A 72089-nucleotide genomic window follows, 5' to 3' on the forward strand; every position below is an offset into this window, starting at 1 on the left:
CGAGAATAGTCTCTTAGACTGCTTGATTACAGTTTGTGCCAACTGCATTTCGTATTTTCTCTGAGCGTTAAAGACAAACGTGACTGGTGAAAATGACCAGCTGTTATACATCACTGATGTGAATAAAGTTTGTCATCTCGAGGACATTATCTTAGAAGTAAGCGTTCTTCTCGGAAATGCAAACAACTGTCTTCATGATCCTGTTTTCAGCCCACAGGCGAAAAATTGAAAACTGTTGGTCATAGGGGATATAAGTTGTGTTCACCTTGACATGAATTTACACAAACACATTCACTAGATTTTTGTTGTTGAAGACGTTTCTACGTCAGTTGTCGAGATATACATGCTATAACATCATAATCTACTCATCGACCGGAATAAACAGAGGTTAGTAGGTGGAAGTCATCTTCTTATGGGACGTCATTATCTAGTTATAAGTTGTGCCTGAACACGGTTAAACAGACAAATGATGCGTACCTCCATCAGACACTCGACAGGTGTCTTTAGGTTCACAAACATGACTGCAACCACCGTGTGTAACCAGAAATATTTCACACCACATCAGGACTACAGAACTACCTCCATTTTCTTGGCAGACAAAGATACCACACATATACAATACTTGACAACAGCTTGGCCCATTTTCATAGTCAAAATATCACAAATCCAGTCAAACCAAAAGTCAGGAAAGAAGTTCGAAGGTATATTTGGAAAGTTGTCAATGTATTGAGAAGAGTTTGATTGATGCTGAGTAGTAACTACAGGGGATGCAAAGCACGGCCTAACCACTCGTGATTTACTGCGGATGCGTCACCGAAATTCTTCATCCTGAGTTTGTCCAGCAATCTCATTGAAGTCATCTTCGATGTTGAAGACATACAGACGTTTTTATTTTTTATTTTGATTTACCGTTACATATTTATTATTAGGAATAATTCAGGTGAGTGTATAAACAAATCTCTCTTAAGGACAATAAAGTACGGATACAGGGGAATCAGTTGTTTTCCACAATTATATACTTTACAGTAGTATAATATACTATCTTGGCATTAACATACCTTATTTTTTCATTCCATATGGGACTGATTATCTAAGAGGACCTTTTAAGAAAGTCCGCAAACCGAGATCGAATAGTTTATATCCAGATTTTTATTGTTCTTAATGAGTAATGAATTACTAGAATTTTCTACCCGAGCGCATGATATTAGTACCTTTTGTTGATACATTTAAGGTTAGATTAGATTGGGTTTACTGACATCACATCCTATTTCCAAAGTCTATCTGATCGCAAACATATTGAAACTGTAAATTGAGTATTTCTATTGTTAGTTTGGATTAAACTTAAATAACTGTTGTCATGACATGAAACCAACTTTTCAATTGCAAAGATATTATGAAGAGTCGTTTTTATCCGATTGCAAGAATGAATTTGATCTCAACTCATTAGCAGATAATAATGATTTCACTGTTTATAACTATCTAGGTCACGATATACTTGTGTGCCGAAAACCAGCCTTAACAGAACATCATAGCTCTAGATTGAAGACTGATGACAGAATCGACTTATTATACGATTTGAAAACATCTCTGGAAGGGGAACGACGTGAAAAAACTGGTCATTCATATGATTATAAACCTCAGAAAATGCAGTGTGGCCCTCATTTTCTTCACCGCGCTCAATTTCACTCTTCGAAATGTACGTTTCCAAATCCAAAAATAAAAGTCAATATTGAAAACCTTCATATGTACCCGGGCTTGAAGTGGAGTGTGAACAGAACTCAAAAAATAAGTAGACGAACTGCTTCCAGGTCAAGCAATGTCATTCCAATAACCAGCTTCATAAGTGATATATTTAAATTACATAGGATTCAATAAAAGCGTCTTAAGATTGACAAAGTTATGTATGCACAATGGAGAAGATGAACTGTAACCACATAAATATATATGGAAATAGCAACATGTCCACATTAGCTAGTACAATAAACTGCAATATATTTCCCTCGGGAGAGATAATGAATTACAAGTGTAAACAAGTTTTTCAGATGTTACTTTTGGTACTGACTATATCCCAAACTGCATGAAATTGTATTACCCACAATGCTAGCTATTCGTCTCTACATTTTGACTCAAATGTTTTGTCTTTAGAATACCATCGTGGATTTGTTTGGTTTTAAAACGATAAAATTCATAGGCATGTCCTTAACAGAAGCTAAGTATTGTTTGAGTGAAAAAATAGTCTTTTTAATAAACATTAAAGTCTGCTCCTTTTAGACACATTTGACGTACATGTTCACTTCCTTTAAAAAACTCATGTATTTATAAATTTAAATAAATTAAAATTCGAATAATTCTTGTTCTTATGAAAGCCATAGGTCATTAGATAACACTCATTGCGTTTGGTCGTATCGATAAATGTCAAAAAATATGATGCACTCTCTATATCACTCAGTAGTCGTCATATTTTCTGTTTCACTTCCACAGTTATACGTCAACAGCGTATAAAATATAATTGTTGACTGATAAATTACAAAATGTAGACTTACTAAGGATTCACTCGAAAATCTTTCTGTGAAACGTTTTATCTCAAATAGTCAATTTGACGACCATGCTAATATCAAGTCGTATGAATTTCAACTTAAAAGGTCTGATGACTTTGAAGGCATGAAGAGAGATGTATTATCACATAACAGTTTTAGATTTAGTACTGTGACAATCACATTCATACTAAAGAACTACCTTTGAGTGTTCTCTCTGAAGATGTAAGGGAAATTAAGTTTAAGCCGTTGACAAGTAAGTTGTAAAAGCTAGAATCTTTTATTTCAACAATCTCTTCTTGAAACTTGTAATTGACTACAGATTTTAGGGACGTTAGGTTTGTTTTCCCCTAAGTGTGTTCATGTGGTTAAGTTAAACTCTCAGTTATTCCTCTGATTGTTAACTTTAAAACTACATTATGACATTTACCTGAAGCGAATGTAGAGATTGTCTAATTTCTTCATCAGTTTTCTGTAATGACATTTACAAAACAACAAACCAGAAAATTGAAGACTTGTCCTATCAACGGCCATGATTAGCAGTAAACACTTTGTAGTGACTTTGTTTTGCTAAACAATCGTCTCGAGAACCGTTATAATATAAGTCCAAACGGTGTTTGAAATCAGAAGACAAAGAGAAGAGGCAACCATAGTTTATAAGTAGATAGCGCAGATCACAAAGCTAAAAGCACATCGAGCGTATTTGAAGCGGAGAAGCGAATAAGTATATGTAAGCAAATACATAGGTAAATTTATAGTCAAATAGCATAAGGGTGTAGCAAGGCAAAACGAAAGCTAACAATAAGATTTAAGTATATATATATAGTCAGAGGGGTCCTACAAAAATGAGTAAATAACATATAATTAGACGCAAAAAATGTCTCTCAGTCTCAGCACTTCCGACACTCGTTTCAACCATGTTCGTCTGGATATTGTGAGACATCCACCAAATTCAGATGGATACTTTTCTTAGATGTATTCCGATTTTCGGTGCGTCATCCAGTCTGCCGAGGTCAATATGGAAAAGATCTCCATAATTCCCAAATCAAGAGTAAAAAATAACACATGCTAGACATCAAAATTAAATTCAAGGATTGCATTAATGACTGAATCAGCGAGGGGACACTTGTAATTCTCCAGAAGCAGGGTTTTGCCGGGGCAGGCACAATTTTTGGATAAGAGCTCCCATGATTATGATTTGATATTATTCAAACCGTTTCTCTTGACACTCCAAATAAGCTACTAGTTGCTCCAAAGAAATATTCACCGTATTTTTCCCCGTCGCTACTGATAAGTCCTCCGAATGAATGCTAGATTTCATTCCTAAACCCTATTAGTAACCCCCAGGTTAGATCCACACAACGTGAACACGAGGGAAAACTTGAGAAATATGGAAGAAATGCTTTACTCCAAAGGTTTGTTTATGAACAGAAAATCCAAGATTTTTATAGTATTTTAGATGGTCTTGGGTTGCCGGAAAATTATCGAACGCTACTAAACATAGTAGCAGTATTGGTAATCATCCAATCAGAAACCCGATATGTGACTTCTTTTTCTCGATGTTTCTGGCAAAACTCCTAGTGAATGCTGACTTGATAAGATGCTTCTCGGTGTTTTCAGAGCCCTTTTGGCTTTTTTGAGGAATTTTTTGGATCTCTTCAACAGACCAGCCAGTGTTGTGAATTAGACGAAGTCTCGAAATAAAACGGAACGGATTCGTTATGTGGACGACACATTCGTCATCGTCAAAAAGGACGAGCTGGAAAACACCTACAATTTGATCAACAATGTTTTCGATTACATCAAGTTCACAATGGAACAGGAGTCAAACAACAAACTACCAGTCTTGTATGTATTAATCACTAGAGCCGATACAGGATATCTGGAGACTCAAATATATTGTATGACGACCCACACAGATCAAATTCTCAATTACGGTAGCAACAACCTAGGAGCTCACAAAATCGATTGCGTACAAACTTTGTTCAAGTGAGCGAGGACACACTGCAACACAAGTGTAGGGCAGAAAAATGAAGAAAAATATCTAAGGACTATCTTCCAGAAAACGGCTACCCACATAACTTCATCAAAAAATACTAACCAGACGCATCAGCAGAAACAAATTCATGTACGCAAACCAACAAACGGAATATCTCACCATATGTAAAAGGCATATATTAAATTACGAGATTGTTGAAGCCGTTTGGAATAGGCGTAGCACACAAACCAACAAAATCACTTCAATCAATCCTATGCAAACTAAAGAACGAAATGACAAAAGAAGAAAAACCAGACACCATCTACAAATTAAATCGTTTCAACTGCGTAAAGTGGACGCCATCTTCATCTTCGCCTGGACGAACATCAATTAGTGGTCAAACGTCATGATATATCGTCACTTATATCAATGCATGCGGACAATTGTGGACACGCATTCGACTGGGAAAATGTTAAGATTTTGGATGGAGATAATTCTAAAAACGCCAAAGGATCCTTAGAAGCTTGGCGCTCAGGTCAATCAGCAATCGACAAGCACATTAAAATCGACCCAATTTATCAACCAATCAGAAAAATTACGGACAAATATAGGACCAGGAATCAAATTGATGGGAGATACAATCAAAATAAAGAGGTACACAATGACAGGTTAAAGGTCAACAATAACCAATCAAGATCGAGGTCTACAGGACAAGCTGTGAGCCATATGTGGAGAACTTCGAACATTTCACTTCTACCTGAAGTTTTTGATGATGATATCGTTCAGAATAACGATGAAAGCTGCACGACTAAACCATCCAGCTCAGAGGACAAAACTCCACCAAAATCATTCACCTGAGCTAAAACTCTTCACCCTATCAACACCGGGATCAATCAAACTATGACAGATTCAGTTAACAACTTTATTTATTGTAATTATCACATCGTTCTTTAAATCACTTAGTTATCAGTTCAACTTTATTTTCACAATCATTTGTGAAATTATAATATTGTTATGTAACACTACCATTCTATGAGTATTATTTTATTGTTATAAATCACAGATATCAATGCAGAATCATGATGGATATCTAATTGAAAAGTTATGTTTCTTCTCTATCCTTTTTCTCGCCTGATTACTTTCGCAAACTTTTGAACAGTTTGATTAGAAGAAGATCCTCACAAAATTGAAAGGGAGATTTGTTATAAATATTCTATCGCAATTTCTGACAATAAAACTCATGTTATCCTTTCTGTGAAGTTGAATTAACGGGAGACAAAATGGACTACTATAACTAGCTATTTTTTCTTCATTTAAAATATTTCAATGGAGTACAATTTAAATTCGTACAGTTTTCAATATACGCACAAGTAAGATTTACTTTCACTGTGCTTCAAAATAATCTCTCGTTCTCTGTATGGTTTTGTTGATGAGAGATTGCAAATGAAAAGACAACTACAGTATCAATTATTGCAGACGAAAATTTACAAGTAGCAGAACTCAGACTACTCAACTACTCTTGTTAATCATGAAACAGATTGATGACAATGAATGAAAATATTTGTAATAATATTGTTTCTTGGAGATTCTTTGGTAAGTAAAATTGCATTATCTTGTATGTTTAGATGAATAGATTATATTAACTGCATTATATTTCTTACTGAGTAGTGAATTAATTCTGGTGAGGTGAAGGAAAATTGACCAACCAGTTTGTATGGACTCAAATAGTAGATGTGGGTCACGAATGATTATCAAAGCACTTTTTTAATGTAATTCAAGGAATTTCACAAGTTGAAATCATGAGCCGATTGAAGCTAAACCACCATGGAAAACCTGGAAGCACTGGACGGCCGTTTCGTCCTAGTATGGGACTCCTCAGCAGTGCGCATCCATGACCCCCCCCGTGGTCTAGCTTTAACCGGCTCATGGTTTCAACTTGTGAAATTTCTAAAAAATCTCCACAAAACGCATTCTGATAGTAATTCAAGGAACCCTGAAACTAACACTACTCACTATTCCCTTAAATTTTCTTCGGATACCTAAAGTAGTAGCTATAACATAAGTCACTTCAGATCACGACCTTAACAGTTACACCATTCGGAGTTATCGTACCCTCGAATTTTGACAATAGTAATGTTACTTCTTTCTTAAACAGCGAATTTCTGATATAAGATCAGATGAACTCAGTCAAAAGGAGTATATCGTGTTGTGATATTCCGATCTAATTGAGTGACTGCCTCACGATTCCTAAATCGCTGACTAGTCCTCTACGAGAATGATAGGTGTATTGAGTACATATATATACATAGATGTTTTTATAAGGTGATAAATACTTTATACATAACTGGTGACTTTATTCAAAATGCCATTGCCACAAATTAAAGTGTGTTCGAGGTCTCTTATGGTGTTCGTACGCTGGTTCATTTGTGTCTACCAGAGAATGTTTTGAAACGAACTGTGAACTTCTATCACATTAAGTACTTTTTGTATTATTACTTGTTCCAGTATGATACTAGAATGGTCCACAATGGACTACTTGGTTTGTAACCACAAGGCAGGTGAAAAAATCACTCAGTACAGACCCTCACCCCGCACATATTCCTTTCTTACTCACTATTTGATCTTGTAAGAACATGTGATCCACCTAACTTTACAACAATATACGATCTGTTTGGGTTTCCTGGGGTATCGTTTATGTAAACTAACAGTCACTAGATGAATATTACATTAAGAGCATTCGATAATTTGTCAGTTTTTTGGTAAACACAATACATATTTAGATTTTAGTTTATATTAAATTCTTTTAAGGCATAACCTTATAATTGACTTCAATACCCACATAATTATAATTATTCTCATTAGATCATTACTTCACCAATCTCCATAGCTTCAATAAACACGATATATTATATCGGGTGTGATAAATACGATATTGCATACTAATCTTTCCTTATGTTTGCTTTCTTTTCTAGACCATGAACTCACTTCTTACTGAATAGGACTTGTAGGGAACTGAAACGCATTCAAATTAAATTGTTTGTGCTTAGCTCAAGTTTGTTTCATTTAAAAGTACAAACTAACTAGTTTAAAGTCAATCATCAATCCCAAATAACTTCAAGTTTTTGATTGCAGTTGGGTTTGTGTGAATTAATGAGTAAGATTAAGGAGTTTTAAACCAGGATAAACTATACGTTCATCACATTCCATTTTCAAGTGATTTTATATGATATCAATTAATCATAAAATGAGTGATTTATGAAAATTCATTCATGGATATTAACGATCAGAAAACATAAGCTTTTATCAATAGAATGAAAGGGATAGTAAGGTCATAGATTGAAGTTTACGTAAATCTTATGAAACATGAATAAACATCTACCATAAGAAATATATCGTTTTTTTCTTTGGTACAATGTTACAGTTACGTTTCATTTGACATTTTGTCTCTGGATAATTGACATAGGCTGAGTGTTTTTTTCTTGATTATTTATGGAACATAATACCCTTGTGGCTTCACAAAGCTTGGTCGATGATCGTTTATCCGCGGACCCTGTGGCATCTTCGTCTGGTCTTGCTGGCGTTGGTGTCACACTAAGCGCTAGAGCTGAGGCAGTACTAATCGATTGGTTCCCCATTAACAGTCGGTTATGTGATGTTAGATTAGAAAGTTCCATCAAAGTGAGGAGAAATCGGTGTGAGGACTGTTCTCTGGGATTGTCTATTGAAGAAGGGTGTGCCTGAAAAGTTTATTAACATCTTAAAAGCTCTATATACATGCACCTCAGGCAGAGTGGGTGCATACAACCACCTCTCTCCATTGTTCCATTTAAGAATTCCTCTTCAACTTTGCCATCGACAACGTTCTGGAAACAGCCCCGACGGATGTAAGTATTGGCGGTGTGGATCTGTTGCCCGGAGAAAGACTGCTTGTGAGACCTGACATCTCCGAGTTGGGGATATTAGATGACTCTCTGTGTGTGACCATCGTTGTCTCTGAAAGATTGCTGACATCCAGTGGCAACACCATGTTAGTAATGTAGAGGTTCGGCATCGTGTGTTCGGGCACAGAGATGATAATTCGATTGGTGTCACCATCTTGAAACATCGACTTCGGTGGCTTGGACATGTTTTACAAGTGTCGTCCCAGAGAATTCCACGTCGTGCATTATTTGCCGACTCTGGGACTGGTTGGAAAAAGCGGGGGTGGTCAGTGAATGACATGGTGTCGTGGTATGAAAGAAAGCTGCAAAGGACTGGCTTCGGTTGGTCCTTCACGACTCCCTGGTTAGGGTCTGAGAGATGGTGTAACACGTTGGGTAGAGATGTTATCAGATATGACCCAGAATAGAAGCCAGTTGCGATCCTCCTGTAACCTTCTTTTACTTTCTTCATAAAAAAGATTTAACTTCTTCAAGTGAAAGAATTCTCTGTGGCTGTACTTTCCCTAATTGAGCTGTCTTTCACATTATTGTTATTTCACTATAATACACTAATTTCTGTTCATTATTATACTTCTTTTTTCTTATACACACCTTTCATTCATTATATCTTCACATTCTCATTATTATTGTGTGGTGTATATGTATCTGGTGCCCCTTTGTACCAATATATATGTTTTCAAATAGATAAATAAACCCTTATCAAATCTAATAGTATTTTACTTCCAATTTAAATATACCAAGTGTCACATAAATCGATTTAGAGAAGTAATGAAATCTTCACAATTAAATCATTTAGCTTCCAGAACATGATATCATCAAAAAGCATCTATTCGATCTAGAAATCTTCATCTTCATTATTTAACATGTTATTATAGAAGTGTGTACTTTTTTTTGTAGAACTGTAATTTATTCAAATATCATTAGTGTTGAATTCAATATTTTATTATTATTTGAATTTGAAAAAAAGTAAGTATATTTCAACCATATATACTGTTAAATAATCAATTCGTATTTATTGATTATTTAACTAACATAATGAGATAGATACGTATAAAATTCATTTAAAACTATTAAAATTAAAATAATCTAAGTAAGAATTCCTGTTTTTACACGTTCAAATAACTTTTTTTCTTCGTGTTTTATCATACAAATAAATTAAATGATTTATAATATTGAATTAATTTAAATCAATAAAATATAATAAATATATAACCTGTACATTGTTGGTTTGTTTTCGAAATGATGATTAGTCACATGATCAATTGAATGATAAAAATTTGAATTTACAATACCGTTTTTTACATAATTTATTTATTATTTCAGCTAAAACTAGAATAGTCTTATTTATTTGATGTGGTAATATAAAATAGACTAATTATTGATTATTTATAACTTTATATAATTTCATCTATTATGGATTGTTAATGTCATAATTAACCATACAGAAAAACCTTAAATCAATTTAATTTAGGTTTCTTATTCTCAATTGTTCTAGTCAAGTTATAATTTTTAAATTATCAGTTTCAATCTTACATATAAACTAATTCTTGTTTATATGCTTTACTTAAACATTCTTCATTGTTTAGGTATCTATTTTTTGTATAATAGACTGTTTGTACTGAATTAAATAGTGTTTTACAAATAACTAACATTTCAGTTGTAGAACTGTGACGTGTTGAGAGAGTGGAGAAGATTTGTAGCTCAAGTGGATGGTTTTTGATAGTTTTGTTCTCTGAATTGGATAGTTTAGTTATGGAGCTTTTATCGTTATTCTGAATGATATCATCACTTGTACCTGAAGTTTGTGCTGATAATGTCATTCAGAATAACGATGAAAGCCTCACGACCTAAACATTGAGCTCAAAGAACAAAACTCCATCAAAAACTATGAAGTGTATATAAATAGTTATTTTTTATTTCAAAATAGAAGTATTGGTATGTATACAAAATAAACTGGCCAATAGAATTTCCATTTGAATGCTCACCACTCTAACTAAATGGTTATACTTTTATTCAACTACTAATCAATAAATATTGTACCCTTCTTATAAGTTTTGACTATTTCTCGTACTTATTTATTTATTGGTACGTTCCATTACTGTGTTTTTCTTTTCTTTTTGACTACATTTACTTCAGATTTTTATTCTTATTATAGTAAATTACATTTCAGGAACAGAAATAGTATTAAAGATCCAGTTCTAGTCGTTTTGACTATAGTTACTTCAAGAATCCTAATTCAGCAGTTTGAAAAACGTTTTCGGTAAAGATGCCTGCAGACAAACTAAATCTCACAAGGAGTTTACCAGAAAGTTTAATGGGAAACTGAAAGTGTCCTAGTTAGATAAACATTGCTAATCGTATAATACACATATATCGTTATCAAAGCTCAAATTTTATTTGAAATTGATCAGTCATCGAGTAGTGACTATTAGTGCTGACCAAACTCTGCCAATATAGAGACCGTCACTTCCATTCCTCTACAAATTACAGGTAAACCTTGCTGACAAGTGTCAGATAGCAAGTAAACTACGTCGCGGCTTTCCGGTTGGCTACTACTACACCCTGGCATCATAAATTTTGTCATTGTCACCTTGTTCTCATGACCACAAATTTTATTCACCGCATTTTCATCAAATCATCATTGCTCGTTATTAAATATAAATTTTTCAATCGTCTTCATGATGAAACCACAATTTTTATTCCTCAATACAATTAAATTTGCACAATCCTTATATAAACTTATGATATACCTACCTACTTACTTCATTACTCCTGTTATCTCCAGTGGAGAATAGGTTGCAGATCGAAATTCTCCATCCAACTCTGTCTAAAGCAATTTGTGACTTTGATGATGACTTGCAGATAGTTGTTTTGCGTTCCATGTGTTCTTCAATTGCAGGAGTGCTGTCCTTGCTTTGCCAAACCTTAAGTTTACATCAGCATCAGACCCTCCTTGTTCATCGATGATGCTATCCAGATAGGTGGAAGTTTCCACTTCTTCCAGAGTTTCTCCATCAAATGTGATTCAGTTGGTTGGTGTTCTCCGTGCTGTATTTGAGGATCTTGGTATTTTTGTATATTTTGAGGCTTCTGATACACTGGTCATTTTCATCTACATTTGTTCCTGGGATAGAAGAGCTAATTCATATGCGAAGTCCAAATCGTTCAGCTGCATCGAAGCTGTCCATTGTATTCCGTGCTTCCTCTCAAATGTTGAGATCTTCATAATCTAGTCAACCATTAGGAGGGGAAAGGTGAGAGTATGCAGCCTTGTTTGACACTGGCCTTCATTTGAAATGCCTATGTGAGCTGCCCACATGCATGAATTTGCAGTGTAGTCCACCGAATGAATTCCGGATGATGTTGATGATTTTTTCAGATAAACCATAGTTTCAAAAAAGGCGTTTACTGAAACTTTCATCTGGTTTAGCAACACTCTGTTGAAACCTTTTCCTTGTGCCGATAGTAGTGATACCTCTGTAATTCTCACACTTGCTCAGATCTCCTTTTTTTGATATCGTGATGAGGTGTCCTTCTTTTCGATCTGTGGCAATCGTTCTTCCCCCAAATTTTTTTGTATGGTATGTGGAGCACCTTGGTAGTTACTTATATGTCTGATCTCAGTGCTTCATCTATTATGTTGTCTGATCCTTCTGCTTCCCCATTCTCGATTTGTCTGATGGTCATGCTAATTTCTTTGATCGTTGGGGTGAAATCTTTAGGAAGTTCTTCAGGTGCTGCTTTGATATCCAGTGTAACCAATGGAGCTAGCCTTTGCAATAATTCTTCAAAATGCTCTACCCACCAGTTCCGTTGTTCGTGAACCTCAGCAATTGGCTTGCCTTTATTGTTCGTGACTGGTCGCTCTGATTTACTATATTTCCATGTTAGTTTCTTCGTTGTATCATACGAATTTCTCATACTAAACTATCTTAAAGTTTCTTCTGTTGTCACTTCCACATATTTCTGCTTATCACATCTAATGATCTTCTTCACTAGTTTGTTCACTTCTGTATATTTGACTAGTGTTTTGGTTTTCGCTGCTTTTAATTGGTTGTTGTTGATGATTACTCACTTATTGTTCTTCCTTTCTTAAACCCTGTCCATGGTTTCCATAGAGACACATTCCTTATGATTGTGCTTATTGCACCCCTGAACCTCCGCACACGTTGAAGTTAGTGCCACTTTGATCTATTCCCAATTGACAACCATAGTAATTTCTTCTTTTGATAGATCTTGTAGGCCTTGAAATGTGTTGTTGAGAGCGATCTTGAATCCATTGAGTTTGTCAGCATCTCGATGGAAGGCTGTATTGAACCTTTGTAGTGCTGTTTGTCCAGTTGTTCAATATTTCTTTAGCTTCAGTTTCATCTTGGCAACCACCAGGTGGCAGTCTGAAGCTATGTCAGTTCCTCTCTTCGTTCTCATGTCTTCCATTGACCTTCTGAATATTTTAGTGTTGCAAATATTATCGATCTGACTCTCTGTATTGTTATCCGGCGAGACCCATGTAGCTTTATTTATGAGTTTGTTGGGAAGATTGTGCCTCTTGTAACCATTTTGTTGGATGCAAATAAATTTGCAAATCTGTCACCATTCTCGTTCCTTTCTCCTAGTCAGTGTATGTCGTCTCATGATATCTTCATACCCGGTGTTGTCCGTTCCAACTTTGGTGTTTAGGTATCTCATCAGAATTGTCAGGTCATTTCCTGAGCACTCCGCTGTAATTGATTTTAGCCTCTCATAGAACTGATCTTTATTGAGATCGTTGGTGGGTACATAACGTGGGGTAACATTCATTGTGACTCCCTCCTCCTTTGTTTTGAAGGAAAATTTGGTGATCCTGATTCCGTGAGATTTCCATCCTATAAGTGCATTACGTGCTTTTTCGGACAGCATCGGTGCAATCCTTTGCGTATACAAAGCATTTTCTTCTTCATGACCATAGTACGACAGTATCTCTCTCGAATCTAATCTTTTCTTTCCAGCTGCCAAGTTGCATCTACTTCTTTCCATAGATATTTGACTGGTTCTCCTAGTCCTTCACATTATCCAAACGTTCCATGTACCTATACTAATTGTTGCTCTGGTGTGTTAAAAGGGGCAAAGGAAACTGTATCCCTGCTTCTCACAGTCACAGAAATCTCAAAAAGTACATGAAAATTCAAAGTCAAAATTCACTAGAACTTATCGATTTATGCTTAACAACATATTTTCAATTCAACAACAAAATCTACAAACAAACTAAAGGAATTCCAATGGGATCACCAACATCAGGACTTATTTCAGAAGCAGTGATGCAGACTGGAAGCCCCAGTGATCAAGCCAAAAATTTGCATTCGTTATGTGGACGACACATTCGTCATCGTCAAAAAGGACGAGCTGGAAAACACCTACAAGCTGATCAACAATGTTTTCGATTACATCAAGTTCACAATGGAACAGGAGTCAAACAACAAACTACCAGTCTTGTATGTATTAATCACTAGAACCGACACAGGATATCTGGAGACTCAAATATATTAGATGGTGGTTGGAGGTAGTCAACAGGAAACCCTGGACCCGGGTTTCGTGCTACTTCGCACTCGTCAGCAAGGTGTACCTGTAATCTTGAGGGAACTGGTGCTCCCTCAATACATAGTGCCCGCAGTGTCGAGTCACCTAGACTGGTGGCCACATTGCAACATGATCGATAGCATTCGATCTGCACTAATAGGGACTAGACAAGCATGACATTGATCACCACCCAGTGAACAATCAATTGTGACTCAAATATATTGTATGACGACCCACACAGATCAAATTCTAAATTACAGTAGCAACAACCCAAGAGCTCATAAAATCAATCAAGTATTTCTTTGGTTTTTTCTTGATTTTACTGAATGTCTGAATAGGGATTTTTACTCGAACAAAAAGTAAACCTTTAATTAATAGATGCTGAGAAATTATTTCATAAGATTTTGATAACCAATTATATTTAAAACAACTAGTCCCTTTGATAAATTTCGATGATGTAATAAGAAGACGAAGATTATGAGAACTATGTGATATATTAGCGCAATACATTTCGAACAATCTGATCACACATATACTTGTTAAGAGCATTTATACATAAAAATAAAAGGTCAACTAGATTGGAAACGGGGTAAGAGAAGATAAGGATAATGATAAGAGTAATGATAATAATGTGAACACAATTCAAAACCTAATCACTCTGGATAATAAGTCAATATTACCAGGGTAGGTTTAAGGTAAGAACAAACTGTTTTTGAACACACAAAGGGGGGATTGTTCGAAATATGTTGCGTTAATATATCACATAGTTCTGATAATCTTCGTCTTCTTATTGCATTATCGAAACCAATTATATGTTATCAGGAATAGAAAAAATTCTCAGATCATTGAGCTTTTTTAATCTGTAGTCATTTTCCAGGTACCAAATGGGATTAACACTCAAAGATAATATTTTCATTCTACAGTTCACTTGGAAAAATAACTCTTACGAATTGTAACTGTATAGTGTATTGATTATTTTGAGATTATTTCTACTTTTTTTTATCAAGCTATATCATAAAAACACTTATGACCTTGATATTTAGACTGAATATCTCTTTTTCACGTTGCTGATTAATTTTAACAAGGTATCCGTGATTTTCTCAGCTGGTATATACTATAGAATAACTCATTCAATTACCCAATTAATACATTTACAAAGTTCAATTATAATGGTAAGTTTATGATAATTTAGTTTACAGATCATTTACTTTAAAATGAGTTTTTATCAACAACATAAAACACAATCAAACAGATAAAAAGAACTATGTGTGATTAATTAATATTTGCAACAAAATAATTACCGATTTTTTAAAATTTAATTAGGTGATCATAGTTTATAAGAAAAAAATAATCGTCTTAATTCAATGGACTTAGATGCATTGTCTGTTTATTGATTTAAACGATTCAGTGGCAATTTTACTTATTAACACACATTATCTCGATGTTAAATTTGAATAAAGATTGAATAGTTTTGAACTTTTTTTTCTTGATGAGTATTTCTTTATCATAGGTATAAACTTCTAGGAGGTATTTATGCTACGGCTTTTCATACTGTCATCTTTCTAATTTCGACATTCAAGCACATAACAGGAAAAGAAGTGTTAAACAAATCAGTCTAGGAAACTTGTATGGTTTATTGCTTTCTCCAATCATTATTATCATATTAAATACACTAAGTTGTGTGAAAGATAAGTATACTTAAGAAGTGTCTTAATTAATGTTTGGTTTGATTAGACATGTCACTTAGAAAAACTCATTATACACAATAAAGCCTAGAAACTGTAAATTAAATACAAGTGATATAGACTTACCTATAAACGAAAAATGTATCATCTCAAGACTGAAGACTCAATTCACTTAGGGTTAAATACACGGTTCAAAGTACAACTGTCAGAATGAAGTATAGCATCAGAGCTTCTATTAACATTATTCACTAAAGATTTACTTCCAAAAATTCACGACTAATCTAAAGTTGTCTACAACTGAAATATAATTTGAGCATGCTATGAACTGGTCCAGTGTAGCGTGACCAGATATGGTGGACAAATAATACAATTATAGCAAAAATCACACCTTTAATTACTTCTTTAATGAGACTATGCAATACTATGTAAAATTCACTGACTGAGTTGTTAAAAATAATGACATATTTGAATTTGATAATACCAGAAAATTGGAATAGAAATTCTAGCCTAACAAAATCTGTGACCTAAAATCACGTTAGTAAGTCCATACCACTAATCGAACGACAAAGATGTTATTGTGACGAAAATGTGAGGACGAGATATGACAGAAAATACTAATAATAATAATAATAATGCGTGTATAAAATGTTAAAACAGTCAAACGAAACTGTGAAGTGTCATCTGTAGAAGTTCGCATGCATCTACATAGATATCCGTGTCAAGAATACTGAAAAAAGTACACCTAGAACAGAAGTAAAAAACATTTATTGATTTTAACAAGAAAATGCATGTACAGTGAAAATTGACATTGATAAATATTTAGCCCATTTCATTAGAATTTAAGTACCAACACGAGAGATTGAAACAGTGATAGATAACTCTCAAATATTTGTGTTTTGTTGAGTCAATTAATGGTGAGGAGAAATGGTGTTGGATGAAAGAAAGATCTAGTTGCTATCATCTATGTGAACGGCAACATTCCGTAATTAATTTCAGTGTTTGTTATTATTATATGTGATGGTCAGAAAACTGAATCAACTGTACTTTTACTGTGATAAGATAATAAACACATATTTTCCATTTTGCTGTTTTAAATATCATTTGCATAACAACAAGTATCACTCACACAACATTTTTAAACCTGAAGGCAATATACATATGAATACTTTAGAATACTTATCGTGTGACATTAAGTGCCAGAAACTCTTCAAAGATCCATTTCTTAGTGTGTTATGATTATGTGTCATTTTTAGCGTCACATATATCAGTTGACAACTAACAAGTCATTTAATCCATAGATTGAAATCGAGTGTACTATAACTTGTAGTGTATTGACCCTAAAATTGGTCGATTTAAACTCACTCTCCTTTACAACAGATCACTAGGGTCGTGATCCACCTTTAAAGTACTGGATTTACTATATCATACGTAATAAATGAAGTCATTATCCCAGGTACACTCTGTGAATGGTAGGAACTAAATTTTCTGACTCAGAAAAGTTCTAGCGAGTAACTGTGACAATCGTAGACTATTCCAGCACGGATATAGTATAAACAGAAATACAACTGTGTGTAGCACGATAGCTTTAAGTCCATAAACAGTAGCAACATCTATATTTCTATTAAACTATCTCCAGTATTTGACTGTTTGCCTTCCAGTGAGTGTGCAGCTTGTAGAGAATTCAATAGCTAAACTTTTACACAAATGATAAAGTTTTAACAAGAGCTGACCTTTCTAGCATCTAATATCACTACTTTATGCAGTGGATGTTGTTTAATACACAGTTTATAAGTATAAAACGTTTTAGTCAAATCAAGTGTGTCAGTGTTATGAACTGGAAACATTTATTCCATTTTGGCCACTTGTCAATGTTTAAATCACTAGAGTATAAAAATATTAACAGCGAACATTAGAAATATATATTTCGGAAAGGAAATACCAATATTATTATATAAGCTTCAACAACAAAACTGATTTTCATCTAATCGACTGATGAAGTCACTTATTAAGTAAACCTAGGGCTGCTCATTTTTCATATGAACGCTAAAAATACTATCTGATTGTCAGGATTGCAGCGAAAAAGAAGTCCAAGCTGTTTTTCAATAGCTGAAATCCCAATCCTTCAATCATAAAAAAATCTCACCTAAATGAATGACACGATTCAGGTGAATATTGAACCATACTTAAAGAGATAATCAAAAAGAATATCATCATACTGTTTTCTTCTTGTTCAAACAACTAATTCACATTGTATAAATAAAAGTTCAAGTTCTGTTGGTTATCAAGAATTTATACATAACTCGTTAAATGAGTGACGGACATTTCTGTGCTCTACTTTTAGACGTAATTGAAGTAAATAAACAAAATTTCAAGTGGAGTTTTAGTATATGATACACATATATATGATACATGCATGTATATGTGAACATTCAGTTAAAAAGTAAAATAGAATCTTTTTTGTCAAAGCTCATGAAAACACTTAAAAATAAAATTTCCAATAGTAATGATTCAATGCACTTGATCAAGTGAACAAACGAATATAAACAGACTGGCAAAATATACAAAAATAATATTTCAAAAGAATATTACAATGTGTAATTAGTTATTAGTAAATGAGATTTAGCAACAACACAAATAACAGTATTTACAAGTATAATAGGAAACAAAATGAAATGAAAGTAACACATGACGCTTTTTAACTACTAAATTATTTTTAATCTACGGAATGAAATCAATAAATCACAGAGTAATTGGACGTAAAGATGTTAACTGTTTTTTTTTAAAGAAAATAAATATTTCTCTACCAACAGATGCATATGGGACAATAGTGCATAATAGAAGAATGTATACAAGGAAGGTAAAAACAGGAAAAAAAGTGATAAGATAGCTTGAAATTAACAAACACATGCAAACAAACCAAACTAAACGGTTATTCATTTATGAATAATTCCCATCTACTGTTCAGTGTATTTTTCTTCATCAAATATGTATCAGTGCTCTTTATTATAATATGTCTGCGCATATTTATATAAAAGGTAAATAGAAACATATAAATGGAATTTTCAGTCATGGACAGTCAAATCTAATAGATTATGAGGGAGGGAGAGAGAGAGCGAGAAAAATACCAACGACGAAGGAAAGAAAATGCATTAATGACAAGTGCTTTCTTTTCAGAGATGATGATGATGATGCTAATTACCAGTGTTTCTTTTTTTATTTTCCATAATTCGCCGTATATTTATTCACATAACTTCATTGAAATAGAGTGGATCATGAAAATTCTTTCCATCACCAAGCTGAAAAAAGAATAAATCGTTGTGTATGATTAACTAAAGAGGTTCTCTTACAGACCAAATTACAAGCGAACACACCCTTGATACATACACATTTTTATAAAAACAAGGAATTACATAATTATGATAATAAATCGCTGAGAAATTAACATACGCAGAATATCGTTACAGAGCATCATATCATACAATACCATATAGCACAATCAAATTTGTAGAAAACCTATTAGGATATAACTTAAATTTGTTAAATAAATGAACGCAATAAGTAAAGAAATATAGTTATGTACACCTTTATAAAGACATAAAAACCTATACAACGAAGGAAATGTGGTGTAATAATATTCACATTTTACAACTACACCGAATAAAAAAGTATGATGTTATGTACAGGTAATGAGTGTTCATCCTAAAGAGGGATAACTCAGTGATCACGTACACGATCATATGCTCGAATTGAAGTTATTACCATCTCTCAAAGAGATACTATAAAGACTAGTCTATTATCTTCAGCAGAAAAAAAAGAAATAAAAGTGGAACCTATGATGCTGTTAATAAACGATAAATGACTTAAGTCAGTGAGATACATTTGGACGTATGTCATCAGAATTGTTGAGTAAACCGAAAATAGAGAAGCGTGATTTAAGATTTGAGAAGTACGTTTTAATAACATTTACCTCAGAATAAATAATTTTGATAAGTCTTTACTAATTTTGTTTTGATCATCATATAAGGATACATACAAAGGTATTGTCTTTTTAAAGGAAAAAAGGTTGATATAATTAACTATTACACTGAAGAATTTTATCTATAACACATAAGTAATTGATATAATTAGTTAAAAGACACGAAACCAACACAAGAGAAAAGCCCTATAATAGACTTTTTATACAATAGCCATACAGAAAATAGTTAGTATCTTAGAGAAACAAGAAACAATGTATAAAACAAAAACAGATACATATTGTCAACAATGATAATCAATTAACCATTACTAAAAGTTAGAATATGATTACATGTGAATCAATTCAAGCATGCTGGTAGTGATAAATGAGTTGTACAGTTGATTCTGGCAACATATATATCAGTGAAAAGTAATAAAATAAAGAACATTTACAATGATTACAAATAAAAATAATATATTTGTAATATCTCAAAGAGTAGAAAAAGTGGCTTACACTGAGTCACGAAACGTCAGAAAATCTATTTTTTTTTACTCATTGTGATAATACAGATGTATTATTTTTATTTATAACAATCTACCCAATGCTCAATTTATTTGAAATTATCAATTCAAACCTTGGTAATGATATTTACAATGATTATTTCCTGATTTATTTATGTTTATCGTCAAATGATATTCACGGAAAAATGGAGTTGAGAGAGAATTGAACAAATACCTAGGTTTCATCTAAAGGCCAATATCCAGTTCAATTGTGTTTCTGATGTGTGGGAATGATAATGATTGGTTGTCTGCTTAGTCAAACATGTAGATAGTCTGACAGGTGTCAGATAAGTTAGATATTCCCCCTATCCTACTTATTATTATTATTATTACTCACTTATTATTGATTATTCATTGTTGTTAGATTGTGTCGGGTTTTGGTGCGGAAATATATTTACGTTGTGGTCAAGCTAATCACGTGTTCTTGATCTGAGTTGTGTTGACGTCCTGTAGAATAGACACTGAGAGGGAATCTAGTGTAGATATTCGTCTAAGGTAAATTAACGTCCCGTTTGTGTAAACGTGTAAACCCAAACGTTATAACAATAGACGAAGTAAAACCGAGCGTTAATTGTTGATGTGTTAATTTTAAGGAGAAGAAATTTGAAAACTGAGAAAAGAAAACAACCAACAGCTAAAAACTAGAGGCAAATTTACGAAATTATTATTGTATGAGGACAAAGTAAACAATTAAGATCAAGTAAATTAGTATTCACTATTTATTGCACCATATAAAATACGTATGTACGACAATTAAGTGAGCTTTGTCAGAAACTGAAAGAAAAATCTGTGAGTATTTTGTTAATGTAGCTCGACTGTCATGTTTACGTCCGTTCCTTCGGCCTCTGTATACCTGTTCTATATGTAAGAATCAGTGATATAATCTGAACGTCCGACCAGAAGTAGGTATATTAAGGTACTATTTATTTATTTGAACACATAAATATTGGCACAAAGGGACACCAAATATATATACGCCACACAAAACAATGAGAATTCGTGAATAAAAAAAAGAAAAATAATGAACAGATTAGTGTAATAATAATAATAATAATAATAATGGGGGAAACGGAAAGGTACAACCAGAAGGATTCTTTCAGTTAAGGAAGATACAACCACTTTTTATGAAGAAAGTAAGAGAAGGTTACAGAAGGATCGCAACTGGCTTCTATTCTGAGTCATATCTGATAACATCTCTAGCCAATGTGTTACACCATCTCTAGGGCCCCAACCAGTAAGTCGTGAAGGACCGACAAAACCGACAGAACAGTCCTGTCCAACGAATCGAAGGCAGCCCTGACCTGATGTCAAGAAACACTACGATTGCTGGCCTGTGACAAGTATGACGGTGTTCTAACATTTGGCGGAGGATGAAGATATGATCAATACACCCTCGACCAAAACGAAAATCAACCTGCTCCTCGCGAGTTAATCTTTCTCGGGTTTCGAACAACCTACGAAGAATGACGGAAGCCAATAGTTTGGACGCAATCGGAAGTAGTTTTATCCCTCGATAGTTGTTACAGGAACGACGTGAACCCTTTTTAAAGATAGGGACAACTATCGACTCATTCCATGATGTCGGAACACTCTCTATCTCTCAAACTTCTGTAAACAACGTAGTCATTTCCTTAACCAGAAGGCCTCCACCATCTTTAAAAAGAAACGGAGGTAAGTCATCTAAGCCCGGTGATTTGTAGCGTTTCAGTAGTTGGAGTTTCTTGTAGACTTCCGTCTCATTTGGTGGATCAGTTGTCACAGGTCATGGAGGGCAGGTCTGATCGATTTTGCCAAGGCAGCAGACGAGTTGAACTGTCCTTCGAAGAATTCTGCTCATTGTCCAAGACATCGATGGAAATTAGTGATTGGCATCCCATCATCCTCGCAAATTGTTTCGCTCATTCCAGATTTCTTGCTGCTAGTGGCTCGGATGAGTTGGAAGAGCCTCCGGTAGTTACCAGATGCAGCTGCTGCTTCCAGCTCATTAGCACACTTCGACCACCAGGCTTCTCGGTCCTTATGCAAGCTTCGCCCGATTTCATTACGTAACAGTCGCAGTTTGTGGTCAAACTCACGGTCACCCACAGTAGACCGACGGGCTTCGATGAGTTGTAAGGAGCTTGAAGAAACCCAGTGTTTATAAGCGGGACGTTTCACGAAGCCGCAGGCAGCTTTACTCGCCATTTTGACGACGTCATGAAGTTGCAACCAATTCTCATTCATACTTTTCGGTCGAATGGTAGCTAGCCTAGAAGCTAGCTCGATTCGATACTTACTTGCAACAGAAGTTGCAACCAACGTGCTGAAATCAATCCTTTGGTGGCGGTCACTTCGTTGGCCACTGAAAAGTAAGGTAAGATTGGCGCAGCTGTAGCTGATCGCAATGTGATCAATCTGAGTCCAGCATTGAGATGCAGATGGAGGACGCCAGGTGGCACATCGGCGATGACTGTGCCGGAAGTTAATGCTAGCCAGAAACAGGTTGTCGTCTGTGCACAGTTGCAGTAGATGGTCCCCGTTATCTGACCTGAGACCAACGAGTCCCCATCGACCACCTAGAGGACTCTCTTCTGTGCCTAGACTCCCGACCTGAGCAATCAAGTCTCCGGCTAGTACTACAATATCTGTCGAACTCACTTTCTGGAGAAGAACTGATAACTGGTGGTAGAATTCATCCTTGATTGCATCCGGGCTGCAATCTGTCGGGGCATAGGCGGAGATGACGAAAAGACATTGTTTCTCACGCCGATTTCTTCTCACTTTGATGGAACTTTCTAATCGAACATCACATAACCGACTGTTAATGGGGATCCAATCGATTAGTGCTGCCTCAGCTCTAGCGCTTAGTGCGACACTAACGCCAGCAAGACCAGACGAAGATGCCACAGGGTCCGCGGATAAACGCACGTAAAACAAGGTTTTTGAAGCGACAGATGGAGAGCGAATTTGTAGTACTTCATCAGAGTCTTGAATACGGGTTTCGGATAGACAATAAACGTCGATATCAAGACTTTCCAAAGACAGATAAGGCACTACTGTGAGACCTGAGGATTGAAATTCTAACTTATTTAGCTATTAAGTCATTGCTATCAGCATACATAGATCTGAAATCTAACATTAATGGAAAATGACACATTTCACTTGCATTTTCTAGCGTTTCGCATACTTCAAACTGGGACGTGGTGAAAAATTCTACAGCAGGTATACAATTAGTTCATATTACACATTGGTATTGTCTAAATAACAGTTCGTAAGTATTTGGGGCGGTGCCTTAATGGTTAAGTCATTGTACTTCCAATCGGTAGGTCATTAGTCCGGATTCGGCAGTCCGGTAGTACTACCGGTCCTTATACAACTAACTTGGTACGAAGCCGAATACATAAACTTACTTTTAGTAAATGTGAGCCAGTCAGTCATACAAAATGTCGAACTTGATACACAAGTTCAAGCTGCCATATGCTATTAGCATAACGAAATTAAATTCTCAGGGTAAATCGAACAGTAATAGAGGTGGTAGCAGGATTATAAGATAATTAAGAAACCTGATTCCTACAGTAATACGAAGAGTGAATGTACCTGTACCATTGCAAATGATTTTGGGCCATCTCACTTAATTACGCAGACCCCAACCAGGTAACCTACACATGTGTAGATGCTTTAGTTCAACAGTCAGTATCTTCATAAACTGATGCCATGTCTTGGTTTGGCTGACCCTTACTTTCTCCTAACCTATTCCTACACTAGCATTCATCGCCGGTTGAGGTCGCTGGTGGATGGGTATACGTAATATATTTCCTGATAATCCCAGTCGATAGAGATTAAATACCTCGCCGATCGATTTCTCATGCTTACCTAGTACTCCGCATACAATCTCAGAACAGCCATCTCGATGGTCTCAGAATACGCGAGCAACACCTTGAAGGCTGATATGATCAAATACTATTAACCTACGAATACCCTCTACTGTCAATAGCCGTAAATCATGCCAAAAAATATAACAGAGAGAACTGCACACAGTAAACTTATCTCCTTTGGTTGGCCAACGAATATATCATCTACGCCATAAATGACGCAATTTGATAAATGGGTAACATAAAAATAAAATTTATGAAGTTTTGTTTCAAAGATATATTTAGTTAACCAACAGACAGTACTATCACAAAAACTAAGGCTCAAAAACTAACAGAATCAAGTCAATTATCTGACGCTCTTTTTGTGACAATACTAGAATTTTTCACTGAATATACATGCATGAAAATATCTCTTTAAGCCCATGTACACAAAACATCACTCTTTTCAGCATGCATATAGGATGGTTCTGTTTAATAATTGCTTATGACAAGAAATATATTTTATTTTACATTTTTTCATATTAGAGTAACCTATATTAGTATGAATAATAATAATAATAATAATAATAATAATAATAATAATAATGATTCATTTGGTAGGATAAGTGAACTAACTGATCAGACAGCATAACCATAAAATATTCATATTTAAACTAAATCTTATGATTAATAGTCAGTTACTTAATAAATAAATATATTTTAAGATTTACCAAACTATCTAATGTATTCCAAATAGTACAAAAATTACAAATGATTGAATATTCTGTACTAATGAAGGTAAGATGGAAAAGACAATTAAAAAAAGAATGAAGTTCAAAATGGCAGTACTTCAACTTTCAATTTTTCTAAATACCATAGACGTCTAGGAAAAACACAAAATGCAACAAGAACAGTGCAAAAACATTTGCCAAAGCAAGACAACGGATGATTAGAACTATAATAACGAGAAAAGCAAAATAAATGACAAGTTAATCTAAATATTACAACAGAGATCAATTTTCTTTGGTGTAAATCAGGGTTTCTAGCTAATAAACCTTTTCACTACAAAGACCTCAAACAGGTTAGATTAACGATTAGTGACTTTTTCCAATCAACAAATTATTAGTTAATTATTAATTCTAATGAAAATTGGAATAATCCAAGATGATTCCTATGTTATGATGCAAATAATTTCCACACATATACAAACACAAGTAACATAGGTAGATAAACAACAACACTAACATTGATCATACTTTCCTAGCTGAATAGATATCGTATAAACTAGATAATAAGCAACAAGCAATCATTTAAGAAAATCTATGTATCACGGAAAATACGATTTTTCGTTTCCAACTTTTTGCACTGATATAGACAAGAAACCGGATGGACGACTATGCATTCTTTAGAAGAATCAACAGCGTTATACTATCAATCAATATTTTGACAAAATTGAGTAAATAAAAAAAGATTAACAAATGTAGCTCATGTTTACATATGTACTTTTATGCACATAATATCTTATTGTTGTTTTAATATCTAGATAATAATTTTAGGTTCATTAAAAATTACAATTCTATATTTGCATAATGATTGCTATATGAAAGCGAATCACAATACAAACAAAAATAGCCGGAGGAAATACAACAATTGTAAGACAGAAACCAGAAAGCTAGTCAGTGTATGGCAAGCACACAAAGTTAGCAGAATCGGATAGAAGCAAGTAAAAAATAAATGAGAACTGAAATTAGAAAATAAAATCTTTTTATCCTAGTAGAAAATTAAAGAACAAATAATAGTAATAATATAGTTTTTCACCATTATTACTGTACTCATAAAAACACAACTTAGTAGGGTTAATTCACAGATGAAAAAACTTATTTACTATGCAGATTAATTTACAAGTGAACACACTGGCATGCTGGTTGAGCCTAGTAGATCACCGCAACATATGAGAATATGGAATTAGGGAAGATGTAGTAAATCAAAAAGTTATAAGAGCGCAGTTCGTATCACGGTGCTTTAATTTTAAGGGAGCAGAACTAACCTTAAACTTATTGTTACTATCATTACTAATATTAGTGTCATCATTATCACTGTCTAGTTGAATAAGTTGTGCACACTTTCAGTATGAATATTAATGTGAAAAAGGGAAAAGAAACAACAGTACCAACAATGACATAGTTAAGATAATAGGATTTATATAAATAATGATTGTAAACACCATCATCATTGTCATTATATATATATATATATATATATATATATATATATATATATATATATATATATATATATGTGCGAAAATGAAATGCCAACTTATTACTCATTGAAATGAGGAAATAACTATGAGAAAGTCTACATCACTTTCATTTGTCTTAATAATCAAACGTGCTCATAGACGTTTACGAGAATGGTTTATACACTGAGATTTAACAAAAGGAATGTATACATAATATAAATTTTGCTAAACGACAGAACTTTAGTCAAACTATGAATTGTATCATATTACGAGAAAAAACGAAATGAACATTGACTGATTTTTTATCCTTATGTAGTCCGATCAAACCACTTATGCTACTAGTATGTAAGTGAGACCGACATGACTTTATTGTCAACTGTGAGAAGATAAAATAAGCATTTACATTAATATTAATGATAATAAAGCATTTGCTGGTTGATAACGTTGTAGACAGTGAAACTGTATAAAACATTTATGTATTTGTAACAAACTCAAACACTTTAGAAAAATAAACTTTTAATATTTAAGCTTACTGCTGATCATTAATCGAACTATCTACATTTTGTTCATTAGCTCCACGGGATGCTAGTGATAGTCATAGCAGATAGATTTTAAGCAAACGAAGAAAACAAACTAAGCCCTCTCATTAGATATTTTGTAATGTGCAAATAAATTTTTCAAGCAGATACCGAGAAACCCTAAACATTATTTTGTCCAACTACAATAAAAAAAACAAAGTACATACCACAATCAGTTCATTTTTTTGTTTCATGAAGGTAAAAAGAGAAGCTGATTTAACACTTTGAAAATTAAGTCGTATGACTTGACAGGTGTGGTAGCCTATTACATACCCGGGTATTAAATTCATAAATCAGAGACTTATGATTTTAATCTTGGTAAATTTAGTCGATTACCGCAATAAAAGTAATTCTGTCATAAATAATCAACCACTTTAATTTGAAAAGCTAGATATCGGTTCAATTCCCTCTACAATTTTAATCGTAAAAATTATGTATTATATATATAGTGCTAAATAAATAGGTTATTCAAACACAAGTCATTTTACCCCGCTGATAAACTTCGTAAAATGCAATTTATTACAAAATAAAATCACAAATAAACGCGCTTACTTCCACAGGTTGCACTTTAACAGTATTCATACTGAGTGTAGAACTGATTGATGCCTTCTCATTTGAATAAAATACAGTAGTACTGTCACGTTTAAAATTGTCAGGGTAACCATTATTTCTATCGTTATTGACAAATGTCCCACTTTTTTGTTCAAAAGTTGTAAGTAATTTGGCAAATTTATAACAACATGATGGTAATGATTCGGTCAGTGGTGGAGTGCCGTGTGTAAGTAATGGTTTCAAATAGCTGCAAAAAGAGTAACAAACTAAAATTACTTACAATTTAGCTTCAATATTAGTCAACATAAAGTGAAGCGCGAGACGTTGAATTACATTATAACACAACAGTCTAATATCTAGTAGGCGCAACGCTCTAACCTGCTGTAAACGTAATTCTACTGGCATTTTCTAGTAAATTAAGACAGGTTATATCACAGGGCATTGTACATCAAACGAGTGGTTAATATGCAAATTGCACACCCAAAATTCTTTGATCTCAAATACGATTACCAGCAGGGTTGGGATTGCAGGCTCCTAAAGAGTCCCAAAATGGAATGACCAATTTTCCCTGATCGATAATGGTTGTTAAGATGAAGTCAATCTGTGACATAAAGTATGTTTGGATTTAATGACTCCTATAAACCCCCTATGGTAACTTTTTACTAACTGGATAGTTTCTTTTTGATTATCTTAAACATGACAAAATACAAAACAGTTATTTCACTTTTCCTTAACCAAATACTTTAAAAAATAACACACTGACAGGAGATGAAGGATAAAACATACTACTCTCAAACTAGTTATATTACCCGCAATATTACAATAAATACAAGTCTTAATATATCTAAGACGTGTAAATGCAATTATCACGAAGTGATAGGAAAGTATTCTTCGTAATTCATTCGATGTTTTTACCGGAAACTTCTGAGTCTAAAACTGTTTATAAAATAAACTTATTTTATTTAGGGAATATTTAAAGTGACAGATGATAATTATTAGGTAGTATTTCAGGAGAATATTTTAACCAAGCTGATCAGTCATTTGATTCTGAAGGTACGAAAAAGGACTCGATTGATACAGAAACTACCTGTAACAAGGTGTTAAAATAATGTGATTTAGACAATGAATCCAGCGAACGACCTGACCTATTTAGTTGGAGAAGCTGACAAATCACAACGCACAACTGTATTGATATCAAAACCAAAACGTAAAGTCAATCTTTGTGAATGAAACACCTAAAAAAACATTTAAAGAAACCAAAGGAATTAACCAAGTCAGATCTACGTAAACTCAACTGACGGGGAAACTATCATATTCAGTTAATTTAGATTAGGAATGAATAAAATAAATTTTATTATGGGATCTGACAAAAAGTGTTAATCAATACAATAGCCCTGTGATATGAAAGGCATGCAAATTCATGTAAACGATCACTTACAATTTATCGAAACTCATCCAATGAGAACTACAGCAACTATGATCATCAACCAAATCTTCTTCCGTATCTGTATGCGGCTAGAAAGAATAATTATCACGGTTTTGATTTGACATTAAAATAAAGACGATAATAATACACCACGTTAGGAAAAGTCAGACAAGCTAGGAGATTAGAACACTTCTCATATGTTTAAGCTAAAAAATATATTATTGTGGGTTACTTAAAATTAACTTCTGAAGCATAATTATTTAGTTACTTGGATTCTAGCTTCCAAAGTAAGTGTAGTTATGATGATTAATAAATTAATATGACAAGCCACATGTTTTTTCTTAAAAATGGATGACTAAGTAGTATGCAAAATTATTTTCTAACTTAACCAATGACGTAACTGGTATATTGAAAAGAATATTACAGAATATGGTTTGAAACTAGCTAATTAACACTATTTCGAATAAATCTTTTAACACTCACGGAAAAATTTGAATCAGTGCCTACGATGCTATTATTACCAGTTAATAAATTTGATGTCATAATACCCTAGAATTTGTACATATAATTATCTCTCAGTAAATGTCACAATTTAAATAAACTCAAACAAGAAGACCCTAGCTATATTTCGAGAAATCTAGATTAATTTCACACATGTCCTAATAACGAGCTACCAAGCGTTGATGATAATGAATTATCAGAAAGATTGGAAGGAAAGTTTTGCTTAATCAAATGCAATAAGATTCAATTAATTGGTACCTACTTATCTACCTTATATTATATAATTGACCATAAAATCCATTTCTTTGTGATAAATAAAATATCTGTTTTCACCAGAATGTTTAACATAAATAACTAAGAAGGGTTGAAAATTACGTACTGACCGACTGGTCAAAACATTGATTAAGTTTATTTCTGATGAATCGGGTACAACCTCAACATTATTGTGTAGCTATTGGTAGTCAGTTAATCATGATTTTTATAAACTTTTTATTTATCTTACTAAAAAGATCATCACTATTTCTAACTTGTTTTCAGTATAAATTCTAATCTAATCCAAACTCATATACATAATCATAAAGTTATGGGACTCAAAAAACAATGGCAAGAGATTCACTTCATGACTTACTTGGTTTTTACTGTTGCAATCTACACCAACACTAAATATAAACGAAGGGAACAGCTTAATAAGCATTTTACATCAATCCATAAAACAGAAATTATTAATACATTTACAAGAACGAATTGCCAATTAAATAAATTGAAATACGGAAAAAAAACGATTTATGACATGAAGATATAAAAAATTCCTATACTGTAAACTAGAACAACATATGTGAGCGAACAATGTTATTTTCAATTAGATAGTTTGAATCCAGCATCTAAACAAGAAAATCCCAAAAGAATCCCATTAATTTGATAATTCAATTATACACATTTTACATCCATGATTTCGAACTATAATATGGCCACGACTAAACCTGAGTCGGTCAGTCACAGTTCTGTAGCTCAACATGAAAATCAGTAGCTTGATACCATAATCGACAATTTCAGTATCCTGATTCCTTAGGAAAATTTGTGGATGTGTGTCATTCGTTATGAAATCTTTGTAACTATATACATAAGGCGACTCTCGGCCAGACAAATGACAAGAAAAATTAAGCTAATACCATACGATTACGATACGTAAAATTGCTAAGGCAACTGTGAGAAAAATATTTAGTAATATAACATGAACGACGAGAAAACGTTTTTTATAATGATGTGGATGATATCAGAATCATCTCAATAAGAAAATCTCACTTTATATATATACATCATAACCAACATTTTAAATTTCAGCTACTTATGTTAAGAACTTAAAAATTTATAGTGAATTTACGAAACTTCAAGTAAGAGCAGGCACCTTCTCCCGTTGATTTTTACGACTGAATAGACCAGCTACAGAGTCTCTTTAAACGGATATATCGTGCGTTTATGTCTGGCAGTGACCAGCGACGGAAGTCGAAAAGTACGTCTAGCTTTCACGATGAGGATGATAGCTTTATGTTTTTGAATAAACAGGTAACAGGTCCGGATTACATTTGCAACATCAAAAACTCATAATAACGTGCATAACAGATATACCAGTGTTTTAATTGACTTCAAAGAGCAATTTTGTACGTTGAATTTAGATACCCTATACCTGAATTCAGAGTAGTGTTATGCAGTACTGTAATCTACTGTAAGTTTTTTTAAATTAATTAATTTTAACACATAGATTTTGGTGCAAGGAGGCACCAAATACATATGCGCCACATAAATCATTCGATTTGTGTGATGGCTGGGATATTGCCCGGGTGCCCAGACCGAAGCAGGTGGTTTTCTTAGGGGGCCACACCCGGAGCCTTCGACTTAAGGGTCTAATCCACAAGGCAGCGGAGCATCGTAAGGAGATGCAGTCCCATGGTAGCCGGTGTCCAACGACTGGTTCATACGCCGTTTGTTCCTTCAGAATACTGGAGCCCACGTGCACCATTGGTTCGGAATCAGGGTTTTCCAACTACCCTAGGTGGACTCTCCATGTCCACCAACTCGGTTAAAGCACCAGACATTCTCTTTTCGTCCCCTCAATTTCGTAAACAACACCCCTGCCACGAGAAGGCAGTGAGTAGGACTTCCCTAGCAGAGGCTATGTACGTGTGGCCATGTGAGTGCACGTCAAGAGGGAGAGCAGACTCTCCCCACTCTCGGCCGTACCAGGGCATTTGGGGGCTCTGTAAGTTTGATAACTTGATAAGGTTCACATCTGAGTATAGTTAAGTGGTTGAAGGTAAAAGGAGGGATTACGTCATGTCACATTATTTTTTTGAATAACACTAACACACCCATAAAAACTTACGGTATCTGCAATCTGTGAAGTAACGATATGGCAAAACAACCTCCCAATAACACCGTAGTCATAACTATTACAATAATCGTTGAAAAAAACATCCGACGTATTTCAGAACTTGTATTGCGAATCGCTAATGAAAAAGCCATGGCACCCCGAAGGCCTGAGAAAAAGATCATATGTTGAAAATTTAAAGTGATTTTGTTAGATTTATCCTTCCTGTTATTATCAGCTGAAGTAACTGCGACACTACCTGAATCAATTGAATTCGACAAAAATGATGATCCAGGCACAATATTTTTATCACTAGAGTAAGACAGTTGAGAATTGGAATCAAACTTTCGCTTCAAACATTTCGTAGAACAGGAACACTGATAAGTTCGACAAAAGTTGATGAGGGCTGTAAGTGGATATACGCTGACTGCCCGAGCAATTACACATGAGAACAATGCGATAAATACAAATCGAGCATTCCAATAATGATGAGGGAAAGTAAACGTTGAAACACCGATATATGCGAAAACAAAGTTTTCCGACAAGAAGTTAAGTAGTTCAAAAAACTAAATCAAAATAAATAATCATCAAATTAAGTTAATACTTTATAACTTTATCTAAATAATTCAACTGAATAAATAAAATCTGTCTATAAACTTCCTGTATCACAAACTGGTGTCCTGTACGTTGCTACGTGCGTATGGTCTGTTGACAGTTCCTGGTTGCTTACGTAGTAAGATGAAATTTCGCTCTCAGGAACCTGACTGATATCGGATTATTAATGACGGTTTCACAGATCTAGGAGCACGACCACTAGCACAGGAGATAGATACTTGATGCTCGTTACGTAGACTTTTTGTAAGTGGCTTTCTACATAAACTCCGTGCTTTGTAAACCTTACAGTCGACGCTAGAAATTTGTGGGACAAGGTGCGCTGTTTTTAAAGCCAAACGTCACTAGACCCCCCGTTCGTTTTCGGAGAGTTAGTGATAATGGTTCGCCGTGAGAAAAGTCTTATTGCAGCCATACTCCAGTAGAGATGGTAGTATGACTTCACTCATGGACTTCGCACTTGGTGTTTTTGTTCATATTGCTATCCAACAATTCTGCTTACGTGATAGACCTCAAAGAACAAGTGTTCCAGTAAACATACATAGGCCTGGATTTCACGATAAGCAAGCTCGGGTAGCATTACGAATTGGCAAACAGTAGAGATTCAGAGTATATATTGATATACTTACTAAATAAAAAGTCTAGAAAGAGGACAAGATGTTTTTTTCGATATTGAAACATGATAGTTCGTTCCTTAAACTTCAGAAGTGATTTGTTTCAAACGACAGGCTTACGAATAATTCTAGAAGAACTCCTTTACTTAACTGTCACGTGTACAAATTTTTGTGAGAACTTCCCCTTTACTTCATAAATGTTGCAGGCTGCCGAATTACTTAAGTTACCGATCGATACGATTTTTGAGTACAATGTTGTCTATTGTTTTCTAAACATCGTGATGAAATTAGATAACGAGGTATTTCAGGTAGTATATTCAGTAAACTTTTGAAAATATTGTTAGACTGAAAGTTAGAAAAATGTCACTGTAAGCCTGAAGCTGGCTTCAAACATGACATACAGATATGTCATCGGTAAACTAACTTTTACTAGTAAATCTTCTGATTTTTACATATTATTATAACTATTAAAAGGTAACTACTTGGGGAAGAGTTTTGAATACACTCATTTTATTTCATAAACTATTAAACAAATAAAACTTCGAAGATCGAAATAGTTCTTATCATGAAATGTTCCACCCTTTACCTTATTTAGGTGCAAGAAAGTGACTTAACTTCTAATAAAGCTTTTCACAAAATCTAATTATTTAGACTGAATTCAAGATAACAGGTATCATTCTGAATAATCTATTTGAATAAGGATGTCGTCAGTACATCACAGCTTGTTATCTATACCATGCTCCTGATATGTAAGGGATAGCTTTTGGGTAAAAACTGTGTCGAAATGGTCGAAAGTTGACCGGTCTAACCACAAAGCAGAAGTTTGTATATCGCCCATTATTCAACTGATATGATGGGTTAAAAAGGGAAAACTACATTTCTGACTCATTATGAGTTTTTTCTTCAACATTACTTCCGCTTTTAATTTAATACGATGATTACTCAGTTTAATATTTATTTTATTTTTCAGTGGGATATTTTGTTTAGTGTAACACTGATTTCAGTGCAATATTTATTCAAGATATGATATTCTTTGTATTGAATCAACATAAACTATGTTCAGCATGATATATAGCATGAGACTGTTGTAATTTCATGTGAGTGACATTTTCCTACTTATAGTGATAATTCTCTTTTTGACATTTGGTAAATAAAGAGGGGACGAATCGGGCGAAGAAATTTCTTTCCAATTGAAAAATTTTTTTTCGCTCGATTCGTTCCTTCTTTGTTTTCTTAATTGTTAATCAAATGGATGTGCAAATCGAGATATAAATGAGCGTATTTTGAACTAGGGTCGTCCTGTTTTGGGGGTGAACAAACCTTCACTTATACCAATATTCTGTGTTCTTAGCGCTGAAGAAATTGTAATGGATTCTTATTTTTCAAGTACAATTAATAGGCGGTGTGGACATAACATTACCACTGATAGAAGTAATTAAAAGATTATAGTCTATGAAATGACAAGATAGGATGGTGGATAACTATACTGTACTAGCATCTGTTGACCGATCCCGGTTTATATGAGGTACAAAAAATTATACAGCTGGACGCCCGTAGATATGTTATTTGGTCCAAAACTTTAGACAGCAGTAAAGGTTATTCTATGTTTCCTATTATAGTGTGTCTTCATGATGTACAAGGCTAATCAAAACGAGAAGTAATGCACAACCAAACCATCGCTACTCCATGATTATTGCAACTACGTGCGACTGGTCAAAATTCAGAAATGAATGGTGACACTTATGAACGATTTCCCGATCTTAGAAACTATTTCATATATTTATTCGTACAAGTATTTAAAAAAAGGGAAGCTTACAGATTTTGTCCATACTTTAGATTCCTGGGATAGGTTGTTATAAGTGTAGTGTGCTTGAGTCACACCACAGAACAACACGGAAACAATACCTAAAAATAAATGAAATCTTAAGTTGACGTATGAAATGAGATAGAAGTAAGTAAACAAGTGTACGTTAGACAAGTAAAGACGCTATATTGATGGCTGATATAAAATATTTCCATAAGAGAAGACACATGTAAATTCTGATAATTACTTATTTCACTAAATATTGTGAAAAATGTTGTTTGCGCTTTGAATTTATAGGTTTCATATTTTAACATATCACGGTTTCAAGATAAAAATACAGTCAACACCAAATGACTCCACTAGCTGCCATGTCTAAGTTCAGTTCCAAAACTAGTAAGTACTTAATTATTTTGTTAATGATTTACGAAATTTGCCAACAAAACTGACAATCAGTAATAAAATAATAACGCAAATAAACTACTGAAAAATAATTTTGAAAGTTTACGCTAACGAGTTTATGTTACACACAAAGAATAAGTTCGATAAGCTGATGATTTCTTATTGATATAAATGCTGAAAAACCAACCAGTACATCTGTGAGAGATCTTGCAGTAGAAAGCTAATTAAAGTCCATATTGTTAGGACTGAGTTTAAAAAATTTGATTTTACGGCGATAGTTTTGTCATTGTGTAAACGCTAAACTCTAAAATAGGTGTTGACCAGCTATCTTAACGAAGGAAAGGCATGTTTAATCAATAAAACTAAGTTTGTAGTTACTTCTCCAAAACGTAAGTAAACTATGTAGATCCTACATCTAACAAACAGTATCCAGAAAGTCAACAGTCTTATTGTAGTAGTCTTCTAGTTGTTATCCGGTTTTTGATGAATTGTCAGGAAATATGAAAAAACAAACCTAATGATTGTATTGAACATCAACTATGTTCTACTTGTTAAAAAAGTAACATATAGATATATCAAAAAGAATAAAATATTTTTCAAAGACTACAAAAATTTGACAAATTCACACGACAGAGGTTGCAACTGAAGTGTCAGAAAGCGTACGGCTAAAAAATAAATTGAAAGCAAAGATTCAGGATGGTAACTAAGTATAGCATATAATGTGTCAAAACGAATATTCGAGAGATTAAGAAACTAACCAAAAATTAGTTCGGAAAACTGTGATTCAATGAACTTACGAGGAAAATTAAGCTAAAAAAAATCAGTGACAACAAGTGTATATTAAACGTCCTAATGATAGTTTTGCGAAAGGCAGAAAACCTCAGACGAGATTTCAACTGGTATTTGGTGTATAAGTTCTGGATTATACAGTGGCACACACTCTGCAGGCAAAAACAGTAATGATTGTACGAAAGAAGGTTGTTGGGCTACTTCTATTCACTTAAAAGCGAAGTACTTTAAGATCTGAGATTTGAAAATATATGAAGGCTTCTCTGAGTCAGTTCTTTTCATAACATGTACAGTTTTATTGACCGTGAGGCACGGGTAGTTTGGGCCAATAGAAACTAAAAATTAACTTAGGCTACTGATGACTTCATAATAAATACACTCATTAGGATTGACAAAACAATTATGGAGCCCTATTTTCAATATAATATTGTGTAGTCAAAATAATAAGGACGTTAGTGTACACAACATACAGCTATATGTTGATGCAAATAACGAGATTTAGTGATTATACGGATTTCCTCATTTTCTACTAAAAGTAGTTACTGCGCATAAAACAAAACGCTTTGACAGTAAAATTAGTGCTGTTATTTAGTGCATGAAATAACTTGTTCAAAAAAGAAAGAATTCCACAAATTAAGAACGGTACGAAGGTGTCAATATGGGTAATGCACGTTAGAATATCTGGAAAAAATGTATATTTAGAAAATGATCAAGTTTCCGATACGATCAGTTGCAAACAAGCAAACCAGTAACAATATTTTAATGAGTATTATCAGCAAATATAGAATATCTAAATTTGGTTGATAAAAATACGATTGTATACAAAATTAGTTGGTTTGAATTTTGCTAGAATATACATTATTTTACACTTATATGATTTTTAATATACCATAATTAAAGATGGTCTTGTAGGAGAATCAGTTTGTTCAAGATTGTCATTGGTCAATTTATTGATATTTTTAAAATAACTATCTTAACGTAGTTTACTTAATTTCATTACACAATGGAAGGCTTTTTATGGTGTTCATCACGGATTACAGCGTCAATTACAAGCGAACACTAGGCTTGTAAGGATAAGTAATGAGTATACTAATAAACTATAGTTAGAATTCTTTAGATCATAATATGCACCCACTGAAAACTTTTGATATCAAAGCTTTATTCAATTCTTCTGTAATGTGGATTATTGTAGTAAAACTTATCAATTGCGCTATCTACCGAGATAACTAGACTTAAATGTAGCAAATAAACAAAATAATGGAGGTAAAACTTTGCTTTATAAAAAGGATATTTAAGACTTGACTATAATGTTTTGCCATTTATCGGAATCACATAGAATACAAATCATAAAACTACCAGTTCATCAAATGGACGATATAACTTACAGGACAAGTATCAAATATTATTCAGATGTGGTTTAAAATCGAACTAATTATAAATAATTGTAATTAAAATATCGCTCTCATATTAAATGAGACGGGACAGAAGAATATTTATCGCAATATGAGTAACTTCAGATTTAACCATATTTTAACGAGCCAAAAATAACCCGGAAACTTGCATAACTTTGTGTCATTCCTGATCTCCAGGGAGTTCCAATTAAGCTAACCCAATAACAGATTAGTGTCTTTACCTATAACGTTTGGTGTAAGTGTAATAAACGAAGTCTTAGGTAGTAGACCAGTATTTTGTAATATGCAACATCATATACTGCATTTGTAAAACATTAAAACAATACATTAAACACGCTAATTATACATCTTTCTTAAGTTATCTCATACAAACTCCAACTCCCACTCATGTTGTTATTTTGATCGCTTTCCGTTTTCCTTTTTTTCATCAAGGATTCCATTTTCGATTGCTGGTACATACTACTTACATCTGCCCATTTAAGTAGCACACCACATAAGTACCAGTGATGTAACTTATTTAATTAAATATATCTAGCTTATATACAATAATAGTGACGTTTAGTCGAAAATGGTCATCTAGTTATATAGCATTATGATAAGTCTCGCAACAAAATCAACTTTGTTCATTTCAGTACAGTGATCTTTTTCCTGACAATCGGCTTTAGGTCAACTAAGAGTGAAAATAACCAACTTAGCTATACGAGAACTATTCATCGAAGTATAATAAAATATAATATACAAGTGACTGACCCGTAAACCCAACAGCTTCAGCAAAAAGAAATGTGCTATAAGACATTAGAACGAACAAAGCTGTTTCCAGTAGGGGGTGCTCCTTGATGTGTGTAAATTTTGTAAGAAGAGACGTTACACAGCCAATAGAAACGCCAGTGACGAATGAACCTCCAAACATTATAAAAAAGTTTAACACAGAAGACAGGAAAGCGTGGCCATCGAAATTACCAGCAGAAATGGATCCATATTTCTCGATCGACCTGTAAAATCAAATTTACTGTTTTTTATCGATACTAAAGACTGCTTACTGAATATAAGACCGAAATTTAGTAACAAAAATAAACGAGCAGAATGTAACTTACTGGGCTAAGGCAATTGCTAAAGCATCGTTAAGGACACTCTCACCAAATACGAGTGCATACAAGTTGACATCAACTTTCAAGTCACTAAAGATGGCCAAAACAGTTACTAAAACTATAGCAAAGTGATAAATTCTTACCAGGATCAGTAGCAGATATAATAGCTCCAAACAAAAGGCAGTCTGAGAGACGCAAAGTTTGAGACAATGAAGTAATTCCACGGGTGAAGCCATAGCAAATGGTTCTGTTTAAAGTTAAAATAATGCTCTCAGCTTACCCAACAACTAGAGCGGACAACAAAGTACCACCAAATGCATAAGTAAGAACGGCTCCAATATTTTTGAAAAAGTAGCCCTAAAAAATGAATCTGCGTTGGAATCAGACATACGCGTTTCATACTATAACCTGCTGAGAAAATTATAGGAGGAAGTAAAACATTAAAGAAGAATTCCGGGTCGAACGTAGCCTGAAAGTTATGAGACAAATTATAATACCTTGTTGTTGATTAAAGAGTTGAAATCCGATTGCTGCTCAAATTTGTACCGGAACGACATGCTTAAATTGAACTTTCCGTACTGGTCACGGACAGGAAACTCAATAATCAGTCTCTCTGGAGGCAAACGACCACCGCACGCTTCATCATTTTTACGTGAAAACACATGCATCTCCACGGTATAATTTGAAGATTTTATAGCATATCTAAGTATAAGACCAACGGCCAGTCCTACAAGTTATGAACCAAATGATGAAACTTACCATATACCACTGAAAGACCAGTTTCGTGGATATATCGAAAGCGTCTATGTTTAAAAGCCCAGATTGTTATGACAGAAAGAGTTAGAAGCACTACATATACTAAAAGAATAAGATTATCCATTCGGTGATCATTTTGCAGCCTTTGTTCAGTGTGCTTTTCGATAATTTTACTCTCATTTGCTAGACACTCATACGGATCTGACGACGACATTTCCAATTTACCACCGATTGTAATTAGAGTACTACTAACACTTGAAATAGTTGATAAAAACAAACATACCCGTTTTTGTTTAGGATGAATTAGCACTCATGAAGTAACAACCTGTAAAGAAAAAACCCATCACAATCTTATTCATTTTTTATTTTATAAACACATCATAACTTTTTTGACTGGTTCAGGGAGTATTGTTACGTTATGACCTGGAGACAATTGTTCAAACGGCTTAAATGGTTTTGGATGAAGCAAAACAAATTCGTCCCAAATGAACCACTTTGTCTGGTATTTGTGGATCACAGTTATTATAAGGTATACACCTGAAATCATTAATTGGCTGGTGTTAGTAAATTAGTATGAGCCGGAACGGTACTCCAAGATTCGACTACTCGTAAACAGTAAAACTTGTTCCTTTGGTTCAACCTACCATGTTTCACCTATAAATTCCCAGTATTTACCATGATTTATGTGTTAGGATTGACGATATTACGGTTCATGATGTTTTAGCTTTCTATAGTTTCACCATTGTTTCGCTTGTTCATTCTAAGCTGAAAAGATCCAAAAGTTTCATACATTCATGACGAGCGTTGATGATAAAAAAAGGATGAACCTTGCTGAAGCTTTGCTTTTAGGATGACAAGGAATTTATTGATAGTTGATAAATAGGTAGCCAGACAGACTGCAAATTTCATAACCTCGGGAGATTTTTGAAAGCACCTCGAGTCAGTGGTTTGAATTTTTTTTCATTCGAACGATTTCGAAAGATTGAATGACGTCTGCCACCTTTCACTTGATCATGATCACGCTTTGGGATAATCATACAACAATATGATATAAGAAGTGGGTCCTCTTTCCTCAGAAAAATGTAGCTACATATTTCAAAATAATGTTGGCTTTGAGAAAAACTTTCCTTAGGTCAGAGAGGAGTTCGTTAGTTACAGTTTGCACAGTTCCAAAGTGTTTCACTTCAGAAAGTAGTATTTATGGCAGAAGTGTCTAAAAAATAACTCTTATATTTTGGAAAGAACACAAAGGACTGCCACACGTTCAGTACTGGAGATACTTGTCTTACCGAGAAATCAAAAACCTAAGAACACACAGGGTTCCACTACCTAAGCACTGAAAAAAAGGACGGTTTGATTGTTTTACATAGAAATTTAAATGTATTTTGAATTTTACTCATGTGTTTTTCTCTCAGTTATATCAGAATATCATTGAGTAAACAGCATGTGGGCTAAAAATTCGGTAAGAAATAAAACCCATTCGGTATACAAATTTTTTCACCGAGTGGTATCTAAACCATTAAATAATCTATTTAATAAAGCACATGCTAGCAGGAAACCATAGTAAACCTCCGGCCTTCTTCAATCGATAACCTAATTTGATTTTTTCAGTTTGCTGAATCCTTTGGTTATTTCTGATATCCGGTAGTGTTACGAGTTAATATTAATAGAACGATTTTAGTAAAGGTACATGATGTTAATGGAGAGTAAGTGCACTTTTTGTCAAATTTATTGTGATTACATGTTCCGTGCTGGTAGATGCCCCTCGTTTTATCAGTTGAAGAAACCAGATTAACGACCGAATAGGCCTTCACTTAGATTGTGGGACAGAGCAGTTTAAGAGCAAAATTGTCTTTTTCAAACATACGAGATTGATTAGCATTCAGTACGAAATAGTGGGAAGTATAATGACGTGATAAATAAGTAATTAACTTTCATGCTTAAATCTTCTCTTTTCCCATGACCTTGACTGCCCTGAATTACAGTGGCCATTCCGTGTTTGAAGTGCCTGAGGTCATTTGCGTGCTTGTATGCTAGCAGGATTCTTGGGTGCTATTATGTTCACGTGGTATGTTTACGCCTAAAAACCACCAGTCGTCGCTGACAACATAACCTATGCTCTTCTGCTTTTTTAGCGTTGTTTGCTGCTGTGAAGCATTGTTCGAAGTACATCGGTTGGAAAATATCTTGGGGAGAGTCTATTATATCCGAGTGTGTATAACGTGATTGAAAATAAACACACATGATTCTGTAGTTCGACAATCTGTTTCTCACATCGTCCCACTAATAGTAAGTGAGTTTGGAGCCGTTGTATTCTTCGATTAGTGTTAATAGTAACTTGTGCGACTCGGTTGAAAAATTTTACCACCAATAATAAATTTTTGTTTTGTTTTCTTTTAATTCAGTTCCATTTTCCTGCCTTTTTCGAGAAATAGATCGGTTGACCTGCTGCTCAGACGGTTCATGAGGAAGGCGGAATTCAGGACAGTGTTGGATGACTTCCAACACGTAAGATAAATATCCTTATATACTTTATAATGCTCATACTCATTACATACAAATAGAAACCGCTCGTTATGTGACACTTGATTTAAGTATACGTTTGTTGTTTTCAAGTGCGCGATTGGTCGTAAATGTGGGCTACAGGGTTTTGGAATGATTGATAAACCGCGAGAACTGTAAATCTAAAACGACACTTCAGACCCAAGTTACTACATTTCCAGCCAATGCTTCGCGTGGTTCTATGACACAATAAGTACATGATGAAGTCATGACGAATGATATATAACCATTCTTGTGAAAGTTCGTGAATGATTTTCGATCCTAGAACGAGGCGACTGGCCTCAGGGCACAAGGAAAATCTGAGACCATTACTGGTATTATCATCATCCTTAATTCAGGCTGTCGAATAAGTTAGAGAACAGACTGGTCATGAATTTTCTGTCACCGATTTGAGGGCAGTGGAAGCGTATATGTCTGCCAGTAGGCATCTATTCTTATATTTTCAGGTTGTGCTGCTCGATTGCAAATATTCCAGTTGCAAAGACAAAAACGTTAACTGAGGTTATTTCTCTCCTAATGCAGACTTGTAACTAAAACTTGCTTTGGTATTTACCATCGGATCACTTTATATGAACAATATCCAGAAGTTTCCAGTATGGATTCTAACCACGATACAAAGAGCAAGGAGTGAATATGCTCCTTGATAACTGATAACTTCGGCAGTGGTCGCTCGATTTCATTTGCATGGACACGGACGGATAAAGGAATAGATGCTAAGTGGATTTTAGATAGCCAAAATATTAGGTGATACTCGCTAACTTGCTGTTGAACGGAAAGTTACCACTCATTATTACTGAGACCTTGATAACTAAATAAATTCATTTCATGTATTCATGAACGACAGATAACCACTTCCTCTTCTCAGGTGCACTTAAGTGACCACACACTCAGTACTGAAAACTGTCCTTTATAATTCATCCAGCTAATATTTCATGCTATTTAATATCACGTTATGCTGTGTCTACCTTTATAAGCTTATTTGTTTCTGGTGTTTATATCAATTTTACCTAAGAGTGCTAATTTTTTCTCCAACCCCGAGGAAAGAGAGTTGTTTTTACAAACTTGTTTCAGCGAAGGAGACAGCTTTTGAAATACATACCTTACTTCACACAACATAGTCAGTTTTTCATGTGGTGAGCTACTTAGTTACGAAGATTTCGACAACCATTTTCAACAGTATTGACAGATTGCAATTCCAAGTCACTTGCTTTGGATTTAAACAGCAAACATGATCAGCCATTACTAATACTGCATAAAATCGTCGAGCTTTAGGGGTGTTCAATAAAGATAAATGTTTATTGCCACTGTCTGCTGTCGTCAACTGCATGAGAGCTCATAAAAGTATTTAAAACTACATCTCTTCAGTACAACTTAACCAAATCCAACCGAGTTTCGTGATTTATTCTGCAAAATGCCACGACAACATGTTACACGCGTGCAAAAACGACCAGAATTACTTGCCGTTGTGCTTAACAAGGAAGTATAGGGATATTTTAGCTATTCTGTTTTGATGTTGCTCAGATTCTTTCAACCAACTTTCAGTCAACCACCCTTAGTTGTCGCATTAGCTTCTTCCTATAACTGACTTCCATATGAATGTCGGTTCGATCGATTTGCCTAACAAGGACATGTCAGTTCCGTTTCAACAGGTTAATGGAGAACCACCAATCTGTTCAGCGCTTGATATACAATATTCGGAGACAACTCATTGATGCCGCAATCGGGCATCCCGACAACATGTTGGTAATTTACGATTTTCCCATGCTCTACTCGGCTGTAAGTTATCTACCCACCAGCCTCTTGAGTCACACTTAAGTCAAAGATAAAGGATCTTCGAAGATAATTAAGGTAAGTCAGACCTGAATAATTGCTCCACCGTTTGTATAAAATAATCATATACGAAAAGAAACTGCACAGTGATGAGCTAATAATGTTCGTTTTCGCATAAGCTTTGAACCTGAACATATAACTACTGAGAATCGCATTCAATATGTAACAACTGGAGAAGATAAAACTCAGGAACAATCGATCTGTATATCGTAGCTCGATCATACAGGCATGATCATTCTGTGTAACTTGTTCCTATCCGCATCAAATATCTTATTCTATCCATAGCCCAAACGTGACCCTCAGAAGTGTCGGAGATTACATTTGTGGAATTATGATCTACTTCGATATTTGCACTGCTCTAATAATAGACCTAATCCTAAAATGTTAGATTTGTTATGATGTAACTGCCGAATCTATAAGATATTATGTGGAATTCACATTAGTGTCTACACTGACTCATCGTATCGTAAGAATTACTGATATGTGATGGAGAACACATTCAGGCTGGAGATAGAACGATATATTTAATATGAGTAAGAGATATAAGGTAACATTCAACAGGGGCCACGCCTGCAAGGCCGAGTCATGCCATCCAATCAGCTCGAATTAATTCAATTCCGTCATTCTTCTCTAATTCCCCCTCGTTGGGTTTTTCTTCGAGTTAAACATTGAATATCTAGTTTCACAGTTGTCTAGTGTCCAGCTTTAAGGATTGTGTGGTTAGGGCCCGACGCTACTACACATTACTGATTGCCATCTGATACAAGTCAGTACGGACAATGATGTGGCTTACATATAAAATCGGTTTGCCTGAAGTAATAAATGAATTTATTTATTTATTCCTTTTCCAACTTTCTCTTCGTTTATTATTTTTCTTCACACCCTCCTACCACTTTATTTTCATGGTCCAATTATCTGAACATTTCTTATTACGTCATCTTATAATTTTATAATTGTTATCTCAGTTTCTATACTTTTCTAATCATTGACCTATTTCAGATTATGTAACATTGATTTGAACCTTTATTATTATTGCTTATCAAAACTAATGCACCTGTTGTCACACCCTCAATTTGTACTTTTCACATTTTACTTATTATGTAATCTTTTCCATTGTTATCATTGACTTATAAACTACCTTGATTGGTTTAATAATTTCGTATATGCATATAAATATTACTGTATATTAGAGTAAAGCCTGATGAGGATCTAATCGAAAACAATATTGTTCGCTTATATATGTTGTTCTAAATCAAACTGTTGACAATAATTAACTGACTGGGCTCACAGTAACACAAAGATAACCCACAACTCGGGAGATCTCACAATACGTTCGGTAGGACAGAAAATAAACACAATATATATGCTCTTGATTTGTGTCACCCATGCCATCCCACAAATCAACCACGGAAAATGTTTGATCACCAATTAATTAAAATTTAAAATTAGGTAATAATAATTGGTGTCAATATTTTAGATCTCTTGACATTCCTTGTCACGTATGGAGACTTGTTAAATATTTGGAATATGAAAGTAATATATCATTTTTATTAAATCTGTATAACATTGCTACAGTGACCAGGTTTGCATGGCGGAGCGCGCTATCTCGATATTCTTCTCGTACCTGCGTTTTGACCTCCACTATTTTTCGTAAAATATCAAGCGACTAAGGTCCCGTAATCGACATAATTGCGCATTAGACTGATAAGTGTCAAGTTGTGAGGGTTTAGTCCCATTCGCCATACATCATATAATTATCCCATAACTGGTCGTGAAGTGACACAAAACTACGGGTTCATTCGCAACACATATCAGATAAAAATTTGTGTTTGGGCTAGTTGAAGGTGAAATGAAATTCAGTAAAAAAGAATGATCTAGTTTAGATATTCTTTAATAAGCCACTACAAAACGGATTCCACAAATATATGTGAAATGGCTTGATGGATGAATAATATGAGCAGTTCGAGATAATCAGTGCGTTGCATTTGTCGATGATGGCACTATATTTTTATTTAATGTAGGAATCCATTTCAGATTTTGCTAATGTGCTGTTCTTCAGTGCTGATTCCTAGTTACTACTCAAGAATGATTGGAAATAAGCACCAAATAAATAAGTCCAAATTGAGAAGTTATCTGTGCAAAACAATACCTAACATCTAATTCACTAGGGATAGAGTCGGACAGTTAGATCAAACAGAATCAACCAAACATACGACTACCCATAAAACGTTTTCCAGAAATCAAGATGTTGCACAAAATCAAGTTAAATGGCAAGCAACAATCTTAACGACGTCAAAGATTTTATGGCGATTCAGAAATTGTAGACACCATAATAATAGTTCCAAACAAATCAAGAGATACAAATATACTGAGTTCGGGTAGCAATAGAATAAACGTTGCATACTAAGGAAAAACAAGGGAGTAACTGTAAGCGAAAACATAACAATAATATATTTCTGCATGAGCAGGTGCACGCCATTTTTACGGGTATGATCTATAAATTACAGCATTTGTTGGCGCACAGCATGCTTCCCAACTTACTAAGTTTATAGTTGTTATAAAGTAGACTCGTAGAGTGCTTGCTGTAAATCATGACCTTGAGGATACGCGTACGTCACGTTGATAGGTTTTTCACATATTAATTAGCACAGGTACTTACATATGTAACTAGGTTTATTTTAATTTAGGTTTCGAATCACTGGAAAATCAAGATTTGTGTCCGATATGGATTTGTTTTAAAGCAGTAACATATCAGCATCCACAGCCTCGTAATCACTTATGTCCACAAGATACAACTGATACGCATGCCAGCATTTTATCAACTTCTAACATCTAAATTTGTCACGAACATAAGTATGATGTTGACCCTCTTCGCTGACTATTAAATATGTCGTTATCACTGATTTGTAACAACCTTTCTGAATTACGTCAAAAGAGTGGAATTTTGAGGATTTGAACCGAGACCAAGAGTCTTAAAGCCACAGGTACAGTGTCCTGATAAACGAAAATAAGCTCTTATACAAGGGTTCGGTGTTCGATCAGGGGGTAAAGTGTAAGCGAACTTCAAAAAGTGATGACATCAGTACCAAAGTTATTCAATCTTATGCCTTGCTCTCATTATCGATTCTAGTATCGTTCAGAGTAAAAGACAAAGCCATATTAGTGTAAATTGAATTATCAAAAGTAATCTTGCTTGAAACAGACTGCAGAACTGTCAAAATTGTCAAGTCTGCACTCAAAGTGACTGATCATGGCTACAGTTAGACCCAAATCCACCCCTGATCATAATCCGTGAAATTCGAACACTACAATTCACCTAAAACCAACGCAATTAGTCTATGCAAAAACAAGACTCAGTTCAAATCAACACGTTTTTATCCAACAATGTAAAGAAAGTCTGTGAGATACTCACAAACTAACAAAATTTCAGACAGCTGAAATCTGGAAATACACCACAAAGACGTTCATGTTTTCCAAATCATATTTCTTCACTCTGCAAGATAGTCCAAATCAATCCTTGTGACATAATATTATTTTGAAAGTGATTTGTGGCTGCCATAGGAGCACGATCAGATATAACCAGACTTTCAGGGTCATTAAAAATGTCGGTAAAGAATGTAATTTGTCGAAATAATTGGGCAAATAGTAGAGTGAGATGACATGCTTTTACATCTATCTAGGTCACCAATGTTCACCAAATTTATAACCACCATGTTAATGTGCACTATCTTTTTTGAATCACGTTTTATAATCTGATTGAAAGTTCAAAGATGTTCATCAGCTAGATTTTCACAACCATATCGTTCTGAACTAGAGATTTTCAACACGCATTCAGACTACCTTAAACAACGACACTAAACGTTTCACTTTCCTTCTAGAATTTAATTACAAATCCTCTAAGAATCAAATTTGACGACTGTTTACTGATCACACTATCAGACTTCACTATATTGAAATGTAGGAGCGAGCAAGCCATATAGCTAGCATTCACTAATGATATTCGCTCGATTAGTTTTAACCTGCTTGACCAGGTGAGTCATGAAATTTTCTCGTCAGTTCGTATATCGGATCTTCTTACATCTCCCAGAGGGCGAAATCAGTAATCTCACATGCATCTATATTCAGCTACAACCAAACATATAAAGTTGCCATAGACAAATAGGATTTGACAACGCTTTTGTTTGTAACACATTTATAATCGAAGGATACCAACCCAGTCAAATCAAAATTCAGTTTCAGATGTTCAAGTAATAGTCAGACAGTTTTTTCCCCCGATAACCACAGGATCGATAGACAGGCCGTCATTATCACGATTACTTATAAGTCTTTCAACATCTTCGATAGAACATACTTTGCTAAAATATACTGATAAGGCTTCGGCTTTTGCAGAGCCACTCCTTGCCAATATAAATCGTAAGTGGCGAGGTTTCGTCACTTCCTTGGGTTTGCTTCTTTATACACAGAAATGACTTTTTCAGACTGTTTCCATAATTCCGAATCACTTGTTTTTTATATGAACGCCTGGCTTTGCTCACTGACACTTTGCAAGCATTCGCCTTATAATAGACATATCTGTGTTGTCCAGAGACTGTTGAAATATACAAACTCCCATGCTTTTTCTGACGTTAAAAAACTTCATCAGTTTTTTTAGTTAGCCAAGGTAGACAATTACTTGGTATATGTGCTACAAAGCATGATATAACCTGAATGCAAGTAAGTTAAGAGCACCTTGAAGTATGGACCACAATTCTTCAGTAGATGTGTAAGTGTTTGATGATCAGTTCGTTGGTGCAACGCGCCCCTGGATTGAAAATTTTTTAGCTCCCCATAGATTCGTGTGAGGTTTAACCCTATCGTATATTATGCCATTATTTGGCCACAGTGAAGGATGATTTAGATAGATAGCATCCTCGGTCGCATGAACGCGCAACAAAATGAAGTCATCAGTTAGACAGACTGGACTAGGATAGATGACACCGAAGATAAGCGTACGACCTTCAAAAGTAAATCCACAGCTAGTAACTTCACAAATATCATCATCATGAGATTCACGAACCAAGGAACTGATGTTTATATTACTAGCTATGTACATAAGGACCACCTTTATTACATCTATTCGTATCACTTAGATAGTTATATCTCGATAATTCTGGAGTGACGTCAGAGACATGGAGCAACTAGGTTTCGGCTAAGATGAATGACCTTAATTTGTCCACTGATACTTCTACTTTATAGAATTTATCTCTTGGATTACAAGCTTTCACATATATAACTCCGAAAGAGAACGGCTTGTCCATACAGACCTTGGTAACATTAACTTTCAAGACCTAACTTCTCGAAAACCAATCAAGTGTGAATTTTTTCTCTTCTTTGACCCTTTTAGGTTTCAGCTCTTCCCGACTTTTACAGACATGTCAGGTGTTAGTTGAATGTCGGTGTTGCCTTAACTTTACGCACTGGTTAACAAAAGTTTTCGTTCTTTGTTCCACCCTCGGGTTATATTAAGGAGTATGTGTGGTCGCGGTTCAAAATTTTCATCGATCCTCTTATCTATTCTTATCAGTTTTTTTACCTGAACCCCTGTACAGTTATGCGTTAAGATTCTACGAATAAATGCTTCAACTTACGCTAGGATTTGGTCCAATCTTACTTAGGACTTTGGCGGTATATTCTATGACAGAATGAGAATACGCAAAAAACTTTTCAACCAAATGGGTATTATTCTTGACGCTTTTTTCTGTCTCTTTTCTGCTTCATCGCTAAGAACGAGGGTCCTGGGTTCGAATCTCATACTCGGGATTGTGGCTTCTCACTAATGAGAAGTTTCATGCCAGGACGAGACGGCCGTTCAGTTCTTTTAGATTTTCAGTGATGGACTAGCCTAAATAGACCCGTGAATTTGACTATTGAAAGTACGAAGTCAGCACACTTTTAGAACACGAGTCCCGATTTGTAGTCTCAATTCTTAGATTGTCTTAGTCTCATGCTTGTGTCACTCGTGATTGTTACCTGTTCCTTTCGCGATCAAAAGTAATTACATTCTATGTGTTTGCCGTGTCGTCGTCTTACATTCCCTCTCGTTCTTTTCTCTTCCAGATCATCTCACATACTGCTTCTCACACTACCTCAGTATAAGAGGTACCTTCAGGCCAGACGCAAACCTACTAAGGTCTGACTGTTGTATAAGACTGTTAGTGCATATGTCAAATGTTTGCGAAACTGTTCATTTTAGGGAATTACATTGCCAATATAAATCAGTAACTTGTCCAACCCTAGACCACGATTGTTGGTGAACGCGCCATTAGAAGAGGCTACCGCTGATTTAATTCAAGGGTCCAAAATCTTTTTGATAAAATTGAAGCCCGTGGAAACAAACAAGTTGCCTGAACAAACACAAGCATGAAAAAGGTTTTAAGGGCAGTTTGTAAATTTTGATACAATTGCGAAATCATAGCAGTCTCGGAAGAAGTTATTTCATTATCTTTAGTGGTAATTTCTTTGTCCAGTTATCTTATCATCTTCCTCAAAAGACAAACGAAATCCTTCGATGGTCTTTTAGTCACCTTGACTTCTTGCGTATTGGACAGTGAAAGGTATGTTCTGGCGACCTTGGGCGGACGCACTGTTGTTTCGCGATCATTCCATTGCAGCAGGGTACTAGCGCTTGTCAACATGGCGAAGTTGGGAGAAGGTGATCCTAGGTGGATTGTAGAGGAAAGAGCAGATGCAAAAAATGTTAATAATTGGCACTGGTCAGATAAAGACGCAACCGGCTGGTCTATAAATAAGATAAAAGAGCTATTGAAAGGTTCTAAGATTGAAAATGACTTATGTAAGTAGTGTCCATCAACTTATTGCTTTTGATATTCTAAAGATTCTTGTAAAATCACTGATATTTCTAAACTTGATGGGGAGGCTAACGTTTATGTCCGAAAAGGAAAGTTAATGTGCTTTTACGAGTGGGAGATTGTGATTGACTGGGAGGGTAAGTTCTATACTATTTTGTATATTGTAGCTGGTTTCCCTACATTTGAACTTTATATTTAAAGTCGAACTCATGATTTAGTGTCGATAGCTTATAGCTCGAATCAAGCAATCATCGGCACCTTAAAGGTCAGGACATTTGAAATGTATGTGAGCGTGCACGTAGACAACCCCATAGTAATGTGATATAGACCGTCACAACCAAAAGATGCCCACGGTATGTGTCGAAATCTTTCGAAGTCTGTTTGCTTATTCTCATGGTTAAGCTACGTAATCCATTGTTGGTAAAGCCGAGTCCCCAGTATGTCTTATGATTAAAGGTTTTAGTATGTACTACAATTAGTAAAATGTTTGGAAGATCTCAACATCACGTATGAGATACAGCTACATAGATTGACAGGAAAACTCATTTTAGCTATCATTTTCCTTGAATCAGATTCCATCTCCAGCCGTATGGTCTCTATTTTAGGGGGCAATTTAGATATCCTTGAATTGGAATTTGATGGTCAAGAAACTCGTCCTTCACTATATCCAGAGTATTTGTGATTTATATGTGAGTAAAATCTTAGCTCTATATGGATATGGTCACGTCACAAATCAAACCAACCTTTTACAACGCAATCAAGTCAATTAAGTGGAGGGTTGTTTTAACGAGTAATTCCGAGTTGTGGTTCACTGAGTGTGCAAAGAATCCCCTTTTTTGGTTAGGGTCAACATGAAAAATACTTGGGTTAAAATTGGATTGACTTAATCGAACACAGTGTCAGTGATTCACTCACTTTCTACTACCCTCAAATATACTACATCACTCAACTTCACGCATTTCCCTATCTGTTCCTGTCACTTGTTCACTTTTAATCCTTTGTTGACTCCTTTGTACTGTTGCATACTTTTGGTTTAGAGCTGTGGTTTACTGTTTAGAACGCCTAACTTGATAGATGTGATAAATCATAGTCTTGAACATGCAATAGTTCATTATTTTGAGATTCCGCTTCTATGATCTTTAGTACTTGTAAACATGCGACACTTCATTTTTATAACAGCTGGAGTGCTTAACAGTTAAAATCAGCAGAAGGCTTTCATATCTAACCTTTTCTCTCAGTGTTTTATCTGTGGTTCACTTTAATAATTACCGTTATTTCTTACAGTGTTAGAAACAATTAGTTAGACGCGGAAAAGCCACACTAAAAAGACCCATAGGAATTGAATTGAGTAATGAGAAAACCAAAAATAGGTTCCAGGAACAACTGATGTCACACTTAGGTAGTCCTGGAAACGAGGCTGACCCGGATGTTGCTTGGAAAGATATACAAACAGCTGTGGAAACAGCAGTGACATCTGTTAGTAATTTAAATCAGAGTTACGAAAAACCAATGGATTTCTTCCAAGTCTATTGCACTGATGGATTCTCGTAAACTCACCCCATCGGGTTCTAAACACGATAAAGAGCGAAAAAAAATCAGTTATAGGTTAAGCAAAAGTCTAAGAAACGACCGTGATCAGTGGTGGGCAACGAAAGCAAAAGAAATGGAAAAGGTGGCGGTTGTAGGTAACACAAGACAGCTTTACAGACTAATAAAAGAAACTGGAATTAATAAGTCAAGTGTAAGTCAGACTATTTCGGAAAGGGACGACACTCTTATCTGGTCCCAGTCCAGACGTTTAGAACGATGTGCGGAACATTTTAAGTTCAGCTGGCCTGCAGCTACTTGACAACTACCCACCATTCCCAGACAGTGTGAATGGAACATTCAGTTAGGTCCCCCAACTCTAGCTGAAGTTCAAAATGCTCTAACTAATCTGAAACTAGGAAGAGCAGCTAGTTCAGATAGATTGGCTCCAGAGGTCTTTGAGAATGGCGGCCCAGTTTTAGCGATTAGGTTGACTAACACTTTAGCTAAAATCTGGGAGTTGGACGTAGTCTCATCTGCCTGGTCACAATCACTAATTGTCCCAATATATAAGAGCGGGTTAAAATCATCCTGTGATAACCATAGAGGGATTAGTTTGACTAACATAGCATCTAAAATACTAGCCTCAATAATTATCGGACTCGTGAACTGCAAACACGATAACATCAGGCTGGCTTCAGACCTGGTCGTGGCAGCATCGACCACATATTCACCATTCGTCAGTTTCTAGGACACAGAAATGCTTATCGGCGTCCGACAATGATAGTTTTTCTTGACTTGAAAGCAGCATTTGACTCGATAGACCGCGAGATTCTGTGGCAGTGTCTGTCACTGAAAGGTGTACCTTAGAAGTACATAAACCTTGTGAGGGCTCTTTACTCGAAAACTACTAGTCGAGTGAGAGCTTATGGCGAACTGTCATATGGTTTTGCAACCTCAAGTGGCCTCAGTCAAGGTTTCATCATAGACCTACTGATGGAAATAACGTTCTGGTCGACTGAATCTTCGGGCATTGGCCTTCTTCCAGCTGGTACACTTATCGACTTAGAATACGCACATGACATAGTCCTGTTTGGTGAAGACACTGATAAAATGCAGAGTCTTCTGGTAGCACTGAGCAACAATGTCTGGATGTTTGGTGTGCGTTTCTCCCCTCTAAGTGCAAGTTGTTGCTTCCGGACTGGTCTGCGTCAACACCTGAACTAAGGATAGAGAATGAAGTAGTCGGATGCGTCGACAACCTCACCTATCTTGGAGGCTTGGTTAGCCCTAATGGGTTGGTGTCTGACGAAATTTCTGCACGGATTGGGAAAGTCCGTTTGGCTTTTGCCATCTTACGTCACCTATGACGAAGGCGAGATATCCGCCTCACAATTAAGGGACAAGTATACTGCGCGGCAGTTCGTTCTATTCTACTTTACGGCTGCAAAACATGGCCACTAAGAGCAGAAGATATTCGTAAGCTACAGGTATTTGATTACAGATGCCTTAGAAATATTACTTGGGTCTGTTGGGATCACTGGGTAAGTAATAGTCAGATTAGACGCAGGGTATTAGGAAATGATGGTAAATCAGTTGATGAAGTTGTGAATCTTCATCGATTGAAATGGTTAGGACACGTGTTATGCATGCCTGAACACCGATTACCGCGACGCGCAATGCTGACTAATATTGGAGATGGTTGGAAGAAAGTTAGGGGCGGCCAAGCCAAAACGTGGCATCAGTGCTTGAGGACATTAATTTCTAGTCTGAGACATGTTGGGAGATGCAGACTACTTGGTTGGGGTCCGCGTGACTATCGTAACCAATGGTTAGAGACTGGGTGACATGGCTCAGAATCGATCACAATGGCGTCGGTGTATACACTCATTGTCTTCCCTTAAATTTTTAGATTAAAATTGCTTTATATCTTTCTCCCTGTACTATGTCCTTATATGCAATCTTTCTTTTATGTATTGCCACCACTAAACTAACTACTTTTATGAATCCAGTGTTCATCTTGTGCTAGTGAAGTATGGCAACTTAGACTGATGCACATATGTACCTGGTCCTGCTTTGTAGCTGACTGACTGAGAAATAATTAGTTGTGTGCTTTCGATTACAGTTAAGTCATGTTTTGTGTTTCTGGGCAGACTCGACAACTACATCGTGGTCCCTTCATCTATCGTCTTAACTTTTCCTGTCCGTTAGCTTCTGTAATCGTGTCTTTGTGTTCGGTCTTTAGTGACAAATTTGGTGAGACTATGATTTGTGAACAGACCAGTAAAATTAGGGTTAGCAATTCTTGGGCTTCCGTTCGATTTTCATTCATTCACATAGTTCAATAGCATTTCGGCGTTATAGTTAATATCAATCCATTACCGTAATTCCTAACCCTAAATTCTAACTTAAAATTCCATTCTTAGTCCTGCATACAAATTTATAACCCTCATTTAGTCCTGGTAAGTGGGTGAGTTATCTCGAGGTCACCTAAGTGTTGCTCAAAGATCGTCTGTAAATTTTAATGGCATTCTGTACCTATCTGACTGCTGTCAGTAATAACAACTAAACCAAGCTATCATTTTGTGTCTACATTGAAGGATGTTGTATCTTTGCTTGATTTCCATCAATATTGTCCATTTTGTTACACCTAATTCTTGGTAAAGATGTCGGATTAGAAACGTAGGTCTCGCTCATAACGGCTTGGAGTTGTACTACATGACAATTTAGATACAGTTCTATCCCCGTTATTGGAATAGTTTAGTCGGATTTCAAATCCTAATAATTTCGCGTTTTTACACTAACTGTAGAAACCAAAGCCTATAAGACACCACTTTTTTGATTTGTATTGTTAAATCTAGTGTACTTCCTCCATTCTTTCAATGACGTCATATTTTTTGTCATTTTATTTCAACAGGAATAGTAAAAAGTTCGGAAGACAAGGTAAAAATTGTAGGGAAAGTGGAAGTTATAAGTCTGATCGATGAATACGGTGTAAATAAATGTGAAACCAATACGAGCTGGACTTCTAGTACTGATGGTGATCTAGTCGGGAGTTTTATGAAGTCAACTGGTGTTGACTTTATCAAGTCCAAATTAGAGAAATACATCACATTACTTAAAGAAGGTTAGTATGTGAATAATTTTTTTCGAGTTTATTGTAACAGATTATGCTCAGGGTCTTATCCTTCCATCAAAGAATGGTGCTAACGTGAATCCTGCTAGTACAACACGGTCTGGCGCGGCTCTAGACAGAACAACCAACAAAGCTTTCCATACTGCCGATGGGATCAAAGAACCTAAAGACCTGTCAAACAGAGATCTTTCAATCACAGATGAATTTTTCTGCACTCCGGATGACCTTTACAGAGTTCTCACTACTAAAGAGGTACCTAGCTCCTTATGTAGTTACAGTAAGAATCACATAGGTTGTAGGGTCGCCCCTATTAGATATATGGGGAAAATGTCTCAGCTTTCTGTAAATTTTAAGATGGCAAATTTGTTTTTAAAGCAAATAGTATTGTTAACAGGACATTCTGCGCTGCGTGCTTAGTTTAAGCTCAAATTTGAATTCTCTGATTGATCCAATCTTAATCATTATCACTCGTAGCTGGACCGGAGAGATACTAGAAGCTTCTGTGAAAATTATTCTTTATACAGCTGTTTCTTGGGATTTACCCTGTTGCTACCCCAATGCTCTTTTTGTCAAGGAATATCGGACAAGGGGAACATAACAAGTTTTGAATTCACTGATAATGAATATCTTAATTTAACCATATGATCTGAATTTGTAAAGTAGTTTTCATACTTACAATTCTGGAAACACCCATATTTCCACGCATTTGAAAATTTGCAGTTTGCAATGTATAAGTAAGTAATTCAATAGTTCTGGCAGTAGCTTAATTTTTCTTTCATGTGCTTCGGGAAAGTAGTTAAACACAACTTAAATTTTCAAACTTACTCCTGCTAACCATTTAAAAACGTTGGTGCGACTCGTTATTTGTAACCAGTTAATCCAGGCACCAAGGCTCTCATTTATATTCAAATTCTTGGGATTAAATGCGCATCATTGGATTGAAGAACACCGAAATTGGCTGTTTCAACATCTTTTCAAACCATAGTAGTATAATTGCTCACACAAAACCCGTTGTATAGTGTTTCATTTTATTTTAAGAACGTAGAATAAAAAGCCAATCTTATAATAAATCTCCCTCAAGATGTATATTCAATAAACGAGGCATTTTGCGTCTAGCTCTAGTAAGAGGCCACGAGTATGTTGATCTAAATTATGCTCCATAATATTCCGTGAATTTTGTGTGATATTAAGTCATATATAATACTCCTCCAGAAGTGTTATGGTAGTATTTGCGAAATATTTTAAAGAAGCAATATCCATGACTTGATCGTAATGTTGAAATAGTTGTACCCGGCTTGCGAAAATAACAGAATTTGATGCCAGACTTTGGAGCTATGGTAGTACATATTGATGTATGTGCCATGTTCTACGTTGCGTTTGACTCACTGACCAATGTATGATCACATTACAATGTGAATTGTTTATGAAATGATACTCGTGTTGGGATACCATATCACACACATTTCGCTAGTTACTTTCAGTTTGTATTGGGTTACCTTTAATAAATTACTAAATAAATATCATATAGTTTAAGTACGAATGCGCTCTTTCTAATTTTAGTTAGTTAAAGCTTTTACACGATCTGAGGCCACTGTGGATCCAGTTGTCGGTGGAGCATATTCCATCTTCAGTGGAAACATTACAGGAATCTTCGACTTGCTAGTAAGTCCCACTGATTTTTGTCCACGTAATTTTTCGAAAAGCACTAGTATAATTCAAAAGTAAACTTGTCTATATGTAGTCACCAATTTTTCACACATTCGTTAGGGTATATCTAAACAAAAGAATAAGTTCATTTGATATGAAACAACTATAGTTAGTTTAATGAAGTTAGTTTTCTTTTCAACAGTACAATTCACTGAAGCTGTACAATTTTATTTAAAATTATTTTAGAAATCTGGTGGCTGACTAAAATTATACTCATTGAGCGGTATAAATCGCATTCAATATTTGGTAAAATATAACAGAGACCAGGAAGAGGTTTGATAATGACCGATACGGTTATGATAAAATTATGGGACTTAACAGTGGTCGTAATTAGAAAGTTTAATAATTAATTGTCCATCTCGTTGTTGTGACCAATTTATATGCGATTGTAAATTTTTTATCAACTTCACATAACCTACTGTTTCCTAGTGCTTTTTCAGTTTATTACACTTTAGTTCTTAATGGTACTAAATCATTAGCCCAATTTATGATTAACTTGCCAACTGTGGCTATGTAACTCCACATTACCTCTCGAAATTGTCCGCGAAACCAAATAACGTGATTCAACGAATGTGGGATCAGGTATGACATAGACATAAAAAATGCACTAAATTGAGCTCAAACTCCTCAAAGGCGACTTTTTAAATCCTGCTTTGCTCCAACCTTTCCGTTTGTTTTGATCTGGTCATTAACTTTTATCTATCGCCTTGGTTCTCTTTGTTGTTCTGTATTTACCGGATGAGAAATCCATTCGTACTTCTCATCCTTGATTTATTTTTTCCACTAGACGGATTTTTACTTAATCTCTTTGTAATTATTGTTCTAATGTTTCATTCATTCTCACGATCCAATACTAATCCCATTTTGATTAACTACTATGTGTGAAGGTATTGTGAATATGTTGTAGAGCTCCAGCGAATATTATTTTCAACTAATTGCCTTCACTTCTTTCAAAATCACATGACATCACCTTCGTAGCAAAACTGGTTTCAAGGATTTTACGGGAACTAGTAGATTTCAATTGTTCAGCTGTTTAGTCACATTGTCTTCTAACGTGAACTTAACGGTTTGATGAGCGGTTTAAGTGTTTGTTCTCACAATGAACACTCACCCAAATCATGCAGACTTAATCAGTTGGTAAAGTGTCCGTAGGTATGGCATGTGCTTTACACCTAAGTGTAGAGCACTTTTACAAGACTAGCAGGACCCTGTGCCTGCTCTCACTTTGAGTAGTAGTCGGGGAGTTCGCTTATCTGGGTAGCCGTGTAAGTGTGCATAGTGGTATGAGTGATGAAATCAATTCACGTATAGTGAAAGCCATAGCGGCTTATGCCGATCTGGGCCATCTTTGGCGCCTTCGTGATGTTGGTCTGGCTGTAAAAGGTCGAATGTACAAACGCGTCGGTGAGGCAGTTTTGCTCTGTTCTTGCGAATACTGGCCTCCGAGTTGAGGATGTTAGGTGACTCTCCGTGTTTGATTACTGTTGTCTCCAAAGGATTGTTGACATCCAGTGGCGACACCATGTTAGTAATGCAGAGGTTCGACAAGGTGTGATTGAGCACAGTGACGATAATTCAATTAGTGTCGCCATCTTGAAACACCGGTCTCGGTGGCTTGGGCATATCCTACAGATGCCATCTCAGTGGACTCCACACCGTCTGTTATTTGACGCACTGGGACTGGTTGGAAGAGGTGGTCAGTGCACGACATGGTGTCGTGATGTGGAAGAAAGCTGTACAAGACTGTCGGTTCCTCACACCCTTGAGGTGTCAGACATGGCTCAGAGTAGAAGCCAGTGAAGGTTCTGTTGTAGTGTTCTTGATATAAATGGGTTTTTAGTTGAAAGAATCTTTATACAATGTATATTTCTTGACTGAACTGCTACTCATTTTAAATTTTTCACTCTTATACACGAACTTATCTCATTGCCATTTTCTTCTGTAGTATACTCACCTTCCATTCTTTATCTTTTCACGACCTCATTTTTATTGTGTGGCACATATACATTTAATGCGGCAACTTGAACTGATGTACGTATGTACGAAGTTTTACGTTGTTGCTGATTGATACATTTTAATGATCCTTTGCACTGTTTTTGTTCAGATAAATTAGTTAGAAAAAGTAGGCAAGAAACCCTTGTCCCTGTTGATTGCAGAATTAGTTGGTTTCAAAAACAATGCGTATAAAGCAAAAAAGCGACAGCGCAGTCGTGACATTTTCCTCAAAACCTATATAAATCGTACTGATGAACGGGACGTTTTTGTTATCAAGTATGTGCATAGTGCGTCTCCACAGTAAAGTTAAGCACCAATAGTCCTCATGTTTCTGCTTAGCAATATTTCTTGTTTCGTTGGTGTTGCGGTTATCATTCCTGTGAAACTTATGGTATCATTTTTACGTGTCCCAAACTTGTTTATGCATATTAGCCGTCTGGGATACTTTCTGTTAATAAAGTTCTGATTACTCACAGTTAGTCTGTTCACTACTGGATATTGTTTGTCTCAGCCATTTAATAGTTCAACTTTAATGCTTAAAGTTTGAATTAATGTGAATCATTTTGTTGTCTACGAATGTTCAGGATCCTGGTAAAAGCATTCAAATGAGGTGGCGTAAACGCGATTGGCCTGAGAACCACTACAGCTCACTGACTTTGGAAATGAATGCTTTTGAAGGCGGAACGCGCCTTTTTTTAGCACAGAAAAATGTTCCTGCCTATGACTTGGAAAATACCCGCGATGGATGGCTCACTATTTTCCTTGCTGCACTGAAACAAACTTACGGATATGGTGGACGTATGTTTTAAGAGCTTTACCAAAATGACTTCAAAAACGGGATGTCTGCTATGTAATAATGATAACATCTGCTTTTACATTGTAAGCGGTTAACAGCCTAATATAATATTTTGTGATATTTTCCCTTCTATTTTTGTTAAGGAATCTAGCAAATTGTTATTTGTCAAGCAGAATTACAGAACGTCTTTTGATCGTGCATTTCTCAAGCTAGTTATCCACTTAAGCCACACTCCCAAACCATTCTTCCAAACAGGGGAAGTAACGGACTATCAGCAAAAAACATCCAAGGTTTGACAGTAACCGTACCATGTAGGATGATGTCATATCAAATGACTTCAGTTATGCACCTAATAAATGATAGAATTTTCGAGACTGTTCCCTAATGGTAAAGAAAGCTCAAGAATCTTATTAAAAATAAAATAGGCTAAGGATATTTCTTTCATTTACTCATTTAAAAATACAGGGTTCACGCTTATGCTAACTCCGCATAAAAGCGGTAAAACTGTCGACAGTCTGTTCGTGATGTACTGACTGTTGTATTCACAATTTATTTTGTATGCCGTCATTCTCTAACTTACGAGGACTCTTTGGTCATTTCTGCCATATGTGGGGCAGGCCTAATCTTGGTTCATATCTATACTATAATTTGTCATTGCAATATAATCTCCCACACTCAAAGTTGATAAAGCTCTTTCATGCATAATAACAATTGATATAAGTCACTTCCCGAAATATGTACTATTAATAATCTATAAGAAACCTATCACCCGATGACTGCATAACTCACCACATTGCTTTATAAACAATCGTGATTTTAATGGCTGTGGCACTGGCTTAGGTTTCAAAGGTGGTTCGGTAACTGTCTAACCTTAAGGAGAACTTGATTGTTGGAATTCATTAGCTTGAAAACTGCGCAGGTGCATTTGTCTTCCATAAGAACCGTAAAACTGTGGGACTTCCGTGAAGAGATGAAGATACATGTAGATTGCGGGTGACCGATCGCTTTCGTTTCTAGTGTTCTTGAATCATTAGACGAAGAATACTATACACTCTTCGCTTGAAAAGAATTAAACTACAAGTCTACACTGACTGAATATCAAACCACTACTACCACGACATGCAATTCAAAATCATTGTGAAGTTAAGGATGGACAAACCACCAGTGTGCTAAATGAGAACTGAGGACATTATGGTACAAATTAGTGGTTAGAGACCAAGCATTATAACAGGAATGAGCACAATCACACAATGTGTGTGTATCGCATGTGGAATGCTCGGTTGAATCCACATTTTGCATGGTTTAACTATAGTCTCTACCTTGTTTTAGGCTGGTCGCTTTACTGTGGTGTTATAGTCCATTTTCCAAATCCTGATAACGATTTAGGAAATATTGCCAGCATTACTTTTCAGCATAAAGAACTGGGGAGTTCGATCTTAAGTAAATTTCGAAACCTCAAACAAGGTTTGTATGCTAGTCCGCTTTAAAAATAAACTTAGATGACTTCCCTGCAGTCTGAATGAAATTCTCTCTGACGAAGAATTTTACACCAATTTTGTTCCTGGTATATTAAATTGACCACAGAGTCTCTCGTAGAATAGACCCCAACCTTTTGCAGGTGTTTCTAGAATTTAGTGACCGATGCTCGCTAGCGTCTCTCTAAATGTCTAAATAACCATTATAGTTATATTTAAGGCTAGTTAGAAACTGGATTGTTCGGACTATAAACAATCAAACTTTGGTGATCTATTTCAAAATGTCCAGCCCAATATACACGATAAAAGATCTTTGAAGTGCCCACAGAACCGTTTAATGAATTTGTAAAAAAACTTCATTGTTGGTTCATTGCGTGAAGAAAAACCAGACATAACAAGCCTTTTGTTAAGGGAGAAAATTAGTTGACAATTTTATACTATATCTGGCGATTGAAAAAGCTACTTGATCTTATCTCAAAAAGACTACTGATTAGGTACACAGGGAATCATATGTATAGATTAGTAAATAACAGATGTGATGCATAATGCAAAAGCTGGTAGCTTCCTTATTGTAAGTGGTACTAGTTTGGAACAGCGTCTACCGCGTCAGGAAGTCTATAGTGTCGCCATTCTTGTTTCTGACGATTAGCTGCAATAGCACTGTCGACAACAGCATCCATCATGCCTTCTGTCAAAACACCGTCTTCGCTGGAATATGCAGCTGTCTGTTACGGTTGAAACAGAAATAAGGAAGAGACATACAAAATATTAAACAATCAAGAGAGTTAAAGATAGATGGTCATTTTAGCTCATTTGTTAAATTAAACCAATACTTATGAAACCGGACTATATTAATCAATGAAGTTGAGGGGAATTTTCAAGATTGATCAGGTAAGAAGTTTTCTAAATTCAACAAACACCAGTGTTGTTAGTTATTTTTAGACCTCAGTTTGAAAAAAATCAGTAACATTTTGAGGACCAATAGTTATTTTAAACAGTGTTTGGCGTGCACTGACCTGAACCAGAATGAAACGTGATGACAATATTGTGTAGATTAGTAATGAAAATAATGGTAATAAATGAAGCAGACAACATAAGCACAGGGCCAAAAAGATTTTACTTCTCTGAAGTATTGATTATATTTCGAAGAGGAAATTATTGCGACAGGAACGGCACTTACGTTAGAAGTCATAATACATATATGCACTCCGAGTCACTACAACCTTTATACTTTGCTATGAAATGCTTGAGTAATGGTTGTGACGATACCTGTAAACCGCGTTCAACCAGCCAATCACTGTGAAACCTCAATAAAATGATGATACGGATTAAGTCCAAGCAGGTGTAACATTGCATAGTGTAGGCAATTAATGCAACAAATACTGAAACGACAACAGTAAACGCACAAAGTTATCGAAAGTCTGGTTTACAGAACTAGGTTTTAACAAGTGCTGATCCTTCATGTACGTAATACAATGGCAAAAAAGTAGTTCAACCTAGATTGACCTTATCCCATATATCCTCATCAGCATTCGCACAAACATATAGAGGTTCTCGTAACTTTTCAAAGATGCTTAAGTGTCTTTTACCATTAACGTAAACCACCTATTGTTTAATTCATATCAAGATGACTAAAGTTGTAAGTCGAAATGACTTGGGGATTTACTTAATGTTACACTGAGCGAAAGATTTACGCAAGTATACTTAATCAGGAGTTGGGTGATTTGAGGTAGCAAACTAATATTAGTTTGATGTTCTAGCAATCGGTATACCAGACTTGTTCCGTTTCCATACATCACGGAGGCCGAGATAAATACTGGTAATGTGTTATCTAATAGTGCATATGTTACTTTTAAAGCTTTAGCACGTTTCGAAATTTTTAATAGTTCAGAAGCAACCCTGAATATCTTAAAATGTTTCTTTTTCCATTTGAACAATCGTTTACGTGGATTCTGGTATATCACTTAATTTTTTGTACGATGAAAATACGACCACAATAGCATTCACGTCTACGAATTGACAACCTGGAAATATTTCAATCATTTTTAAACGTTTAGAACCTATCTCTTTATTGCTTCTTTTAAAATGTTGCACTCTCACTGAAATTAATAGTACTTATGTAAAAATGTGAATCATGTACCTGCCATCCAACTGCAATTTTAGAAATTTCGCGTCCAGAGAGGCCAGTCGTTCTTTTAGCGATCTCTGCACATTTTACAGCATAATCTATGTTTTCAGCTAGGCGAATACGGTGACTTTTGGTTAACGAAGGTTGAAGAAGGAAACGATCGAAATAATGCCTGACCAATCGTTCACGCTCTTCCAAACCAGGTAGTGTGAACTGAACAATTTCATCCATACGATCATTAATTGCCCAATCAAACTGTTCAGGTTGATTACTGGCTAAAACTAACATAAATCTATAAGAGGAAATATTTACGATTAATAGATTGATAAAAATTGTCTAGGGTTTAAGAATTATATGGAATAATGAACTAAAACTAGGTTGAATGACGAACACTATTGTATTGACTCTAAACTTTGTAAAGTTTATTTTTAGTAAAAATGGTCAAAGGTCTGAATGTCATACCTGACTAACACAACTTCCAATTATACCAACGGATTTATAGTGAATAGATACTGTAAGAAGCGTAGCATCTTTTTTTAAATCGCTTTAACTTTTATGAATAATCTTGAAACATAACAAATATTGTGAACATATATATCAAACGACTACAATTCATAATACGGTAGTATGTAGTATGTGAACTTCCTATCACACGGAACAGTTTGATTTGTATCAACGCAATATACTTCATTGTTTGTTTTCAAACACTTATAGAGCGCCAGCAATTTTTAATGAAATTCATAATCTTCTAAAGCTACGTATATGTGAGTGTTCTATAAGTGGTTAAAGTCCAAAGATTTGCGAGCTAATTTTCAAAATAAAAAGATTCCATACCTAACCCAGTCAGTGTGTATCTTTCCTACATTTCTGTAATGTCAACAATTGTAGAGTTAACTGCTTCTTTTAAATTGTGAAGTCTTAATGTTCTTCAGTAAACCAAAAGTGCTAATTACATATAAGCAATATTTTAATTGAATAAGTAGTTGTAGATATCTACATCTGACTGTTAACGGACCAACTACAACTTTTATTAATCTGGATCATTACGTGTGGTTCCTTTTAAGTAGATAGAATAGTTGGGGTAACCCGCTAAAAAATTCTGCTAAATTTTCGTTCTAATGTAGGAATTTAACCGTTGGTCCATATAGTACTAGTATTCGATTAAATTGTTTATTTCAATGAAGCCGTTCAGGTGTTGCACTCAGTTACAACTTAGAGGCTTTCATCGATATAATAATGTAGAATTTATTTTATCCCTAACTTATTCAGGTTTCTCAAATGGCTACTAAAAAAGGCTTTTTCATTTTCTGCGTAGTGTGCAACGTTTTTTCGAGTTCACTGTATATAAAACGAAGTAAATTCATCAACAAAACTATTTACACTGTATACAGACAAAAATTCCTCGATTTTCGTGTACATTTGTGGTGTGTGCTACTGATGTCGACAGATATAAGTAGTATATATCATCAATCGAAAGTGAAATGCCTGGAGGCAGAAGGTTAAGAAGATCGAAGAAAAGAGAACAGAGAATGGTTGCTGTGAAAACGAAGGAACAATGAGGCCTGAGACGACTGATTGACATTTTTCAAATGAAGTATTTACTGTAGAGTTCTCATATTTTACTAAAACGTTTTGTAATTTTGTGTTCAAATACATTTGGTTGTCCCGCATTTGTGTTCGCGTTCACTACACATTTACAAAGCTAAGCTTATATAAAATGAGTGATTACCACACCTACAAGTGAAATCACATCATTGAACAATAAAAATTTCTAATTTATGAGCTTTAGACAGTTTTAGAGGAGCTGCGAAGTTTTCCGACGCATTAAATAGATTTCCTTACATTCTACACAAAAAAAATGAAAATTCAAGCGTGCAAACCTTTTGTACGTATTTAAACAAGTACTGAGTCAGTTTTTTCGTTTGCGCAGATAAGTCAATATTTGCTTAATAATACGGGAGTAGATAGGAAAACTGAAGTAACTATCATTATATCGTTTCCAAACAGGTATTATTAAATATGATGCCTGTTTGGTTCCAGTGTCAAAGTATATAAAGCTATTCTGTTGAACGAATAATAAATGGTGGATGTTCTTTTGTCTATCATGTGCAATACATCAGTTCAGAAACGAGAATTCTACATTATGAAAGTCGAAAAGAATTCACGTTTTTAAGACGCTTTGTTAGTTGATGAGTAAGATACAGTGATTGTGTTTGATACAATCAACCAATCAAACATCGGGCAAAGAATGGCCTGCAATACTAAAGAATGAAAGATACACCACTAGTGGATTAATTTTCTGAGAGACGTATATATATATATATATATGTTCTGACGTGATTGTTTTCCAAAGATTGTTGGTCTGGAGACTGTAGTTTACAAGTAAAACGTTACTCACTTGATGACATATAGCTGAGGAAAACTGACTAACTTAATCATCTACTATCAGTTGCAGGGCACGATGCTATTAAATAATCAAAATTGGTCGGTGGGGCGAGATTAGTACTGAGGACTGGACATGACGTTAATATTAAGGCTCAGCGGTCGATTATTGTGAATATCTCAACGTTAGAGGAAATTGGTAGTTAAACATAAACACTGTCTTATTTGACAGATAATTCCAATTTAGACATTAAAAACACGAGGTTCAGCGAAGGGATCTCTTTTCGACGAATTTATTATCAAGCTGTACAATTGTATATATATGAAAATTTTTGTTAATGTACTAGTTTCGTGAGGAAATATGGACAAACAATAACCAAGATGATGTAATAGAAAGATTATAATACTAGACCACGTAATACGAATAATAACGATAGACTTAATAAGTTAGTAACGAATTATAGCGTGAATGTAGTAAGACGATTAAAGTGTTTTTGTTACAATCTTATTCACTCTTTATATTACCGAATACACTGGATATGTAGTACTGAAAGCATTGACGAAGAACTTACATTCCTCAGGAAAACTGATGAAAAATGGCTATCCAAACCGCTTCATAGATAAGAATATGAAAAGAAGTAGTAACAAGGAATCCGGTTGTTCCGTTCTAACGAAAAATCCTTATATAAATTTGGAATTTAAAAGTGATCGAACATCTGATGTAATCAAAAATTGTTTGACGACAGAGATAAACAGAACATTCTATGCGGCAAAAATGAAAATAACGTTCACTGGTAGGAACTTGTTTTCTGTTTGCGGAAAAGATTCCCCGTCTGGTCGCCCTCATGTGCATCTACCGGTTTACCTGCTTTTGTGGAGCAAGGTACATTTGCCGTAGCCAGTGCTCGCTTTCAACTTGGATACGGGGACATGTCCCAGTATGGTTCTACAACGGTGAGAGGAAAGCAGTTAGGAGTTCTATACTTGAACATCTAATCAATTGTAACCATTCTACTGATCGACAGTTTGATTTTAAGGTTGTATATACGATTCCTTCATATCTACCAAGATTTCTTAGTATCCAACTCCTAAAAATAGTCGATACTCTTACCATCCCTGAGCTGAAGCCAGGAATCTGCGTACAAAAGAAGTACATCCTATCGTTATCGTCAACTTTATAATAATTATTATTACTGCATTTCTCTCCTTACTTATGTTTCATATTCTCGTTATTTTATTCATAAGTGCTCGTGATATTACTTTATTTATTTTTAACACCTCTATGACCTTGAATTATTGTAACAAAAACACTTTAATCGTCTTACTACATTCACGCTATAATTCGTTACTAACTTATTAAGTCTATCGTTATTATTCGTATTACGTGGTCTAGTATTATAATCTTTCTATTACATCATCTTGGTTATTGTTTGTCCATATTTCCTCACGAAACTAGTACATTAACAAAAATTTTCATATATATGCAATTGTACAGCTTGATAATAAATTCGTCGAAAAGAGATCCCTTCGCTGAACTTCGTGTTTTACTGTTTTACTTAACCAAGCGTTCTAGACATTGTGGGAAATTTGTAAAGATTTTTAACTAACTTCTTAGACTGTTCTCCAGTTCTGTACAAAAATGCATTTAAAGTTGCTCGGACACCTTCACTTATTCGTTCTTGGTCTCTTTTACGAAGAAATGCATCAGCCTCATCCACAAAAAGTAAAACTCTAAAAGAAATAAAAAAGTATCGAAGTCAAAATTAAATATTAAAGACTTGAAGTAATAAGCAGCTAGATCCTATAAATGATATTATGCAATCATCATTTTTTAAACAATAGAATTATTTCCAACTTTAAATTCACGCTCATTTCATTTGATTGGGACTATTAAGATAAAAAATAATCTAATGTTTCTGATGTCCTAGGATCCAACCATTAATTATGACCGGGAAACGAAAGCGAACATGTATACGAGTCAAATATTTACTCTTTCCTTTATCTTATTTACTTATCTGTGTTAACCCCTTCATACAAAAACGGTAATCAACTGATTGAGGTCTGGTAACAATGTATCTTATGAGAATACATATTAACAACATGCCTTTGTTAACAACAATGTGGAAGGATATATCTAGTTGCATAATATCTTACTAAGGACCATTACTTGACTTTGATGGGGTAAGCTATTTGTTTATACACCCTTAATTTAAACTTGTAATTTATATCAAACCCATGTATTCAGTTCACTTGATTGGAAATTTGAATTACAGAAAACTATTGACTATGCAAAATTAACTAATTATAACAACTCACACTGTGCAGTTCTCACCTATTTATCCTTTAGAAGCGAAGCTTTAACAAAGATTCAGAATTATGATATGTCATTTGAACTAGTGCTTTATTTCACCACTTAGTAGTAAGATAAGTAACTAGAATTAATGCATTTCACCACTTAACTCTTTGTTGCCATAATGGAGTTGGGTGTATTTGTACAAAAAAAACCCATCATTACATACCCTTTACGACTAGTTTTGGCCCATTCAAAAACTTTGTGGACTGCAGTAACTCCTTCACTGCCCATAGGTGCAATATCTCCACCAGTTAAAATCGCGTAATCCATACCCGAATGCATAGCCAAACCCTACCAATTGAAAGAGAGAATGAAGTAACATATTGTCTGAATTTTTTCTATCCAGTTACCGACGAGTGTTTAGAAAATAACCAAACAATATAAGACCGAAGTATTGACAATCTTAAAAGCTAAAAGAAGGTCCACAAAGAAATATTTTGCTGAGCGTCAACTTCAGTAAAAAAAACCTACTAATATAATATGCCAGGATTGGAGATCTCCAAAAATTGTTGAAAATTTGGTGCTTAATAAATATACAAAATAAAAATAATGAAACTACATTCATTATGAAAACTAAAAGTAACATGGAGAGTTTGGATACAAACATATCCAAGATAACTTGATGTATATTAACCAAATAAGAATATTTAAATCAAATTTCGTTCCCTAACCTAATTTTATTTGCTCATAAAATTGATAATTTTTAAAAAATGTCAACGATAAGATATTTAAGTATATAGCTTTATTTCAAATACATGGTTTCCAGTGTATAATGAAATAAAAGACATGAACACGCTTTAATTAGTATTTTTAACTATGCAGCTTGCTGAATAAACAATTCTCCGTTTACTTACATCTACAATATTATCTTTTTACGGATGCACAAGTATTGACTATCATCAGGACTTCTACTAAAAGTAAGACAGTTTCCATTTCCTATAAATTGACCCGAAACAAGTGGTAAAATGAACGGTCTAGTAGTTGTATTAATAAAGATATTATTCATAACTAAATGTTCCTTATTTTCTTTGCTTATATGAACAAACAAACATTAGTGCAAAGAGACACCAAACATATGTGCGCCACACAATAAATATGAGGTTATGAAGAGATAGATAATAGAAACAGTATAATGACAAAGAAGGGCAGTAATGAACAGAAGCAGATAAACTAGGAAAAATACAACCAGAAAGAATCCTCTCAGTTAAGGGTGCGTTTATTTTTATAGACATTAAAAAAGTTACAGCGGGATCGCCATTTACTTTTCTCAGCTACTTCCAATGTTTCAAGCTGCTGTGTCGTGTCATTTCTCGGAGCTCAACCAGAAAGTTGTGAAGGACCGACAGTCTTGTACAGCTTTCTTCCACATCACGACACCATGTCGTGCACTGACCACCTCTTCCAACCAGTCCCAGTGCGTCAAATAACAGACGGTGTGGAGTCCACTGAGATGGCATCTGTAGGATATGCCCAAGCCACCGAGACCGGTGTTTCAAGATGGCGACACTAATTGAATTATCGTCACTGTGCTCAATCACACCTTGTCGAACCTCTGCATTACTAACATGGTGTCGCCACTGGATGTCAACAATCCTTTGGAGACAACAGTAATCAAACACGGAGAGTCACCTAACATCCTCAACTCGGAGGCCAGTATTCGCAAGAACAGAGCAAAACTGCCTCACCGACGCGTTTGTACATTCGACCTTTTACAGCCAGACCAACATCACGAAGGCGCCAAAGATGGCCCAGATCGGCATAAGCCGCTATGGCTTTCACTATACGTGAATTGATTTCATCACTCATACCACTATGCACACTTACACGGCTACCCAGATAAGCGAACTCCCCGACTACTACTCAAAGTGAGAGCAGGCACAGGGTCCTGCTAGTCTTGTAAAAGTGCTCTACACTTAGGTGTAAAGCACATGCCATACCTACAGACACTGTTCACCAACTGATCGACTACGTCAAGTATGAATTTATTCCATGAATAGTCTTAATGCTCATACTTCATATTATTTGATTTCATTGGTTCGTTCGGGGTAAAGTCATATTTAGCTCCTTAACATCGATTTCTCTGGTTCCATTTTTCGAATTCCTCTAATCGATTTATTGTTGTAACTCAATAACTTGCCTCTAAAAGTTTTTGTTCTAGGTCCTACCTTGATTATGATCAACTTTGTGGATGAACAGAATACGATAAACTAAAACTTACCTTTGCAAACATAGTTTTTCCAGTACCAGGAGGACCTGCCATTAGGATATTTCGATAAAAACCTCTATTTGCTTTGGTATGTCTGGTTGCAATTGCAATTTTTCTCAAAGATGCTTCCAACTCAGGCTATGAAAAATGTAAATCCACAGAAGACAGGATTTTGAGAAAGGCAATTGTAAGAACGCTGTCTAAGAAGCAAGCGAATCAAAAAGTCCAATCGAAAAAGCCAAAGAGAGAAGTCACATATCCACAACAAACATAACGCTCTTACATCAAAGCAACATTAAGGTCTACTCAATATCGACATTACAAGCAGATAAAAACCGATAAAGTAATCCCCTTGAAGCTATTGCTCTATATGTCATAATCATAACAAAATCCTTATTCTGACTACAAGCGAAAGTTGATTTAATAGTTGAGGGGTCAATTGATTATTCGAATATGGAGATGTTTTAAGATCTACAGAACTTGATCCAGAATTTAATTCCATAATTTTACGTATTTTTGACTATCCAACGCGTGGAATAAACTCGTTTGTTGGCACTAGCTAAAACATATTAAACTAGTAGCAATGCAAAACAATACACGAATGTAACGTGAAGAAGTTGTAAAACTGACATTCGAAGTACATTAAAATTTATACACAGACCAGGTATACCTAGTAATCTTATTACTCGCTACATTAGTTTTTAATTCAGTAGGTACAAAACTAACTAAGCATCTTATGGTCAGATAATTGCAAAGACGATATGAGCAAAGTGAGTTACGACACGAGCAAATCAAGTCGCGAATTCACTATTTATTCAGAGCCCAAAATAATTGTCAAGAAATAGGATAGTTATCAAGATAAAGCTAGTATCTGTTTATCCTAACACGCATTACTACATAGAAACACTTTTATCCACCACAAAGCTATCAAAAACTATGATCGCAACTCAACTGCAAAAAAGGCTTCAGATTGTACTAGTAACCTGAATCTAACTGATCACATGGCTTATGAACGAGTTTAGCGCTCTGAATCTTAACTACACCACTAATGACTTATTATGAGGCACTAAAGAGTGAAATATGTACCACATCAATGGATGACACATAACTGACGAATTCAACCCAAACAGGACAAAAATTTAAACTTACTCGCAAAATTATACCTTCTAGAGGATCCGTAGGACGCTGAAAGACCGTTTTGGCTGTCTAAAATTGAATGGACTAATATAAAAATTCAAACCTTGATAGGGTGACGACAAGTATCTACTATATTTAGTCGGGAAGTCTCACGCACAAGTGCCGGTTTACCTATACGAGATTCTACAACTTTAGTAAATGTTCCGATCCCATATTTAGCCCCATATACGCCGCCAGCTAATAACGTTAGTGAACCAATGACAGTGGCCATCTTGTCAGGTTCTGACAGGAAATTGCTGATACCATTACCAATGACAGAGCCAGCAGTTGTTATGGATTCCAAGACCGTTTGACGATACTCTCGGGCGTCAACACGTGCACGTTCTAGGCGCAGGTCACGATTTTGTCGTTCAACTTCAGCTTCACCTCTAATCTTTGCTTCAATTTGTTTCATTTCATTCTTGTGGCGAAGATCCGATTCAAATTCAATTGTTGCTGTGCACAGAAACAATTAATAAACATGCTTATTAATTATTATTAAAATCATGACTACCTCTTCGCATTGCTTCTTGTTTCTGAACGGATTCCTCCTGTTTTTTCAGATTGTCTGCCTGAGCTTTGGCCTACCTTTTAGTAAAACTATTCAAAAAACGAACCTGTAAGGCTATTTGATCTTCCTGACGTTTACGAGCCAGCATATCTTGATAATCGGCGCGCTGCTTTTGTATTCTCGCCTCCTCCTCTAGCGTTTTCCTGCGTTCTTCCTGCTGAGCTCTATATTGCTGTATTTTAATCTGTTCTAATCCAAGCTCGTACTCCTAGGTAAACAA

At 35.1% G+C, this 72089-nt stretch overlaps 4 protein-coding genes across 11 annotated transcripts in view; 2 read left to right on the forward strand and 2 right to left on the reverse strand.

The window, feature by feature from the left end:
• Window positions 1–1203: 1203 nt before the first annotated feature.
• Window positions 1204–16486, forward strand: MS3_00001392 (uncharacterized protein). Its single transcript, XM_051208836.1, has 2 exons — window positions 1204–6105; window positions 15095–16486. The coding sequence occupies exon 1, from the start codon at window positions 1363–1365 to the stop codon at window positions 1873–1875; it is 513 nt and encodes a 170-aa protein (XP_051074236.1). The 5' UTR covers window positions 1204–1362; the 3' UTR covers window positions 1876–6105; window positions 15095–16486.
• A 1112-nt stretch (window positions 16487–17598) lies between these two features.
• On the reverse strand, window positions 17599–40214 carry SLC9A7_1 (Sodium/hydrogen exchanger 7; the record flags this gene model as incomplete). 5 transcript variants are annotated; one of them, XM_051208838.1, is made up of 15 exons in its annotated part: window positions 17599–18990; window positions 26087–26161; window positions 27412–27658; window positions 28850–28926; window positions 29967–29997; window positions 31719–32269; window positions 34746–34834; window positions 38084–38325; window positions 38428–38533; window positions 38565–38668; window positions 38702–38778; window positions 38813–38890; window positions 38919–39148; window positions 39181–39425; window positions 39461–39587. In XM_051208838.1, the coding sequence occupies 14 exons, from the start codon at window positions 39389–39391 to the stop codon at window positions 18937–18939; spliced, it is 2172 nt and encodes a 723-aa protein (XP_051074238.1). The 5 variants fall into 5 exon arrangements, with proteins under 5 accessions (XP_051074238.1, XP_051074237.1, XP_051074239.1 ...); XM_035730740.1 differs by lacking the exons at window positions 26087–26161; window positions 39461–39587 and adding an exon at window positions 40090–40214 and having other exon boundaries at window positions 18937–18990; window positions 39181–39431; XM_051208837.1 differs by lacking the exon at window positions 26087–26161 and having other exon boundaries at window positions 34746–38325.
• A 9968-nt stretch (window positions 40215–50182) lies between these two features.
• AHSA1_1 (AHA1, activator of heat shock 90kDa protein ATPase) lies at window positions 50183–59698 on the forward strand. Of its 3 annotated transcripts, none has more exons than XM_051208842.1 (5): window positions 50191–50401; window positions 50444–50554; window positions 54862–55071; window positions 55112–56742; window positions 59367–59698. In XM_051208842.1, exons 1-4 carry the CDS (start codon window positions 50242–50244, stop codon window positions 55495–55497), a joined length of 867 nt encoding a protein of 288 aa, XP_051074242.1. In that variant the 5' UTR covers window positions 50191–50241; the 3' UTR covers window positions 55498–56742; window positions 59367–59698. The 3 variants fall into 3 exon arrangements, with proteins under 3 accessions (XP_051074241.1, XP_051074242.1, XP_051074243.1); XM_051208843.1 differs by having other exon boundaries at window positions 56641–56742; XM_051208841.1 differs by having other exon boundaries at window positions 50183–50401; window positions 54862–56742.
• A 1674-nt stretch (window positions 59699–61372) lies between these two features.
• The window catches only part of ATAD3A (ATPase AAA domain-containing protein 3-A), an 11974-nt gene continuing 1257 nt past the window's right edge, over window positions 61373–72089 (reverse strand). The window contains exons 3-11 of one of the 2 annotated variants that reach the window (XM_051208844.1): window positions 71916–72077; window positions 71813–71882; window positions 71363–71754; window positions 71272–71328; window positions 70135–70260; window positions 68083–68207; window positions 67172–67294; window positions 63194–63473; window positions 61558–61778 (exon numbers count right to left, since the gene is read on the reverse strand). In XM_051208844.1, coding sequence (XP_051074245.1) covers window positions 61635–61778; window positions 63194–63473; window positions 67172–67294; window positions 68083–68207; window positions 70135–70260; window positions 71272–71328; window positions 71363–71754; window positions 71813–71882; window positions 71916–72077 — 1479 coding nt within the window. In that variant the 3' untranslated portion in view covers window positions 61558–61634. Of the gene's footprint in view, window positions 61779–63193; window positions 63474–67171; window positions 67295–68082; window positions 68208–70134; window positions 70261–71271; window positions 71755–71812; window positions 72078–72089 lie in introns of both variants that reach the window. The other variant, XM_051208845.1, reaches the window with a different exon arrangement.

This window comes from Schistosoma haematobium, chromosome 1 (assembly GCF_000699445.3).
Source record: "Schistosoma haematobium chromosome 1, whole genome shotgun sequence".
Taxonomy (NCBI): domain Eukaryota; kingdom Metazoa; phylum Platyhelminthes; class Trematoda; order Strigeidida; family Schistosomatidae; genus Schistosoma; species Schistosoma haematobium.

Bases quoted from the DNA above. Each gene is read 5' to 3' on its own strand.
- MS3_00001392 (XM_051208836.1), top strand. From the start codon at position 1,363: ATGAAACCAACTTTTCAATTGCAAAGATATTATGAAGAGTCGTTTTTA.
- AHSA1_1 (XM_051208842.1), top strand. From the start codon at position 50,242: ATGGCGAAGTTGGGAGAAGGTGATCCTAGGTGGATTGTAGAGGAAAGA. The intron at 50,402-50,443 runs GTAAGTAGTGTC...GATATTCTAAAG, and splicing joins TAAGATTGAAAATGACTTAT to ATTCTTGTAAAATCACTGAT. The intron at 50,555-54,861 runs GTAAGTTCTATA...TTATTTCAACAG, and splicing joins GATTGTGATTGACTGGGAGG to GAATAGTAAAAAGTTCGGAA.